Genomic DNA, 62,015 nt, shown 5'->3' on the forward strand with positions numbered 1-62,015 from the left:
TATAATAAAAAATTGAATTAAAAAATTACACAAAAAATGAGGAATTTTAAATAGTTAATTTGATACGAATAGCGATATATTTTTGTTATGCATAAAGTACTGTATATTGATGCATATTACTTAAAATTTAAGATTATAWGTAATTATGCATAAGTACAACTTATTAAAGCTCGATATTTGAATTCGTATAAATAACTGCGGATAAACATAATCAAATAGAGGATGAACATCTAATATCGATATATTTTTGTCAAATTTTTATGATATCGTCAAACATATATTTTATTCAAAAATAAAAACATCATCGCTTTCTCAAAATCACATAAAGCCATATTATAACATCGACTGAGATAAATAATAAAATGAAATATTAAAAACACGATATATCTCGCTGCATTGCGCGAGTACGCTTCTAGTTATATTATAAAACCAGACAATTTCTCTTGTTTACGTTCTCATTGTTTATTGTTCAATATATCTGACCAAACATTTCCTGAACATCATCCTTGTTAAAATATTCAAAGAAATCATAATAAATGACTCTAATTATTATATTTACTATTTTATTAAAAAAATGCAGTCATCTTATTAATGAAATATAAAAAATAAGTATTAAAATTGTACCGTTAATATGTTAAAACCCCCTCCCCCCACATATATATAGAGAGAGAGTTTGTTTCAAATACAACCCGTCGCATTTGTACAACCAATGCAACCCAATAAATTGAGATATTTATGGAAATGATGAAAGTTCATTTATTATGATTTGAATATTTATGAAAGATGAATATGGTTCGTTAATTATGATCAATACTTTATATTAGGAAATAATCGAAACTTATATAAAATCACATATTAATCAAATGAAATAGACGGTTGAGATTAGGTTGTATTGATTGTACAAATGCCAATGGTTGTATAATAACCAACATATATATATATATATATATATATAGAGAGAGAGAGAGAGAGAGAGATAATGTTTCAAACTTCTGTATCAGAAATAATGGTATCTCCAATTATTGCCCCCCTGGGATGTAAAATATATCTCTTCTCACCATCCCTATAGTGTATGAGACAAATGTATGCATTTCGATTCGGGTCGTATTCTATGGTTACAATTCTACCATATATATGTCTTTTTCATTCCGTCGAAAATCTATTTTACGGTATAGACGCTTATGACCTCCCCCTCTATGCCCTGCGGTAATGATTCCTCTGGCATGACGACCTTTACCACAATGATGTTGTCCATAGATCAAATTATTTCGTGGATTGGATTTCACTTGACTGTCTACGGTTCCATTGCGTGTGCTCGGGGTAGAAGTTTTGTATAAATGTATTGCTATGCTATTAAGTATTTTGATTTAAGTACTTTTATTTCTAAGAGGTGGAATAGAATAACCCGGTTGAAGCGAAATGATCATACGTCTGTAATGCATTGTCTATCCCATAATGGGTCCCATTCTTCTAGCCTTTCCCCGAAGTCGATGACTATTCATCGCGATTACATTGACACCAAGAGAAGAGTTCGATCTACCGTATTCATCCAATAAAATAATATGACTTGGTAAGCACTTATTCGAGTAAAGTGTTTGGTAAACGACTCATTTAAAGAGTTCATATTAGATTCCAATATTAACTTTCAAACATGTTGAGCTATTTTGTTTTGTGTGCGTCTAATTCTTCCGACTGAAAGTGAAAAACATGTTATTCAAGTTTTTAAAAATATATATATAATTTGAAAAGTAATCTGGACAAAAAATTTGATAACCGTCGGTAATCTTAATCGGTTTCATCGAAACCCGTTTTTAAAAACACCAACATTAAAAAAAACATCAAGACCAGAGGTCAAACCTAGAACATGACTAACACGGACGTGAGATCATATTAAAACCTATTTTATATTTGAACAAATTCGTTTAACTTTTTTTATCCACTAAACTACAATCTAAAGTCAAAGACCTTCCAGCCTAGTGGTAAAGGCTTGGGCATGGTATAGTCATGAACCCGAGTTCGAGCCTGGGATGGGAGTGTTGGCGACATTTAAGTGGGGTCATGTTTAGCCTCCAAATTTGTCGGGGATTAGTAGGGCTTTGGCCCGGACACCCTTACAAAAAAAAACTACAATCTAAAAGTAGATAATTTAAAATGGGATTCCTTAATTTTAAGAGTAAAATTCACTTTTGGTTCTTAATATTTGTTAATTTCAACAGTTTTCGTCCCTCAAATTTGTTTTTAACAAGTTTGTCCCTCATGTTTGCCGATTCCCAAATGGTGTATTTGATGTCCATACAAGACAGGAAAGTACATGATGAAACATGACAGAATAGAACAATTGTTCAACGTGTGGTAAAATAAATCTGGACAGAACAGAACAAGTAAAATAACCAATTTACTGCTGATGACTTGTTTATTTTAATTAATTTATGCAATTTATTAAATTATAATAGAATAATTAATTTTAATAACAAAATATATCATTTGAAGTTTTCGTCAAAACAATTAAAATTACACCAAAATATAAAGTTTATGTAGCTTTCAGTTTTTATTTTTATCTCTTTTCTACATTATTTTTTATTATTAATATATAATAAATTACATAAATTAATAAAAATATAGAAATCTTATAGAAATAATATTTTGATAATAGTAAAATGAAAGTTTAAGAAACATAAAATATAATAAATAAAATTTAAAGAATAAATAAAATGAAAAAAAAGACTTACTTGATGTTTTAGAAGAGAATTAAGTTTTATTTTGAGGTTATATTGGTAAAATATAAGTCTGTTTCCACCCTGTTCCATGGGGTAGGGATGGAACAAGTCTGTTCCACTATGTTCTACATAAAAGTCATGCCAAACATGAGATATGGATTCCTGTTCTGTCTAATGTACCAAACGCACCAAAACTATTGGGAATCAACAAGTGTAAGGGATAACTGTTAGAATAAAGTTGAGAGACGAAAACTGTTAAAATTGACAAACTTTAGGGACCATAAATGAACTTTACTCTATTTTCCCCGTCAGCGTTAGGGTTAAACGGCCAGTTTAAAACATTGTAGAAAGTTAAGAGGACATTTTGGTTCGAATTCGATACCTTTTGAACACAAAGCCGCATTTAAAAAAGCGAACTCTAGGCTACGGCCATCTCTGTGGAATCTAGATAATCTGCAGTTGCGTTGTTTGCAGTACTGAACATGGAGATGGAGAAGCCACAGAAGAAGCAAGTTCTTCTCTTTTACTGTATGGAAGCCCAAGATCTTGCTCGCAAAATCGCTGCTCAATCCGACCACATTCAGCTCCAATCCATCAACTGGAGGTCTTCTTTCACCCTCTCTCCTTTTTTCATTTGAATTCTGCTTCCATCGAAATTGGCCTTCCAAGTTCTTCGTTACCCTTTCCTTTTAGTTTGCTGAATTGTAATTGGAGGTTTAACATTGACATAAGTAGATTGATAGTTTTGTTCTTAATTGTTGTGGCAATTTTTGCAGTACTTTCATCCATTCCCCAGATGCCAATTTTGATTTCTAGACGCAGACATGATACATGCAAATCCAAATTCAGATAGATCTTATATTATTATTATTTTTCGTCTTCATCATAATTTTCAATTCTACTACTTTTTTTCCATTCAAATTGATGATTATCTACAAAGAAAATGAGTATATCTTCAAAATACAAGTGGGATAATGAACTCATTTGACACTTAAAGGTCCTATTATTGGAACCCCTTTGGGTCAAATTTAACATATAGAGAGGGGTTTGTTAAGCCTCACCCATTTAGCATACCCACTCGGGGGATGTTTGGTTGGCTTTCCATCAAGCCTTGTATGGATAAAGTTGTCCGTATGGATTAATATGTCTGAACAGATTGGGAAGGTTTTTGTTTGAGAGGTTTTTTTTTTCATAGATAGAAGGAATGCGGGAGGGGCATGTTTGGAGAAAAAAACTTGACTTGCTGCATAAAACTCCCCCTAGAAGTTCACCGAATAAGCCAATTTATATATTATGAAGTCACTACCAAACCAAACTGTCATGTATAGCTGACCGAATAAGCTGCGAGTCTCATTAAGCTCATTAAGCAGCTAACAAACATCCTCTTACAATTGGAGCTGAAGGCTATAGTAATATAATATATCCTCCATTGAAGTACCTATTTATGGTGACAGAGAGTACTTGCAATGAATGATATTTCCCAAATAGCCACTGACCAATTTACTGAATAAAGATTAGCTTCACTTGGAATGAAGAAGCAGCAACTATTTTTATTCATATGGAATATCTTTAGATGACCATCTCCTCAAAATCATTCTTGTTATTACTTTCTTTAACTTTCAAGACTCTAAAAAGAATTGATGTTTCAAGTCTCATTCTCTTGATTGACTTTTTATTCCGATTCAGTTAATCTATATTTAGAAGATGAAATTTCACCGCTACCATCAATTATTTTTTATTTTCTTTCTATTGCTTTTTCTTTTTTTTTGGTAACCACGAGTGTCCGTGCCAACTTGTGCACACCTTCGACTAATCCCATGAGTCCTAAAGATTACAACCAGGAAAATCTGCAGTGGCGCTGAGGATTCTTTGTAGTCGTTTCTATTGTTTTGTCTATATAAAGTGATGTATGTATTCATGTTCTTAAATAAAGATATTGACATGCCATGTCATGTTCCAGGAGTTTCGATGATGGATTTCCTAACCTATTCATAAACAATGCACAAGATATCAGAGGCCACCATGTTTCTTTTCTTGCATCTTTCAGCTCTCCAGCTGTAATATTTGAGCAACTCTCCGTTATATTTGCACTTCCGAGGCTCTTTGTTGCATCTTTCACATTGGTATTACCTTTCTTTCCAACCGGATCCTTTGAAAGGATGGAAGAAGAAGGAGATGTAGCTACTGCCTTCACCATGGCAAGGATATTATCAAACATTCCAATATCAAGAGGTGGTCCGACAAGCTTAGTCATATACGACATTCATGCTTTGCAGGTCAGTTTCTTAGAAGGAGATTCAAGAGAGAACCCCCCGAAAAAGAGAATAAGGAACCCTCTCAAGTGTTGGATCTAAAAAGTAGATGGCACAGGTTCAAATGTAACCGCCCCTTTAATGGTAGATTTGGTTTTGACAAAAATTAACCGCTCCTCTTATTCACAATCGTTGGATTAAAATAGATGGATGGCTCGGATGGGTTCCCTTGTTCTTTTTAGTGTTCTCTCTTGAACCCACCCCCAGATTCTTAATGGGTAACGCTTGAAGTTTCTGTATCACATAAACACTTCTATGTAAAGAAGTGGAAAATACATGGATCTTTCTTCTTTTGAACATTCTTATCTATCAATTAACGTATCTTTCTTTGCATTTCCAAACTTTGAAAGTTCGAGCAAAATTTCATTTTGTAGCTGGCATGTCAATTAACTAGTCTGGCACTTCATATCTATATTTGTTAGAGCATAAAAAGACATATATTGTCTCATAAACACCAATCTTTAAGCTTTACTCTGCATACGGTGGGGAAAATTACTAGTAATTTGCAACTTACTGTACAAGTTAAAGTATATAATCTTGTATGTGGTAAAACTCACACACTTTTCTCACTTTTGGTGAGGCTTAAACCCTTGACCTCCAAGAAGGTTGGATCCATGGGTAATGCGGATACCGCTGGGACCTTAAACCCCTTTGCGGTATGATATAGGTTAATGAAAGAACAGTCAATCGAGTTAGGGTAATATTGTCAAAGGATTTGCTCGTTTAATCTAACAAATATGTTCAAGTCTTTCAAGTAATCTCTTCCTATTTACTGCATAGTAATCGAGCTAATCCTAACATATTCTATGCTGCAAATTTCTTTCTTTGCAGGAAAGGTTCTACTTTGGGGACAATGTTTTGCCTTGTTTCGAGACTGGGATTCCTCTCTTGAAGCAACGTCTTCACCAGCTTGCCGATTCTGATAATGTTAGCACCTGAAAAACTAATGAACTGGTCTTATCTAGTCTATATTTTTTCCCACACACACATATATTCTTTCAGCCTTGTTAATAGACCATACACCTTTCAAGAAGATCATTTTCATGGTATCAGTGCCGCCATGTTCTTGATAGGTACACCAACCTTTGTAAGCCATGGCTTTCATCATCATCTAGTGTTGTCCAACCATCATTTGTTGTCTTTAACCCTAAAACCTAAACCCTAAATTTGGTGGTAATCTTATCTCATGGAAAAGGAAGAAGTAAGATTGGTCTCACTATCTATGCTCCAACTTGAGGAGTGTTAGGAGATAGGGTTGATCTTATCTGTTTTGTGGAATCGTTTCCTTTTATGTTGCCTATATGTGTTTCCGATTTTGTTATAATATAAAATACACCTTTCAGGAATTTTGTGTTCACATGTTAATGTCTTTTTTTGTATTGCACTATAGATTGTAATTGCCTTTCCAGATGATGGAGCTTGGAAGCGATTCCACAAGCAGTTGGATCACTTTCCCATGGTGAGCTAAGTTCTTGTATACGAAAGTGGCAAATTGAAACCGCTAGACCTTATTTGTGGCAATGGCAGGTGGTTTGTGCAAAAGTTCGCGAGGGTGATAAAAGAATAGTACGGCTGAAAGAAGGTAATCCTACTGGTTACCATGTAGTAATTGTCGATGATCTGGTGCAATCCGGAGGCACTTTAATTGAATGCCAGGTACTTCTCCAACATATTGTGTGTGCGTGTGTGTTTGACGTACCTGTATACATGTATGTATAAACCAAACGGTCCCCATATATCCCACCTGAAGGTGGGGTTTGGAGGGTAAGATGTATGCAGACCTGACCTCTACCCGAAAGAATAGAGCTGAAGAACCCACCCAACCTTTCAAAAGGTTGAGGGTTCAAACCTCATGAAATACATGGAGTGTGCATGAGTATTTGCCTTATGTGAATATTATATAGTTTGAAAAAAAGAGTAGAGCTGCTGCTTTTGGATGATGTATGCATGTAGTTTTGAGAAAAAATGTTGTTAAAAGGCGAACTTTGTTACATTTTGATGCATTTTGCCGTATTTCATTTGTTGCAGAAAGTTTTGGCAGCCCATGGTGCAACCAAGGTCAGTGCTTATGTCACTCACGCGGTGTTCCCTAAAAACTCTTGGGAGAGGTTTGTTCACAAAAATGGTGGTAAGGGTCATCTCTTCGTGTCATTCTTGAAGGGTATTTTAGTCATTTAATATATAGTCAAATACTCGTATCAGACTCGTGTAGATTTATGCAAACTAGGGAGTAAGGTTTGTGTACATCTTAGTATCCTACCACTCCAGAGTCCAGACCCTACCTTCGAGTGGGATATACCAAAGTATGTTTGGTTTGATCTGGTTTATAATGGATTCTCACGTCCACTAATACTGTGTGCAGATGACTCGAACAAGGCGTTTGCGTACTTTTGGATCACGGACTCGTGCTCCCCGACTGTGAAAAACATTGAAAACAAAGCTCCGTTCGAAGTCCTAAGTCTAGCAGGATCTATTGCTGATGCACTTCAAATATGATCGGTTGGTTATGATATTATGGATCATTTAACGATTAAAACAAATGTCGATTGGTGATTAACATCGCACCAGAACTTGAGATTTTTCGGGTTTAGTATGTGTGCCATTCGATGCAATGTAAATCATATGCATCTTTTCACAGGAGATTTGGAAACCTCAATAACAAAGGAAAACAATATGAAGGTTCTGTTCGATTTCCTTAGATTTGGAAACCTCGATAACAAAGGCCCCGTTTAATTTGCAGGAATGGAATCGATATGGGGGTTTAGATTTCAAATTCATTTTAATCTCATGTTTGGTTTGTTGGATTGTCTGGATTTAAAATCCTATGATTTAATTGAAATCCTATAAACATAGAATTTTGAAATCTTAATTGAAATTCTTACAAGGTGTTTGGGATTTCATGGGATTGTATGCAATAAGGTTCTAAAAAATGTTAAAAATGTTTGTTTTGTAATAATCAATTAATAAAAATGTAATTTACTTATTTTAATAATTGTTTATAATTTTTTTTATAAATTATTTATAAATAATGGAATTCAATTTCATTTCAAATCCTGCAAATCAACCAAACCATGATTTTAAATCCATTTTAATCCAAATTCCTCCAAATCCAAATTTCTCAATGAAATCCAAATTCTTCAAAAACAATCATACAAATCAAACGGACCCTAAGGAAAATTATATCCATCTCTAAGAGATTATCTATTTTGGAGATTGCAACATTGATTATATTATTAAAATATTATATACATGTAATAAGATATTATTTTACTCTCATAAACATTTAACCTCCATATTTCTTATTGATGAGAATATAATAAAAAATTATTTCTCTAAATTTGAAGAATTTCACATTTTCTCTCTTTCTTTTTCCATTTTGAAAAAAGTTTCAGGGAATTTAATGGAGCAAAAATTTATCAAAAATCTCCATTTTCTTTATTTTAAAGAATTTATTGAAGATGCTTAGAAGTATTGAAAATCTATATTCACGAGAAAGAAATAATATTATATTAAATATATTAAATATTTTGATAATATAATTAATATTATAATCTTTAAAATTGAATAAATATTGGAATTGAATATAACCCTCTTGGGTTTTTTTTTCCAATGTTTTGTTTTTATACTTTTTACTATAAAAAATTCATGTTTTTAAATCTTAACTACCAAAAAAAAACATGTTTTGAAGACTTTTTTTTATTAACCTGGATATCCAACAAGTTATGTGAGCCGACTAATTTTAGAACAACCATCTACTTTATGGGTAGTCTGGAGTCACCATATTTGGATCTCCGTGGCCACAAGAAGATTTATATTTCTCATTGGATTTGAACCTGAGACCTCAAAACTCTTTTGACATTTGGAATTCAAGCGCAAACCAATCAGACACCATCTTTGTGGTTTGAAGACCTTCTTATATATCATCTTAAGAGGAAATGATGTATTATCTGATAAGAGTTGTAAATTTGTTTTTCTCTGACTATATATACTAATTTATTTACAACCAACATTAAAATTAAAGACAAACACAAATGCGAAAACCCCGATATAAGAACCCTTGAAACCAGTATTTGCCTTCGTCTTCATCCATCATTTTTGTGGGTTGATTTCGATTTTGTATGGACTCATTCGCTATTTCTAATTGATTTTGAGTTACTGTTTTCTTATCATGTTAACATCGTAAATAATTTTTTGTTAAAGAGGAATAAAAAGGAAAAAAGAGTCATTCGAGTCAAAAGAGTTTGTCAATGGACAAGAACTATGATGCTTTAGTTACACCACTCAAAATGTTACGTACTGGTTACATATTTTTACACATGTCGAAATTTGATTGGAGAAATATAGAAGGAAACAAGAAAATTGTTCCCTTTTTCCTGTTTTATTTGATGTTCCTGCAATTAAATTTTTGACATATGTAAAAATATGGGGCCAATACGTAACTATAGGGAGTGGTTAATGGTCATGTAAGTTCTAGGAAGATACATATCTATACTATATTATAAAGCATTTGATAAAAACTCTAAAAAATCATCTTTTATACACGAAGTACTGTTTATTGATGCATATTACTTAAAATTCAAGATTACAATCAAATTGTACGTAAGTACAATTTATTAAGCTGCATGTTTGAATTCGTATAACTGACTGTAGATAAACATAATCAAATATAGGATAAAATTTTTATTTTATTATAATTAGGATAATTATTGAAGTCTAATAGGAAAACTTAGTTATTACCTTTATAAAAAAAATATTATTAAACCAAAAATAAATTACTTCATCATTAAATATAAATTAAATTATAATAAAAATTTGAATTAAATAAATTACACAAAAAATAGAACTTTCATACTTTTTTAATTTTTATGATATCTTTAAAATTACATTTTATTAAGAAAAACATTATTATTTGCTCAAAACCATATAAATCCATATTATAAGTTGTCAAAGAAATCAATGCTTTTATGCAGGGTCCTAGAATAATCTTTTAGCCCAATTATATTTGTTTTAGCATTCAATATCATCGATGGTCAAAAACCGGTTCCAGGCCGGTCCTTATCGGTCCTGGGCCTGAATAAATTCGGCCATAACCGACCCGGTTCCAACCTATCTCGGCCATTAAATTCTTTTTTTAATGATATATATTTTTAATACGGATTCCGTCAACATAATACAAAAAGAGAATTTGGTACATAAATACTGTATCTATATGATGATGTTCGTTTTTTTAGCATAACTTCACATCGTACAGTAATAGTTACCATCCAGGATCTGTTCTCTCTTCTATACACTTGAAAACGGCCCTTTGCAACTACACTTTCTAACTCGCAACAAATAAATTATCTACAAACAAGTCAACCATAATTTTTAACTTATACAAACACTGCATATTTTCACGGTTACTTCGAGCAAACCGAACCATGTTAACCGTTCAGCATAGCCGTTGTTTTACCCTTGTCTCAACTTTCTATGCAACAACTTGTCGATCTCGATACAGCAAACCAATTCCCCATTAGCGTTATGATCCACAAAATTATGCGATAAAATGCAACCCTGCTATAAATACAAGTGTACTTCCCAACGGTTAGTAGGTGGAGTCTTCCAATCAGAATCAGCTTGTTGAATTCCGGTTTCCTTCCAGACTACTGGGTGAACTGTCCAATGAATCCACCGAATACGATCCATCTGGTTGACGAATACATATGTTCATATTGTGGCAGGGAATGGGGTCCTAAATGATTCAAAATTCATAACAAATGAGGTTAGAAGATTGTGTGAATATGTGGAAGCCCATCAGATTATTTTACAAAAATAGCCCTTGAGAAGAGAATGGGAGGATCGAACATATATCGAGTAGAAATGGTCCAATTCTAGTTGATGCGGGACTCTTAAGATGCCCTCTCCAATAGAGGTTAGACAGGCACAGATTGTGCCAAAGTGTCAAGATGGGACTAGACGAGTACAGATTGCCCCATACTGTTCAAGTCCTACAGTGGTAGACCTAGACTTTTAATACTATGCGAGAATATGTGGAACCCAATCAGATTATTCTCCAAAAAAACCCTTCAGGAGAGAAGGATGGTTCCAACATATATTGACTAGAAATGGTTCAAATTTAGCCGACATGGGACTCTTAACATAAATAACATACTGAAGGGTTGTTAGACTTCCATGGCTTTAGCTTTAATGATGGGTGTACAGAATCTTGTAAGCTCGAAGAACAATTATAATCGATGTCAATAGAGATGATGATTGATGATCGATGAAAAAGACTAAAACAGGTGTATCTTTGATACCTGATCATCTTTCCCTTGGGGCTCTGACTGGAAGAGAATTGGTCTGCACCATTTGTCCTCATTCATTAGACTTGAATTCTGGAAATGAGTAATGAGAGCTACCTTCCCCTGGATCCGTGCATACGCCAAAGAAGCAACCTTTTCGCTATTAAATTTCTCCCACTTTTTCCCATTGAATGCCTGGACAAGAAGTAAAGGCCATAAACATCCAATATATTTCTCTAGCTACATGATGAAGGGAAGAAATCAAATGAACTAAAGATTATAATTCACATGTGAAGCGAAGGGCCTGCAATCTAAAGTATTGCTAGAGGAAGAACTAACAACATTGGAAAACAGCAAGGATAGAAGTTCAAAACCTCATAGAAGGAGATAATGTGTGAAGGAGACACCATGTTGATGAACGCATAGCCCACATTGCATTTGTTCTATGAACGTGAATGGTAAATCAAATCAGCACCGGTTTAAAAAGAACGATAAATCTGATCAGTTCAAATTTACCTTAAAATCAATGGGCAAATACACAAAGTCATAGGTACCCTTGTGACTTTCATCTATAGCTGCAAGCAACATCTTTGAAGTGTACCTTAGATGAAGAGAGAAGATGATGAGTGACCAATAATCTACTTCACATGATAAACAAACAAGATCATATCACTCTTACTTATTAGGGATATTCTTTATCATTAACGTTGTTCTAGCGTCTTCCCCGCTAATAATCTTATCCAAATCAAGTTGATACTGTTTGTTTCCTATCTGGTTCACAGGGTAATCAACTCGCCGAATTCGATTACGTTCGATTGACCCCTCATTTAATGCTCCCCTTCCATTGCCAAAGAATATAGGTCCTTTGCTAGGAAAAGATGTCATTCGGGAAATAGGAGAACCACTTCCAAGTACATCTCCAGGAGAAGCAGGACCAAAACCAGTACCATGTGCACTCAGGTTCGTCATGTGGCTTCCATTACCGACAATCGATCCCACACCATTAAAGACGAGAGGACCCATAAAGGGTCTCTCTAAAGATTCTGGATAGGATGTGAAATGGCGATCAAAAGGTGTGCCAGATGGAGCAGAGCCTACATGATGATGTGATCCTAGAAATGTACCATGCTGGCTGGGACTTGCATAAACTGGTCCCTGTTCGGTTGGTGTGAACAGGCCGACCGAAGATGCCCGCCAAGAAGAAGAACTTTGGAGGTCAGAGTAAGTAGTTGGACTTCCCCATAGGAACTCCGGACCAGATAGTGTACCTATGCTCTGCTGGTTAAATCTGGAATCGACAAAAGAGGATGCATTCCCTGGACTAGTGCTTGTTTTATTCTCGGGGAAGGAACGAGATTGCTGATAGTCCAAGCCCTGTGTTGACTTGATAAGGCTATCCCTTGTGCCTTGATCTTTACCGATCGGTGCAATCTTCACAGGGTTTGACAGATGTGTTGGAAGTATAGACGCCAAGCCACGCAAATTGTTGCTGTTAACAGGGCTAAGTGTTCCCATCCCTGATGACCAGCTAAACCCTTGTTGTGAACTGCGTTCCCCTGGACTGCTTAGATGAGTCCAGCTACCTGCCAGATTTACATATGGAGGTTCAGCTTGCAAAGAGAAAAAGTTTGGCAACCAAAAATCGAATAAAATTTGCAAGCCGGCGGCCTTCTATCCTTTGGGATAGAGGGAAGGTATGCATATAATCCTTTGCCCAGACTCTTATCTCTGTGTGAGATATGCGGGGTTCGTTTGGTTTGATTTGGTTAAATTGAAATCTTTTTCACACATGCTAACCAGGGGGAGAGTTGACCACTGGTGAACCAACATGGTGCCAGAAAGCTCGAGTTTCATCCTGTTCCAGCTCTAGACTTAATTGCTGTATTAAGCTACATAAACAAAAGGTAAATTTTAAGAGAAAGGTCTCTTTGCATTTGTAAGGTAAACTAGATTGTGTAAGGGGATTTAAGTGTTAAATGCTAGTAATATATACCTTCTACGAGTACCACCAGGCCTACTGTGTTCAAGTTTTATTCGTTTGCCAGCAATTTCACTCCCATTTAGAGCTTTGAGAGCCATCTCGGCAGCTCGAATGTCATAAAATTCAATAAACTTATGGTGTCTCTTGTTTGGTGTTTCCCTGATCTGCTTTTCATAAAAAAAGGTCAAAATACATCTATAGTAGCCATTATTTGGAGAGAGGGCACTCTTAAAAGCTCTCCACCAATATGAAGTTTTTTGGAAGAGAAGACATCACCTCTTTGACTTCCCCATAAGCCGCAAATATTTGACGAAGATCATCACTAGATATTGAAGCATCCAAGTTGAAGACAACAAGAGTTCCTTGATTGATATCTTTTTCTGAAGGGTTATCCTGGATGTATCATGGACAAATCAATTAGCACGGTTACTCGTGTGAACAATCCTACAACATGTATGACACAGGGGCCCTGTACAGACCTTAGGGATTGAAAAATGAATGTCTAGTTTTCTTCGTCTCAAAGGCTTGCTTTGAAGTTCTCTCATGGCAGCTCGAGCATGTCGGATGTCATAATAAGATATCATCACAAAACCCCTGTGCTTACATGCCGCATATATATTTCTGATTTCTCCATATTCCTACAGAAATTACATATAGAGCATGAGTATAGAAAATAAAAGAAGGCCCCAGATCATCTTTCTGTATTCATGAAACCCTGAACATTGTCATTTAATGTTGTATAATATAATCAAGAACATAAATGAATCTTGAATTGGATGAAATACCTCAAAGAGGGATCTCAATTCAGAGTCTTCAACATTGCTATTAATATTCCTAACGAATAATGTCCTTGAAGGGTGTTCTCCATATGGGTGTTCTCCAACAACTGATCCCCCACCATTAGGAAGCTCATGACGACCGATACCAATTAAAGGGACACCATCAGACATGCTTAAGGTCGAGAGACCAAATCGAAGTGCTTCTTGAGAATCAAAATCCATTTCCATTCCCCCTCCACTTTCAAACAGGTCATCTTCCAAGTCCTCCAACTGAGTAGGCAAGTCACCAAGGTCAAAATCATCCATTACGCCGGCTAATAGCTCATCTTCGTCCCCAGGAAGCATGCTTCCAGTTAAACTAGTTGTCATATCACCAAGTGTATCTTCACTCTCATCTTCTTGAGGAAATCCACCTTCGAGAGATTGTTTATTATATTCCAAGTCAACGAAGTTCACTGCACGGAAGCAGGTGCCAGATGTTAAACCAAATTGTGTGTAAAATGAAGTTATAAATAGTTAAAACTGATTAGTGTAGGAGAGCCCTCGCACTTTTCTCATGCGGAATGACAGGCAATGAGCTTGAAAACAAGCTAGTGTCACTTGACGCTTGATATGCCTCTTTTCTACGTCGGATCCCCCATGCATTTTCCACCTCTTGAAATACAGTTGGTGCTGGAGAAGCTTGCAGAGCTTTTAACACAAACAAGTTCAATACGTCAGCCCCCCTCCCAAAAAAAATGCTATGACTACAGATTGCATACAAAGAGAGTATGATGATAATAATATGTTATCATTTGTTACTTCAATATATGAAAAGAAAGATGAAACCGCTCACCTGAAATAGAATTTTCTAAATGCTGCTCCATTGAATTACTTCCTACCACCAGCCCAAACAAACCTATCACCAAAGATGATATTACAACAATTACTCCATTTTCTCACATTCAAAAAGATCCTGCAACATAGTTATCAAGGCTAAACCAGAAGTACCCCCAAGTCGCTAAAGGATGGAGGGCACCACAGCATGCAAGGGGAAACCTATGTACCAAAGGGTGTAATTGTCCTCAAGGGAGCAACCACAACCATACGCGTAACAGCACTCAAGGGGACCCATAAAATGTCTTTGGGAAACTTGGGCATCAAACCTATATTTGAATATTTGGTCGTAGAGCAAAGTCCGAGGACTGTAACCAGTTCTACTTTTTAAGTACTCGATAAGCTATACTTCTCGGTAACTTGCATTAATCTCACTTGGTTCATTTAGTTAGCCTCATGTAAGAGGTGGATCCAAAAGTAAAATCCCCTTTGCTCATGACAATATTTTGCAGGTTACCCATAGCTGGACTGGGGGCAAGATTGGCATCAACACCATCAGCCCCAGCAAAGTTCCCATTATCAAAGTTTAGAAAGGATTTTAGGTAAATCTTGGAGAAGACACTTTAAATAAATACAAATCAACAAAATGATTTTTGCTCTGATATCTAACAAGAATCCCCGTCCATTTTGAAATTCCTCATATCATTTTCAAGTTCATAATGGACACAGAGATGTTAGTTTTAACACTCCAATATGTTTTTTTTCTAATGATGTTGGTAGTTTAATGTAGCTAAGAATGTTTTGCTTGAAACAATTTTTCATCTATCTATCTTAACATGGCAACGACGTCAATAATTTATATTTTCTAATTATGGCACCTGCCAAATGGGTCATCTAACTTCAAATTTGCGAAAACCAAATAAACCCGGTATATCCACCAGAAGGTAGGGTCTAGGAGGGTTAGATGTACTCGGACCAGACCTCCATCCGAACGGGTGGAGTGCAAATTTTGCCAAAAATGGAGGCGAAATAGAAATGGTTGCAATTTCCATCAAGAGTCGAATATGGACTACTTTTGGGGGCATCAGGATGAAATCCCCATTATAGTAAGCTTACTATATTATAACTTTAACTACCACATCAACATTAAAAGACATATTGAAGGTCATGTGATCTTCAACCCTTGACTTGGGGCAAAATATTCACAGTAACCACGATGATAACCATTAGTAGCAAAACTCCACCTAATAAACACACAAAAAGCTCATTAAATAGTTGCATAAATAGCCTGTTTGATGGATTTAGTCATAGACTATGCACTTGTATGAAAGGAATTCGCAACAAACACTCTGGTCAACACCATTCGATGATCGAATATACCACATATACTCCATTAAACAAGTGGAAAACCCATGAAACTTACAGAATCACTTTTTCTCTTCTGCCAACAACTACAAATAATTGAAATTAAAATCGGAAAACAGACTCGATTGCGATCATTCATGGTTGAACAGTACAGGAAGAAAAAGACAAAAAGGAACTCACCTCAGGTCGTAAAAGAATTTAGTTGTACCAAGAACATACGAAGATCGCAGAGAGAGAATAAATGGAGATGATGAAAGGCCGATTGGATTAAAAGAATAGTTCCGTAGAAGCAGAGAAAATGTGTTCCGTATACTCATCTACTTCCTTCCCTCCCGCCGGGTGAAACGAGCTCCAACATTTGACCAAGTGGTCTCGACTCCACCATGATTGGATGGTAAGTAGAGTATAACAACAGCAAATTATTGACGCCACTGCTCTCTCTCTCTCTCTCTCTCTCTCTCTTTATATATATATATATATATAGATATATACACATACATATATAATATATAACCTTGGTGTATTTGAATTCTGTTTGGAGTCCGTTGACGGTGTGGATATAATTTCCAACTTCTCATTTATGATCGAATTTATAGATTTTGATTTTAATCACGAAATTAAAATTTGAATCCAACTTAATCATTATTTTTGGTAATAAATCTTTTTTAAAGGATTTAATTTTTAAATTGAATCATTTGAGATTGTTTAAAACAAAATTTTATTGTTATTTGATTAGACATTAGTAGAGGTGTTTATGAGTTGGGTTGATCGGGTTAAAAATATTTTGAACAAACATATCCAATTCTTGTGGTTTGAAAAATTAACTCAACACAACCCAAATGTACGGGTTGATCGGATTGATAACATTGAATATGTTATTTTTCTACTTATAATTTTTTTTTCATCATCAACTTATCCATACTTTTTACGTATATCACATTGAATATGTAAATTTTCTCAATTTACATATATATGTTCACAGTTACTGAACATATATACGAATGAGTTATATAGAGATGAATAATAGATTGAAAATATGTATATATGAAGAGCGTACGTGATAATGTAATTGTGTAATCTATATATTAATATAAACTCAACAATCATATTACATCTTAGAAATAAAAGGATATCAAGCTCATCAGGTTGGGTTGGATTCAAATAATAGTAACTTAATATCAACCCAATACTTATGGTTTGAAAATTTCACAACTCGATTAGACATTAGGTTGCTTCATATTGAGTTATTTCGCATTGGATTGAGTTAGGTTGATCAGATTTTTTAGCACCCCTAGACATTAGAATGAGATCTATTTCATTGAGGATTCGGGTGTCCTGACGAGACCAAAAATTTCCTAGGAACGGGAATCCCAAAAGTTAAAAGCTTGGGATGGGGACCAGGCAGGATAACGTGGCCCTACCTGTATTTAAATACATTATTTATAAAAAATTATATTTAAAATGTATTAAATTTAGAAATAAAATTTAATATTTTTTCTTATATACATTTTTCCTGACACGTCTTATTTCTTCTAGATAAAAAGACAAAGAGTCAACAACTTTTGATCAAATAATTTTATAATTACGTTGATTTTATGATTTTATTCGTATATGAATATTTAATGTTTTATAAAAACAAAATATGTAAAATTTAAACATGAACAATTTTAATTAAAAAAATATCGTTTTTAACAAATACGATTTAAAATATCTACGAAAAAGATCTCCACCACCATCTTGGCATACGGATTATTGACGACAACAAAAATATTAAAATATGATTTCCTTTTAAATTTTATAATTTAAAAAAAATATGTAATGCTATAAATTTTGTGGCTAAAGATAGCAATCATGTCTTAACTACCAGAAATATGACGTCAAAAATAGTCATATTTTTTAATAAAATTATTGATATAAAGTTTGTTTAAAGCATGGATTTTCTAAAATCAAAAATTAAAATTTATAAATTGATTATTTTTATGATAGAGTAAATTACATATTTGGTACTCGTGGTATGGTTTTTTATGAATTTGGTCCTTAGACTTCATTTATTATGAATTTGGTTCATGTGGTGTGCATTTTTTGTTGGATTCGGTCCTTCGGACAAACGTCCATCCAACAGCTCCGTAGAAATTGAGAGCAAAATTGGCATTTTGATTTTCTTGTATTTTTAACGTTTTCTAAATTAACAGTTTTTAAATCATGGAACGTAATGTATGAATCAAAACTTGGAGGGTCAAAATAGAATATATTTATCTTCAAAATAAATAATAAAGGTTTAATACTAGAGTTGTACATGGTTGGTGGGACCAGTATTTAAAGATTGTCAAACTTGGCTTTGTTTGGTTCGGCTCGGCTCGGCTCGGCTCGGGACCAATGAAGTATTGGAAACGGCAACGACTAGGACGGGTTACGACCTGATAGTCTTGGTCCAGTTATGATTTGAAATTTTGAGGCCAACCTAGCCTTGGACTGGTTACTAGACCACTTTCGGTTTTTCAAAGGACCGATTTCTCAAGATTTTTCAAATTGTAATACATTTTGTAATATTTTTTTCAAGTAAATGTAATATTTAAGTGTACTATAATATTTAGTTTTAAAAATCATAATTATAAAACTCGTGAAATATTATTGTGTACAAAATATTTTCTTAAATAACTTTTTTTTAAAACTCGGACTAGGGATTAGTCCTATAATTTTGGGTCAAGAACAAGAATGGCTAGCCTGGAGACAAACCAGCTTCCAAGAACCGAGACCGTTTGGAACCAGCCCAAGTCGGGACCGGTTTTTGGCAATTTCTATCGGTATTGATTATGAAGTGATAAATTTTGAAGCTTTATTCTTAAGGCTTGTAACCAAACTTAGGCTTGAAATTTATATCTAATAAGTGTTATACAAGTCACCGATGCTATTACAGTATGTTTATATATATATATATATATATATATATATATATCTACGTTTATATTCATGATTTTTTTTGTACGTTTCTTATCGAATAACTTTTAAAATGTTAGCAAGCGTCAACCAAGTTCTTGAGGATCATGCCTACGTAATCAAGATTCAAGATCGAACATGTGTTGAACTGTTCTTAACCGTCTGAAAATTGTAACTAATTTTAATAAGCTTGTAACCATCCAAACCTAAGCACGGTATGCACCCTAGATATTTGTGCAATATCAAGCACACCCCTATCCTACACGCAGATTCCATACTGATTATTCATTGAATATATCTGTGTATAAATTATAATATGTTATATATTTGGATACATTAAAATGACATGGCAAGAAATCATTGTTTTAGGGTCTATAGCAAAGCTTTCGTTTATTTAAGGGGTTTGGTTTACCTATTCAACAAGTAACCGTTTGCATTAAAATGATATGACAAAAACAAAAAATTAAATAATATCCACGTTATTAATTGATTTCCATCTCATCAAACTAATTAATACAAAATTTACATAATCAGTTGGTATAGATGAACGTTGAATAACAGATCAGAACAAAAGTTAGTTGTAGATGAACATGAATTAAAAATCGAACGTAAATTTCTCTATATAAATCATATTCATCAAATACAAGAACCTAAATCATAATCTAAATACAAACAAATTTATACAATCCCGCTTTGAATATGGGTTTTTGCAAATCAAATCAAAACCCTAGACTTCTTTTTCATTTGATTTAAATCGATCCGTTGATGGGTTGTTTCGAAATCCATCGCCTTCAAAATCAAAACCCTCCGTTGATGGCTTCTTTGAGTTCGTTGAGTTGATTTGTTGAAGGTTAATTCGTCACTGAACCAAAACTCCTTGTCCTTTGAGCTCTTATTATTTATTTGATTAGTAAAAACGCTGATTCATGCATATTTGTGGATGTATTAGATGTGATAAATGATCTAAAATCAACACTATAATTTATTTTGATGCGTAAGATTTTAGTATATCAAAACATATCGAATGCAACAATTTACCGGATAATCGTTTATCTGGGTAAGAGTTGTCATATTCACTTACCAGGTAGGACTCTCCATCATTTTTATTGCTCTTACCCGGTAAGATTCTTGACATTTGTCATGTTCATCGGATGAAGAAATTTATCCGATAAACACTTACCAAGTAAGCGTTTAGTAAACGACCCCTTAAGTTTTTTTTTTGTTTTTTTTTTTGTCACATCATCTTACGGCAACCGTTTACATATTGAATAGGTAAACAAGACCCTGAAATAGATTAAATGTTTTATCCAAGCCCTAAAATTAATGTTTTAAAAGTTTGTTCTCCAAAATAGGAATCAACTCAAAGTTGGTTTCATGTTAATTTATTTTTTTCTTTCTAAAATTTTATTTGCACAATAATTTAGTGGAAATGATTTCGAAAACAACTTTACATTATAAACCAAAGTGTGATGCAATAGATCATTAACGAATATCAATGTTCATACGTTGATATTCCCGTTGCACGTGTTGTTGATCGAGTAACGAGATTTAAATTTATAAACCTAACTTATATCAGTAAAGATTGTAAAAATCGAGTACTGTTCTCTTCAGGGAGTGAGCGGTCAAGCCAAATTGTTTGTGTTAAAACCGAAAGCATGCGTGTCATAAGATCGACTGCTCAATTTGTCAGTTAAGCTCAGGAATAACCTGCTAAAAACCGGTATCTAATTATTACAAATGACACTATTTCAAAAATCGGGAGTTTTGAAAAGTTGAACTAAATTACTAAAAGGACACTGCTGCATCTCTAATCATTACTAACCCAAGTGTTCCTCAAACCCAATTGACTTCATTGAATTACTGACTTAGCATGTGGTGTTTAAACTGATATAAATACGAAATCAATCCAACATTCGGCATAATCCATGTCTATTCTACGTGACTGCCCTCACACATAAATTAACCCATACATATAATCATTCAACGCACATATGAATTTTTTAATATTAAATCAATAAAAACCGAACAATATCTCTCACATATTATTTCTAACAAAAAAAATCCATACTTTTGGAATGTAAAACCAAAACAAAACTATAAAATCAGATAAAACCGAATTACACCTGTGGTTTCACTTTTGGACGACCTCAATGTGCACCTAGCCTTACATCTCCATTAGAATCATCGAGTTTGAATCTTCAATGGTCATCTCCATCAAAAACCGTGAGCATTCTTCATCGATTATCATCTTCATGCAGGAAATTAAACAAAACTAATGACAAAATTAAGCTTTTCTTTAAAACAATGGCAGCAGCAGCTTCGGCCTCACGACCTCCACCCCTTGAACTGATTTTTCTCCTCCTATGTAAGTTTCTTGTCTAAGGATGCTGTTAGCGCGAGTTGGACATCTAATTGTCGAGACGGTTATACCATTTTAGTGCATTTAATAGGGATGATTGATGAGAAAATAAAGTAATATCAACAACCGATCAATTCCTCTTGTCACGATTTCTCGTATTCCATCTCGTTCTGAGCATAATACTTCCAACTATAATATATAAGATAATTGTTAATTAAATATGTCGGATGTCCAGATGATCGTATAATACGAATTTTCATTTATGTACATGTAAACATAATACGAATTTTCGTGAAATACCAATTACCCGATGGAATTACTAAATCCAATGTTTGTGCAATTTCATTATAATCCCATAATTTCATTACGAACTTTCTTTTAAACCAAAAGTTGAATTAAAATATAATCCAATTCCAAAACGTATCAAATCATGCAAGCCGAACAAGCCGTTTGGTTTGACATAATGTTTTTGAAAGATTTGAATTTCGTTAAATTTTTTGGAAATGAAAGGATTTGAAATATTTGGTTTGTAAGATTTAGAATGAAATTGAATTTTGTTATTTATAGATATTTTATATAAAAAACAATTTACAGATAATTATAAAAATTATTACATTATCTTTTATTAATTAATTATCACAAAACAAATATTTAAACATATTTTAAAAATATTTTTATATAAATAGATCTTATGAAATCCAATGAAATACCAATTGACTCCATGAATTTCTAGGATTTATTTGTAATAATGTTTTAAAATAATTAAATAGCATTTGTTTATGAATAATCAATGAATAAAATGTATTTTAATTATTTTTATAAATTATTTATAAAGAATGAAACTTAATTCAATTCCAAATCCTGCAAAACCAATCCACCAAATATGATAAGCCCTTCAAACTCCAAATCTTTTCACGAAATCCAAATTACTCAAAAAAAAAATTATCAAACCAAACCGAATATTAAGATATTTGTAATTAAACATTACAATTTATCAAATTTTAATAATAAATTAAATATCGGTCAAAATGTTAAAAAGAAAACAAACTTTATTTTCATTCCTATTTTAAATAATTTAAATTAAAAGCCTTTATTAATGATTAAAGAGTTTTTATTTTGGAAAATTATGATTTAAAATTTCGAAATTTGACCAGTCAAAATAATTTTTTTTGTTTGAAGAATATGAATTCATTATCAAGATTCTTAAGTGAAACTTTTCGGAATTATTATTTTCTAAAATGAGATTTTGATCTATGGGAGCATCTCTAATAAATTTTAAATATTTTTTTAATATAAAAAGTTAAAAATTGAAATATCCAAAAAAAATATTACATTTATCTTCAACTAATCTCCATTTTAGAAACTATAACATCAATTAAATTTTTTTTTTAAATATATAATATTTCAAAGATTTTTTTACCAATGAATTAATAAAATATTATTTCACTCATAAATAATCAGGGGGTGTTTGGGATTGCTTATCAAAACGACTTATTGACTTATTTCAGTCTGGCACCGGAGATAAGCCATTTTGGAGTGTTTGGGTAAAAAAAAAAACTGCTTATACCGGTACCAAACCGGTAATAAGTCGTTTTTGATAAGTTAATCCATAGTGACTTATAAAAATTGACTTATTACCGATTTACCATTTTAACCCTGTCTAAACACCCCCTAATCGATCACGTCTTCTCCAAAATCGATCAGATCTCCAGGTACGTCTTCTCCAAAATCGAGTTCTTCTCCAGAATCGAGTTCTTCTCCAGGTACGATTTCTACAACCATGGAACTCGATTTACAACCATGGAACTCGATTTCTTCAACCATGGAACTCGATTTCTTCAACCATGGAACTCGATTTACAACCATGGAACTTGATTTATTCAACCATGGAACTCGATTTCTTCAACCATGGAACTCGATTTGGAAGAACAATTTAGGGTTTGAGGTTACTGATTCACGATGGAACTCGATTTAGGGTTTTTGTTGGTTACTGTTGTGTGTGTTTTGACACTTTGGAAATGAAACAAGATAACGTCCTTTTTGGTCATTTTACATGTATAAGCAAAATTTACCAAACACTAAAAAACAACTTATCAACTTATTGCTTTTTGGTACCGCTATAAGCTAATCCAAACACTTTTTACAAAACTCCAGTTTGATACCACATAAGTTAATAAGCACTTTTACAAAAAAGCATAAGTTGTTTTAATAAGCAATCCCAAACACCCCCTCAATTCTCTGTACTTATAGAAATTTTCATTCTCTCTTTCCTATTTTCTAAGAAATTTTATTTCATTTAGGATGGTTTACTAAATGCTTATACGGATAAGTATTTAACAAGTCATATTACATTATCGAATGACTATGACAAGGATCAAGAATCTTACCGGGTAAGAACAAAAGCAAGGACCGAGAGTCTTACCTGGTAAGTGAAAGTGACGACTCTTACTCGGTTAGTGCTTACCAGATAGATTTTTACTTACAATGTCGTTTGATGAACTAAAGTCTTACTAGATAATGTAAGTGATAATGTTAAATTTTACTGGTAAACGCTTACCAAATAATTGTTTAACAAATTCTCTTAGATGCATTTTGTTCTTAGAGCAACTCCAATCGAACGGCAAAACCCTAGTTTTGCCGTTCTTTTGGATCCAATCGCACGCCAAAAACACCAACCTTTTGTTGGAAGAAGTTTGTGAACGGCGTATTAGTCCTGAGACGCATTCACACCAAAAGGGTGGTCCCCACCACCATTTCTTAAATAAATAATTTTTTAATAAATTATAAATAAATAATTACAAATATTAATTTTTAGGTTTTTATATTTATTATGTAAATTTATATACATATATATATATATATATATAATAAATTATTAATAACACAAATATGATACCGGATAAACGTAAACATAGTTTATTAATGGATTAATTGATCATTTGAACTTCGTAATGCATTAATTGATCATTTGTGGGACGAATATACTAACTCGGATAATTAGTATTATTTATGTGTTTTTTTAATTTGTACTATTTAAACTAATGTAATCTTTTTAAATATAAAATTTATTAATTAAAATTTTATCGTTTTTATTTTAACGTGTCCTCATTAAATAAATTAAAACTAATTATTTATTATTATAATATTTATTACAAATTATAAATATTATTATTAAAAATAGTAAATAAAATATGTTATTTTAATGTAGGGTCTATAAATTATGTGTTTTTTTAGAGTGATTGAAGTTGAGTTTTTTTTAGTGTTTATGGGCCCACCATATTTGGTAATTTTGGTGTTTTTTTTTATATGTAAAGGTTAGAGTTGCTCTTAGTCAAATATATGAGGTACTAAATGTGAAATTATGGACATGACTCATTCCCTCTCGTTCGTGGTCTTTTTTCCCTTTCAAAATTCCAAAAAGATTTAGAGCCAACGTTCGTTCACCGACTGAAGCGAAACCACAAGCTAGGGTTCTTCATCTGCAGGAATTCAGTATACTTCAATTGTTATTCATGTCATGCTCATTGTTCAACTGCGAATTTCTAGAATATCTTTGCAAGGGGATGGGCTCTTTCTTCGGCTGTTTCCATGTCAGAGATGATCTTCGCCCTCAGATTAATCTCGTTTCTCATCCGATCACTGCAATCGCCAAGGTTAGATTTCTAAATTGAGGTGATAGATAAGAATTTCAACTAAACGTTATTGTTTTTTGAGTTTTGTTTTTTTTGTTTTCGGCGTTCAGGAACCTGTCGATTCTTTGTCTAGCAATGGCTTGTGGTCTGTATTAGTTCCGGCAGGTGATTGATCAACCTTATCTTTCGTATTATCGGCAATTTTTTGAAGGAGGTTTCATCGATTTTTTATTTCTAATTATTTTGAACGTTCATCTAATTGTTCATATCACAGCGAAGTACAGATTTTATGCTTTTGATTTATATTCCTATGTTTGTAACTTCTCTGTAAGAAATGTACATTTCCTTGCATTCGTGTTGATGAAGTGTGTATATGCTATTCAGCGGAAGATAGCCATCACTCACAATGCAGGGAACGGAAACATGGTGTTGTAGGGTCTCCACTTCCAGATAACGAGCTTAGGGACGAGGTAATTATCTCTCTAATGTACAATACAAGAATATCCAAGCTGCAGACACTGATTGTACATATTGCAAGAGCACCACTAATGCAGGCGCCACGATCTTAGTTTGTATATATACACTATAAAGTTACATGAAATGTCCAAATTCCGTCCAATTGCTATGGTAAAGTGCGTCTCAACACTCTAGATGTCACTACTGCTAAATTGCACAACTGTGTCCTTGTCACTATTCCACCAGTTTCAAATTCAATGGGCATTACGCATTTTGATAATCCTATTGTTATGTGGCATATATAGACGTCTTTAACTTTTCAGATGCCTGTTTTGCAGAAGTCCAGGAATGGACTTCCCCAAGATCTTATAAAATTAACTCATTAGCTTGAATTTCAATAAGACAAAAAATCATGTGTGCTTGTGAGAGAGAGAAAACTTGCTTCGTTTTGGAGTTGAAGTCTTGAGTCTTCAGATTTGACCTTTCCATATTCTGTTTTGACTTCAACCATGAGGCCCTAAGTTTTTGTCTCTCACTTTTGACCTCCGCCTTTGAACACAGAGGTATTCGTCATTCACCTTTTACACCAACATTCAACTGTGAAAAAACAATAATAGAGTAAAGCAGAAGACCTATATCTGCAAGGCCAAAAGTAACAGAAAATCCTATAATCTGAAAATTGAATATTTTATTCAGAAGACAACTAATGTTTGAGTAATATTTCCTAAAGGCTTAAGATTAATGTTGAACAACATCTACGTAATTACTCCAAGTAAGGCAGACAAAGGTTGATTTGAGTTACTCATATGATTTTGTTATGTCCTTGTATGGCTTAATATCCGGACGTGAAAACAACTAAATTATAACTTTGCAGGCGAAATTTCTCAAAGCTTGTGGAACTTTACCCCAGACTCCAGCTGAAATCCGGAACACTGAGAAATTAAAAGATTCTCGACCCTGTAATGGAGATGCAGAATTTACATTCCGTTCATGGCTTCCCAACACAAACTACACATCTTTTGAAAAGTTATTAGAGAAGCAACCTGATCAGTTGCATTCTCCAACCAAACTTTTTGAAGAATGGGAGAATGGATCAGATTCTTCATCACATTCACCAAACAGGTAATTCATACTCTGACAAATGTCCAAAAATCGGTGTCATTTTCTGATTTTGATTTTCTCATTAATTAATTGTTAACAGTAGCTCAAGATCTGGTGTCTGTAACTCAGTTTCAAAATGGTTTTCAAGATGTGACTTCTCTTCACATAGTCTACGCTCTACATAAATAGTATGATACACTGCATTTTTACTTTACACATGAGAAGTATGCTACTAAAAAGTTGTTTGGTGTGGGTACTTGGCCTTCTCTAGCCATATAACAGGGAAATATACAGATAGTCTCTGTACTAGCTCTTCTGAAGTCTGTGGGGTTGGACATGCTGTTAAAGACACTCAGGCACTGAATTCCTCAACCTCATGCACACCGATGGTTCCAAGCATGCAGTGGAAAAACAAATMTGTTYGCTTTGAAGGCCAAAATGATGCATRTTCAATTTCATCAAGAAGCTCTTCACCTAAAATTACTAACCAGAACTTGAAGCCATCAGGATCACCATTTGATCACAGTGTTTCGAAGCCTTCGCCTTACCCAACCCCTCTCAAATTAACCGATAATATGCAAACACCTGGCACTGTCTTCCCTTCATATGTATATAACAAAGAAACTGGGAAGAACCCGAGGATCAAATTACAGTATGTGTACTCAGGGGTAAACCCTGAGAATTTCTCTCAGTTTAAGGCACCAATAGAATCATTGTTTAGTTCCACTGAATGCTCTGCTCTAGTGGAAGAATCTGTTGAGCAGTCTGACGAAGAAACCCCCCAATCACAAGTGAAGTTAGAAGCAAATGCAAGTGAAAAGGAGGTAAATGGGGATGCTACTTTGTCGTCATGGTTACCACCAAAGTCAAGCTACGAAGGCTGCAAGGATCAGAGTTTGGTTCCCATTTCTCAGGATCTCCCTGACTTTGGTAGAACTCCTGGGGAGAGGCCTATACTGGGGATGGCTGCAGCTCACTGGAATGCTGAGGGCACTCCTGTCTTACCCAAGTGGTGGGATGGTAATGGCATCCCTAATACAACTACCAAGTACAAAGAGGTAAATTTTATTTATTCTCTTGATCTAATATTTACCAAGTCCATTCATGGTTTGTATGTTGTAACTACATTTCCTTTTGAGTGGATAGGATCAGAAGGTTAGTTGGCATGCCACACCATTCGAGGAAAGATTAGAAAAGGCGTTATCTGAGGATAAGTTCGTGAATGAGAGGTAAGTCATACTTTGTTCGGCCTCTTTTGACTTGTTTACTCAGATTTCTTCTGTGCTTAATTTGTCATTTACTTCTACTATGCTACTTGGTTCAATATAAGTTTAGAAATTATGGTCACTTTCTGCAATCTCCTCTCATTGATAGACAGACACCTTTATGAAATTTTCGGGTAGAATTATGTTGGTTTAGATGAAAGGTTATATGCGTAAAAAGTTACAAAGTTGCCAAGTGTTTTGAACACATTGAGGAACTGACTTTTGAGTTCAGTTCAGTTGGGTTCCACCATATTTTAAATCATGTTTGATTATATATTTTGATCATTCCATCGGAATGATTGTCGTATTTTCTTCTGAATCACAAAACGACCAATTCCATCAAAATGAATTTCAATGAGTTTAAGATCACGTAATTGGCCTCCTAGGACTTTAGCATCCGCCACCATTTTGATTAGCAAACAATTGTTGAATTAAACATTTCAAAAAATGACAACCTTTCTAAATTTGTGATCGTCAATTGGTTTTTCTGAACTTCAAAGGAACTTTCAAAGGGGCCATTTACCGAACGTCTACCGGGTAAGCGCTTACCTAGCAAGAATCCCCATCCTTGCTTACCTTATCGGTAACATTCTCGGCTATTAAAACATAACCAAACCAAACCAAATAGACCCAATCTGTGCCACTCGGAGAGTAAGCTTAAGCATAAACGGTGAACTTTAGGAGATATTTTTTAAAAAGATTTTGAATTTTGTTTCTCTTTTTAGGATAATTTTTTTTAAAAAATCTGTTGGAGATGCGCTCAACTCCTTAACACTTCATCCACTTATATGCCGGTACTTAATTTTTACGGTTGAAGTTGTTGGTTGGCAGGAAGCAAGTTGTGGAGACATTGCCTATTGAATTTTGATGAGAAAGGACAAGAGAAAGAATGCTGGATTTGAGATCCATTCTTGGAGGTATTTCTAGTCTTACGAACATCATCATGCTTCTCAAAAAGAATAAACGTGTCTCAGAACTTTTAAGGAATTTTACATCAGTTCCGTTACGTCAAACAGTCAAAAGCCACAAATGCATACATATATAACAAACACTACTATCAATGTCTCTTATAACTGGTCTTTAAGGTATAATCATATATTGGTTTGAAAGTCAGACGTGAAAACGAAATTTAGGTCGTTTCGGCCATTTCTTTTTTCATTTTTCATATATTGTTTTCATGATATTTTACTTTGTTTTTTTTTCCCCGGGTGACAAGTGTTACCTAAAAAGAATTGCATACTTAGGGGTCGTTTACTCAATACTTGTTCCTAGTAAGAACCAACACTTTAACTTAATTCACCGGATAAAATTTTAGTTCATTAAAACGGTATCGTATGCAACAATTTGTTCGGTGAACGCTTACTGGGTAAGATTTGCTATCCTCACTTGTTGGATAAGATTCTCAATGTTAGTCATGTTCGTCTGATAAGGTAAAGTGACCCGGTAAACACTTACTAGGTAAGTGTTTAGTAAATGGTTCATAATATATACTTCAAAATCAAAACTTAGGAGTTGATATCTTTTGAAGCTTGAGTTATGTCGTTAAACAAATATAAAGTGAGTAAATAGCAAGGTTCTAAATAGCGTGACATGGTGGTAAGGTTAAACTTTAAACCTTACATGTCATGGCAAAGACGCAACATTTTTCAAGGAGTGATATAAGACGACAAATTTATATTTCATATATAATTATACACACACACAAATGTCTTATATTTATTAATCAATAATATAATGATATTAGAAAAATTGCATTCATATTACAAGAAGAAACATCATGCATATACTAATTAGTATTATATAAAAAGTTTTATGATCAAATATGCAAAACAGAATTTGCAAGAGTTTTATAATTTCATTTTAACTGTAAGTTTATGACGTATGTGAATCCATGATACTGAGTGATGTGATCAAGTAAATTTATAAAAGTGTAAGAATACAAAGTTAAAAAAAATTAAAAAATTAAAAAATTCGAAAAAAGTAACATCTTGTAAAAACATATATATCATGATGTGAGTCACGCCTTATACAAATACTAAAAGAACATGAAAGAAAAAAAGAAAATATAGCATACATATTTGGAGATGCTCTAAGAGGATGAAGAAATCTTCAATATGTATATTATATTTTCTAAATTTAAAGATTTCTATGGTGTCTCGTTTTTTTTTTTTTTTTCCCTTCTATTTCAAAAAATAATTTAACATAACTATTAGAGCAAATATATTATAGTTTTTAAAATACTATAGCGATTGAAGATACTCAAATTTTTTAAAAAAAAATGTGTATAAATAAATACTCAAATTTGAAAAAGAGTAAAACATTACTAGTGAATAACTGAATATTTTATAAGGAAAAATAAATATATTTAGATATTTTTAATATCTAAATGGATGAATCATGAATCCATCAAAATATTACTCTATATAAAATTAATGCATCTATTGGATCATAGAATCAAGTTTTTAAATATACAGATTATTGGATTATTAAATCATTTTTTATATATATTAGATCAGATAAAAATTCAGATAAAATCATAGTTAAATTATGATTCAACTTATGGATCAAATAAGCTAATATATAGAATTGGTTTTCACCATATTTGTATGGATATAGTACATATTTCATAGGATAAGATAAAGCGAATAAAACAAGTTGGATAACAAATCAAAATAAATTCAAGTCAAAAGGGTCACTAATGAAATACCGCATTTAGAAGCTCATTTACTCCGAAATTTAGACAAAAATGGAATTGTAATGCTGGGATCTTAGGAGGAAACATGTGATATTTTAGTAGGTAAATTAACACCCCAAATGGTGAAAGAATCATCGTATTCCCCGGAAAATTAAAAATGAATGGATAGCTAGGAACACTAAGGAACACAAAGGATTCATAATAGAGATTATGTAAGTCTATTTTTCTGTGTATAAAAAGAATTCTAATTGGGGTTTTCATGCCCCTTATACCCTGGGCGACAATCGTGCTATAAGGTTTTCATGAGGCTGATCTTGAGTCGTTATCCAAGCACGAATACCTTTGTTTAACATGTAAAGTTTGTTACAGGTTTAAATGGTTGGAAAATTAGGTTGGCCTGCAGCCGCCTCCTTTTGTCTATCATTTTTAATTTCATTAATTACTGATTAAACATAATTACAATAATCATTATAATTTTGTAATGAAAATGGTTAAGAAAATTGTAAACATTCAAGTTTACAAGTTGAATGTTTTTTAAACTTTCTATAAATAGCTGACAATTGATAAACCAGTTCTGAAACCATGAAAACATTCCATTAACTGTTTACAAATTTGTAAATATAAACACAGTTAAAAACATTGCAATATAAAACCTTGGTTTATATATATATATATATATATTTTTTTTTTTTTCGTTTCCTATTTCAATTTTATAACTTTAAGATGATAACAGAACTAGAAAAGATCAAGGTTTTTGAGAGAAAAAAAAAACATATAACCATGAAAATACTGATGAAAAAATATATTAAAATGAAGGTCAAATTTAGTTGATTTTGTGACATTTTTATTTTTTCTTAAAAGTTGGTTATAACTTATAACCACTTTTTAATCATATCCATTGTATCATCTCAATATAATGGTTTTGATGGATGCTTCAATTTTTTTTTCCTAGCGTTCTCCCATGATCTTGTGTCATGGTGTTTTTTAATAAAAATTAGATCATGACAAATCTATATACACTTTCCACTTTTTTAATCATATCCATTGTATCATTTCAATATATTTTAGATTTAGAAATAACATTTGACATTTCTTCTTATATACACTTTCTTTAACTTATTTTAGATAAAAACATGGACTATCCAAAAGCATTTAATTAAACATTACATATGATTTGTGACTTTGATAACATATGAACATCTGATATCCCATAAAAAAAATTGAGAATTATATGAGTGCGGTGTTTAACACATTTGACTTGAAACATCTCACATAAACAAGAAAAAAAATCCCCGATTTCCAGTTGGGGATCTCCGTTCCCCGTCAAAGACGAGAACGGAGATCAAGGACCAGATCCCAATTCCCATGCCTATTCATAAGTACGCCTCTGATCTCGATGATAATTTTAAGTTGATTTAGAACTTATTAAGGGGCCGTTTACCAAACACTTACCTGGTAAACGCTTACTGGTAAATTAACACTATCATTTACTTACCAGATAAGATTTTAATCCACCAAAACGATATCGTATGCAACAATTTACCCGGTAAACGCTTACCGTGGTAAGAGTCGTTGCCCTCACTTACCAGGTAAGACTCTTGGTCCTTGTCTCACTCTTACCGGGTATAATTTTTTTATCCTTACTATATTCATCCGATATGTAAAATAACTTAATATTCATTTACCCGAGTAAGCGTTTGATAAACAACCCACCGCTATTCCCCAAAAAATGAGAAAAGCATAAATTTTGAATCCCTCCACTTTCAGCTTCTAGATAAGCGATTCGTCGAGGTTTTAGCCATTTTCATTAAATTGTAAGTTAGTGTCATTTTTTATACATATAATACGACCAATTAAAATTAACTATTTTTAAACCAGACGTAATCAAAATGAAGCAGTTGGGAGGTAGAATATATTGGCCACAACAGGTAACCAATCTTTTCTCTAATTTCTTTAATTATATAATATATTAACAGACAATATTTGAATCGTTAAAAGATGAATTTTGTTTGACAAATTTTTCTTTTTACTTTTTAATGGGTCTAAAACTCTCTGAATCACTTTGTATCATGGGTCTCCTTTAACCATTCAGCACCCTAATTTCATTGTAAACAATTATATTTCTTTTTACGATATATCATGAGAGCCACTTAATCATTCTATACCAAACCGTTCAACAACTGTCAAACAACCCCTAAATATATGAAATAACATTAAAAAAAACATCATATACTTGTAAACCTCGTATTATTTTATCATGTTTATTTTTAATGATTTTAAAAAATTTATTATACCTTAATCCACACAAAAAAAATGTGTGTGTGTGTATATATATATATATAGTATATATTAGATGGTGGTTAGATGGCTTTTGTTGTTGAGACTTGGGTACTTTAGGTTAACCTCCAAACCAACTCTTTCCCAACAAAATAAAACCCCCAAATTCTGGATTACCCTAAATTCACCTAAATTGGTCAAATATCATCCCACTTGTACACTCACCACCCTCCATTTCTGCTCACCAAATCCATTTCTCATGCACGCCAAGCAACACCCTCATATAACACATGACTCCCCTCCCTGCAACACCATCACCACCACCATGTTCAATTCTTCCATTTCCCTCTCTCCCGCCACCGCCACCGCCACCACCACTGGCCACCTCTTCTTGCCGCACCTTCAGATGCTCGAGCTTCTCGTTGCTCTTCTCGTTTTTCTAGTCATACATTCTCTAAGGCAACGACAACGGCAAGGCCTTCCCGTGTGGCCTTTTCTTGGAATGTTGCCTTCCTTGGTGCTTGGCCTTCGTGTCGATATGTACGAATGGATTTCCCAAGTTCTTTGTCGGCAAAACGGGACTTTTGTGTTCAAAGGCCCATGGTTTACCAACCTGAACTGCGTAGTCACTGCGGATCCTCGAAACCTCGAGCATCTTCTCAAAACCAGGTTTCAAGCGTACCCGAAAGGTCCGTATTTCAGGCATGCCCTCCGGGATCTTCTTGGGAATGGAATCTTCAATGCTGATGACGAGATCTGGCAGCGGCAGAGGAAGACAGCGAGCATCGAGTTTCACTCGTCAAAGTTTAGAAACATGACGACCGAGTCACTACTGGAGCTCGTCCACCAAAGGCTATTGCCCGTCTTGGAGGATTCTGTTGAACGATCTACTGCAATTGATCTACAGGATATCCTCCTGAGACTAACGTTCGATAACGTTTGTATGATCGCTTTCGGGGTTGATCCAGGGTGTTTAGATCCTGGACTTCCGGAAATTCCGTTCGCTCAAGCCTTTGAAGCGGCCACGGAAGCAACTATACTACGCTTTGTCACTCCAACTCTTATATGGAAGATCATGAGGCATCTGAACTTGGGATCAGAAAAGAAATTGAAGCAGTCGATAAAAGGAGTAGACAATTTTGCAGATGAAGTTATTCGAACTCGGAAGAAAGAAGTGTTTTTGCAGTCTGAGGAGAAGAAACTGAAGTCTGATCTCTTAACAATCTTTATGGGACTAAAAGATGAAGAAGGACACCCTTTTTCAGACAAGTTCCTACGTGATATCTGTGTAAACTTTATACTCGCTGGAAGGGACACTTCTTCGGTGGCATTGAGTTGGTTTTTCTGGCTTCTTGATCGTAATCCAACGGTGGAGGAAAGAATTCTGGGCGAGATATGTCAGATTGTGAAGGATAGGGAAGATGAGAGCGAAAGTGAGGATCTAATATTTAGACCACAAGAGGTGAAGAAGATGGAGTATCTGCATGCTGCTCTATCCGAGTCCTTGAGATTATACCCTTCAGTACCAGTAGATCATAAGGAGGTAACATTTGCTACTATCTAACAACTATACTATCATTTTATGGTATCTTTTTTTTGTAACCGTGGTATCTGACACCTTTGACCTAACTAGTCTACTGATCCATACAAAGGGTCTTTTCCACGTGGCCCGCAAAACCTTAGGCCTTTCGGCTAGTGGGCATGGCAGCAACCAAACGTAACTAGCTCAGTATATCCCACTTCAAAGGTGAGGTCTGGGAGGGTGAGATGTACGCAAACTTGTCCTAATGTTTCATGAGGCACTAGGTCCTTAAGTGATCGACTACTAGTTCTACAAGCTCATACTATTGTTTCTCACGAAAAATACGAAATACAGGTTGTTGAAGATGATGTCTTTCCAGATGGGACGATCTTGAAGAAAGGAACAAAAGTGGTTTATGCAATCTATGCAATGGGAAGAATGGAAGCGATATGGGGAAAGGACTGCAGAGAGTTTAGGCCAGAGAGATGGCTAAGGGACGGGCGTTTTATGAGTGAATCAGCCTACAAGTTCACAGCATTTAATGGTGGACCGAGGTTGTGCTTGGGGAAAGACTTTGCCTACTACCAGATGAAATTCGCTGCCGCCTCCATCTTATACCGTTATAAAGTGACGGTGGTGGAAAATCATCCGGTAGCACCAAAGCTTGCACTCACTATGTACATAAAGAATGGGCTGAAGGTGAAGCTTTCAAAGCGTAGCAAGTCTGAACTCCAAATGTATCACAATATCAAATATTGAGCTCCTGATGAAGATGTGTGGTGTTTATGTGTTCTTTTTCTTTTGTAACTTATTCTTTCTATATGATTTTTGTTTCAAACCATTATACATTTATAAGTCAGGATTGTATTGCAGAAAATGCAGAAAGATGATAGACAGACTGTCAAGAATAGATGGAGATGCATTTTATTGTAACTTCCATATAAATAAAGGATTTTCGTGGTGCTATTCATGTTCAAGTTGCTACTTGGCAAATAAGAAGTATACTAGCCTAGTAGCCTTCCCCCTCCATCCTGTTGCACCAGGGTTTCTCGGTTTCGTGAAGAATGGATGGAAGTCTATATGGGCCTGATTGTTTGTTTAATTAGCCTATTATATTTCATATGCCTTGAATAACGTTTAAAAGTGAGTAGTTTGGAATATAAATAACGATTAACATGGAAGATGTTATGCAAGAAAAACAAAAAATTTAGCATACATACATGGACAAAGATGGTGTTTCTACCTTGTTTCAAACTTTCCCTGTCCATTCTTCATAAAATTCATGTAGGAACTCCTCCATGAACTTGTGCCTTTTCTCGGCCCTTCTCTTCCCTGCCTGAAATCCAAACAAATCCTTGTAAATCTTTAAGAAAGCTACTCCTCCATTACAGAAAAAAGAGTCTATGCTTGAGTTTGGGTGTTCAGTAAGCCAATTGTTACCTTCAAATTTGGTAACAATCGTTTTGGATGTGGAGAAGCTTTAGTAAGTAGAGAACTATAAGGTACTCCAAAATAAAATAATTATGGAGCTAAAAAACTAAAAACATCTACATAAGGTGTGAACTTCTAAGATCAAATATGAACTCTGTTTAAGACAAATGTAGGAATGAGAAATTTGTATCCTCTAGAGCCACAAAATACCTTTAGGAATTTGATGCATTTAAAGACGTGTGTAATATGACAATACAGAAGAACGTAGCACATCTGGCAAAAATATAACCACCTTTGTTTTCATTAAATCCTTGAGCTTAAGGAGCTTCTCATGAAAATGATTCACAGTAGTTTGGTCATCTTTCTTCATGTATTGGGCCTTGGACAAATCCAATCGAGGCTGAATGTTAGGATCGTGAAGCACTCTATTTCTACTTCCACCAAATGTAAAACAACGAGCAATTCCTGGAACCAAAGTCATTCAGATGTATCTTCAGGATAAGGGATCAAAAGTAAGACTCCTTTCAAGCTCAAAAGTATAATACACAAAAAGCACCCAAAGAATTCTCTCTCTTTTTCCCAAGAAATGAGTCCACTTTAAAATCTAAATGATTCAATACAAATTACACATTCTTCGTTAAAACGATGGGTAATTTAGGATTCTTTTTCTTAAAGTAACATTACAAAACGAACTTTTTGGGGACAGAAGGAGATATTTACTTGGACAGAAATTTAAAGATCCTTTGATGATGAGATAAGTTGAGAGTAATATATAGCATAATCCTGTCCAGATTCACTGAGACATGATGCTTTATGTTTAAATATCTTAGCATATAGCTAGCTCAAGATGTATATAGTTACTACATCCCATTGTGTTCGCTGAATTTGTAGCATATAAAGAATACAATTGACTAGCTTTGAGCATTAATGGGAAGATGCAAATTTACCAATAGCACCAATAGCATCAAGACGGTCTGCATCTTGCACAACGCCAAACTCCGGTGTATAAGAACCATTCAAGACCCCCTTTAGTTCCTCTTTAAAACCTTAATGTTTAAGACTGAAGTATCAGATAAAGCAACAATTCACGTTGACAGAAATTCCCAATGCACAAATTCAACAAGCTGCATTATTGTTCAATCAATATACTTTGTAAATATGCCTTTTCACCCCTTTAAATGACTCCTGTGTGTGTAAATATTTGCAAGCCATCCACCTCACATCGGTTAGGCTTGCGCTTGTGCCTAGGCCACATGCAATTAAAGGCGGAATCAGGCCTCGAGGTGTTTTCTCTCAACGAGGCAAGGCGTAAGCACGAGGCAGAAATATATATACATCAAAATATGTATATATACTACACATATATACATTTTATAATACTAGTGGGAGATAGGCTGAGTGAGTGTAAAAAAATTGGTTGCTCGGAGGAAGGGGTAGGGTCCAACCACACTTTTTTGATTGAAGGGAGAAATTACTAGCTTTTTGGGTTTTAAAATATTAAAAGCACACATTAGGGCCATTGTGCTTTGACTTTAGTTTTTTAAAATAAAGAAGGCTCTTATACAATAAAAAGAATTACTACTATTGCCACAAAGCTTATAGAAAAGTCAAAGAAACCGTTAAAGCGGATCATCTGAGGCGTACGCCTCAACATTGCCTCACGCCTCACCAAACCACCTCACTGAATTGAGGCATAAGCCTTATCCAGGGTCCAAGAGCGCCGCCTCAGGTGCGGTTTTGGGCCACCGTGCCTCGAGGCGGGCCTCGAGGTGTAAGCCTCAAACAATTTTTAAAACCATGCATGCAACATTTTTGCCCCATAAATTTTATTTTGCTACAGATTTTGTTTGGTTTAGTGTATTTTCTTATTTTTACTTGAAAATAAATACCATCCTTGATCAATTTTGAAGATAAAAGGTAACCATATTATACTATATTATAAAGCATTTGACAAAAAATCTTAAAAACCATTTTTTATGCATGAAGTATTGTTTATTGATGCATATTATTTAAAATTCAAGATTACAAGTAATTTTGCGTTAGACAACTTATTAAAGCTCCATTTTTAAATTTGTGTAACTAACTACATATAAACATAATCAAATACTGGAGAAACATCCATTTTAAATATAGAAAATCTAAAATATAATTAGGATAATCATTGAGTTCTAACAGAATTTTAATTATTATCTTTATAAAAAATTATATTATTAAACCAAAAATAAGTTACTTTGTTATAAATCTAAATTAAATTGTAATAAAAATTTGAATTAAAAAAGTTACACCAAAAAAACGAAAACTATTAAATAATTTAATTTGATACTAATATCAATTTACTTTTTTCAAATTTTTATGCTATCCTCAAATTTATATTTCATTCAAAAATAACAACATTATCGCTTTCTCAAAACTACATAAAATCGTAGTATATCCATAATAAAAACTAAACATTAAAATGGAGATTTATCTCGCTGCATTGCATGAGTATCCTTCTAGTTTTATAATGACAATATAGAGATGGTTTGAGGAATTCCTTTTCGCTTGCTTGTTGTCTAAGCTCCAGTTAGCCTAAGCTAAAACAGAGGGGCTTTGGAGTACATTCCGTATTCCTTATGCTAGGAATTCAGTCCCCCTTATACCCTGGGTGATAAGTGTGCTTCAATGGCCGGGACAAAGGGTCGCGGGACCAAAGGTGGAAGGTTGAAGTCTCATGGGAGACATTTCTAGGGTGTGTAAACCAAATCAAACCAAACGAACAAAGTAAATCCCATACATAGTAGGATCGGAGGAGGTAAGATGTAAGCAGACCTTTCCTCTACCCCAAGGAGTAGAAGACCCCGGATTGCAAAATAAGCTTTCTGTGAAGACATTTTAAGGGTGTGTATTTGTTAATAATATCTAAAAGCTAAATGAATCTTTGTAAATATAACTTACCCAGTCCCTTTATAATATCTAAAATCTTGCTACTTTTGTCCATATCCATGCCCTCTTTTGCAAGAAATTCCTCTACAATTTTCTCCTCTGATGGATTCCTGCATCACGAAAAAATATAGCAGAAACCATTGGAATTGGATGGTACAAAGCGAAGGAGAAATATGAAACAGTTAAATATATGAAACATAACATAATTTCATATAATTCTCAGAGAAAAACTGGAATCCATAATAACTGGGAAGTTGAAACGTAAACTTTTGATTTGAAAAGGTTGTGATGCAGACGCATTGATAGGTGCAGAGACTCGATGGAAGCTGTTCTAACGAATGGAGCCTTTCCTCGTTTGAACCTCGCTCTTAATTACTAGCACAAAAATTGTAGTCGGTTGTCAGTCACGATGTAACTGCATTTGAGAAATCACAGAACTCCATGACTACATATTAACATTTCACTGACCTTTCAAAAGAAAATATTGCCTTAGTTATATTAGAACCCTCAAACCATTTGAAAAAATAAGCTATTACACGGAAAATTTTACGGGAAAAACACATTCACAACATCATTTACCAAAAATTGATGACTGTATAAAGAATGAGGGGTACAATTGTAGTTTACTTTAAGTTCAAAAGAACCACTAAGATGGATATAAATATTGCTCATAAAAAATGTTTGAAAAAAACAAGGGACCGATTTTAATTTCAGACAAAACCGACAAAAGGCTCATTCAATTTTACAGAGTAATTCTAGGATGCTCTAGGAATCATTATTTGCTACTAACTGCATTTTTATCACTGTTACAAGCTATGATCAAGGTCATTCCTTTTACCCATATACACACATTTCTCATGTAACAAGCAAAGAACTCAGAAATACAAAATGCAATAATTGTCGCTATATTGTCAACGTAGTACTACTTTGCACCAGCCATTTTCATGAGCATAGAAGAGGCAACATTGACCAAGACATTTGGAAGCAGAAACAGATTAGGATCAAATTAAAATCAAATAGAAGGCCTACCTCAAGTATTTGTAGTCTCCTGCATATGAAATAAATATAATCAATAGCAACAAAGGCAAGTGCATATAAGAACAATAATGATGTTATTCTTTCCTTATACGGTAAGGTAAGTTAGAAGCATACTAGGTTCTTGCTATAGATGTTTCTAAACAGGCAATAAGGATAATAAATTTAACTGATAGATATTAACATGACTAGCCTTCAACAAATGAGGCTGAAACAAACTGTGAGCCAGATAAAACATGGATAGACAAGAACCGAGTAAATGTGAGAAACGTTAGCTTTGGGATGACAACACAATAACACAATCCCCCAACCCAGCCCCGCACACCTTTCCATTTGCACAACCCCAGTGAATAATTAATTCAGTTTGCACTGAAACTCTGAAAGAAACAGTTTCTCTTTTAGATAATTCAAGCTTTAAGGAGACATGGTTCTTAAATCCTAAATCAGCAATGGTAGATAACATTGCCTCAGGAGGACGACTGGAAGAGAAGCAACTACCTATATCGTGAAGGAGTGCAGCAAGCTCAACCTGCAACAGCAGTAAGATAAATATCAAAATTCAAAACAGTTGGCTTCTGAATGATGGCATTATAAAATATTATATGAGAGGGTAACCTCGAACAGCAATATAAGAAACAATGATAAATATGATCTGCTTCTACAAGAAAAAGAGTCCACACTTGACTTTTGAGTGTAAATTCAACTTCAAAATTCATAACACAGTTTTGTTAGCTTTTTCGTATGTTCTCATTTTGGTTTTACTTTGTTTAAACACGATTGCTTAGTTATAGTTTTTACCACTTTCATGTGAGGCTATAACTCCGAATTTCAGATTTCTACGAAAATATTCCATGGGGACGGAAGAATGGGCATCATTCACAAACATCAATCACTAATTGAAGGTCAAAACTCAAATATGAATATAGCATTTAGTTTTGAAACACATCGAGGAAGGAAAGCGAGCAAGGTCAAAGGAAGTATGTAATGAACATACAATTTCCAGGGAGATTGGTGAAGAAGAGAGGACTTCCTCGTGAGCAAGAGAGAGAGCAAGGTCTCGAACCCGGAAGGCGTGAGCAGGATCGTGAGATGCATCGTTACCTTTCATCATCACTTCCACCAATCGCTCTGCGTTTGCTACTGTTTCACTCTTCGCCATCACTTTCTCCCTTCCAGGTAGGGGGTTAGGGGTTTAGCAGAGGATAATATACGGAAGGATTTGTGTAATCTTTCTTTATTCATGAATCAATATCCGATTATTTTAATGAGAAGTTTAAGGGCGGTTAATAACCCGGAAGGCTGTTTGCAACATCTATAAGTTAAAATCGGATGAATTGATATATTAAAAACCAGAAAGTATTTACGAAAATACATCATTATTTTAATATTTTATATTATTTTGTATCTTAGTCGATGTTATAATATGGTTTTATGTGATTTTAAAAAAGCGATGATGTTTTATTTTTAAATAAAATATAAATTTGAAGATATCATACAAATTTGACAAAAATATATCGATATTGATATTAATTTAAAATTTCTATTGTTTATGTAATTTTTAATTCAATTTTTTATTATAATTTAATTTAAGTTCAATTACGAAGTAATTTATATTTTGTTTAATAATATAATTTTCTTATAAAGATAATAATTAATTTTTTTGTTATAACTCGATAATTATCTTAATTATATTTTAGATTTTTTATATTTTAAAATGAAATATTTATCATCTATTTGATTATGTTTATCCGCAATTAGTTACACAAATTCAAACATGGAACTTTAATATGTTGTACTTATGCATAACTTACTTGTAATCTTGTATTTTAAGTAATATGCATCAATATACAGTACTTCATGCATAAAAAATAATTTTTAAGAGTTTTTTGTTAAATGTTTTATAATATAGTATAGATATAAAAAATAATTATTGATATTAATATGTGCAGAGAATACAATTTAATACAATTAGTTCATTTCTTAATAACACTTTTACATTGCTAATGACACCTCTATGTATTCATTTATTTATTTATTTTATATTTAAATATATTTGCACTGATTGTAATTGATTATAAGGGTACTCGCACAATGCAACGAGATACATCTTGATTTTAATATTTCGTTTTATTTTCTTTTTTGTCTCATTCAATGTCATGATACAGTTTTTATGTGATTTTAAGAAAGTTTGATGTTTTTATTTTCGAATAAAATATAAATATGGAGATATCATAAAAATTTGAGAAAAAAATTATTGATATTAATTTCAAACTAATTATTTAAACTTTCTCCATTTTTTATATTTTTTTAATTATTTTTTAATTTTTGCTTTAATAATATAATTTTTTATAAAGATAATAATTAAGTATTTTATTAGAAGTCAATGACTATCATAGTTATATTTTAGATTTTTTATATTTAAAATAAGATGTTTATCTTTTATTTAATTATGTTTATGTACAGTTAGTTACATGAAGTTTTAATAACGTGTACTTACGCATAATTAATTCTTTTTTTAGTTTTTTCTTTTTTCTTTTATTTATTTATATTATATTTTAATTAATATGAATTGTTAATAAATATATATATTTTTATATTATTTATACTATATGAAATATTAGTAAACATTTGGTTAAGGTCTTTTTTTCTTCTTAACTTTCATTTAAAAATATTAAATACTTATTAATATAAATATTATTTTTTTAATTATTATAAAATAAAATAGATTTGATACATAAAATAATTTATATTATATTTCACTTACTCTAAAATAACTTTATCTCTAATTTAAATGAAACCACACAATAGTGACTTGAATACTATTGTCGTTATTATATTCCGATAATATTAATTGCTGACATTTGATTTTGTGTGTGTATTCATATATGGAAAAAGATGATTACTGGTCTTACCTTTTTTTTTTTTTTCCTTTTTTACTCTATAACATTATTCTTTGCTCTTATTTTCTCTTTTCTCTATTAATGTACAACGAATGAGACTTAAAATTTGTGAGCCTCAAATGGCAAGACTCATATGTAAAGACATACTAAGAAGAGATTGAATGTTCATATAATAGAAGAGGTGATATGGAGAAGATGTGATACTTTCAATACAATCAACACTTCCCTGTTAAGTGGAAGTAGAGCTGAGAATCTTGGAGTTTGGAGGTCAACTCATATCTGTGTAAACTGTAATAAACAAATGGGAGTAATTCAATCAAGAAACAATTATGAATTATAAATTAATTAATAAAGAAAATGTTTGATTTAGGATGAAATTACAAACCTAAACAAGGGTTTTGAGCAGGGGTGCTCAAAAACCAGACTAACTCGATCAACCCAACTCAACCCAACGTAAAATAACTCAAGCGAAGCAACCGATGTATTGGGATACCATTATTTGAAAGCAACTCAACCCGATGAACCCAATATCTTTTTATTTCATGGATTTAATATGATTGTTGAATTTATATTAATATATAGATTAGACAATTACACATCACGTACGCTCTTTATATACACATATTTTCAACATTTTCACATCTTTATATAACTTAGTCCTATATATGTTATGAATATATATATATATATATATATGTGTGTGTGTGTGTGTGTAATTCTAGAAAATTAATTGAATGTGGTATACATAATAAGTATGGATAAGTTGTATCAAATGCTTTTAAAACAACTAGAAGGGTACTCGCGTAATACAACGAGATATATTTAGATTTTAATGTTTCGTTCCGTCTCTATAGATGTTATAATAAAGTTTTTATGTGGTTTGGAGAAAAGAATAATGTTTTTTTATTTTTGAATAAAAAATAAATTTGAAGATATCATTAAAATGAGATGTTTATCTGTATTTGATTATGTTTATCTACAGTTAGTTACACGAATTCAGATATAAAGCTTTAATAAGTTGTACTTACGCACAAATTACTTATAATTTTGAGTTTTAAGTAATATACATTAATAAATAGTACTTTATGCATAAAAATTATGATTTAAGAGTTTTTGTCAAATGTTTTATAATATAATATATATATATATATATATATATATTTATATGTAGCAATATATGTATTTTTAAAACAATATGTATCTTTATATTTCATGTTATATAAAATATATATATTTTATGCAAATATGGGATCAAACCTTATAAAATACAACCCACAACTACTTTTGTAGGTTTCTGGATCAATTGATATGTATCAATTTAGTATGTATACTCGGTGACACAAACTCTAAAAAGGTACAGATGGCAACTTCTGATTGGATAAAAAATGGTCAACAAGTTGTAGAGCTTCTTTGGGTTTGAAAGTCGGTACTTGATGTCCGGCTCCTCTCACCGTTACAAACATTAACCCTTCGTATGCAATCGTCCATCCACCAACCTTCGTTAAAAACAATAATTTTATCAAAAAAACGTTATTATTTATTTAAAAAACGGACGGATTTTTTTAGCGATAGAATTATCGGTCGATATTTTGTTTTATAATGAATTACGAAAATTAATTACCTGATGATTACTATACCACGGAGACCATTCTTCGACTATCTTCAGCCCAAGTTTGGTCAACGAGAGTCTTGTAGCGGTCACGGGAATTCTTCCATCGGTATCTCCACTGAAAACCCAAACACGAATGCCTCCGGCAACTAGTTTTTTGATGGTGGGAAGCATGGAAGGAGGCGCGTCGTTCCAAAATGTGATAGAATCACTGTATAAATACGTATGCTTTACGATAACCAACATAAAACAAGAGGAAGTGGTTCAGTGGAGAGAAAGGGTTGAGTTTGAATGAAAAATACCTACAATGCGTCCATCGGTAGGGAATTCTCGTGGTGTTAGCATGGAGTGCTTCTTGAACATCCGGCTTGTTCAGATACAATTCGGTATATTTTGGTTGGCATGGATCGTACCCTGTTGGTTTCCTATGCCATCCTTTCTGTAGCAAAATCATGCAGTATTAGATCAGTTTGTTTGATGAAGAAATCATAACTGTTAGAAGCAGAACTGAGTGATCAAGACTCACAGGGTTCTTGATTTAGGAAATAGAAACGGGAATCTTGGGAGTGGGAATGGGAATGAGTTTAATCCCTCGTAAACCATGATAAACGTTTCATTCCCTTGTATATACTGATCAATTTCATTATATCAAAACCAAACACCAATACTGATTCCCGTTTTCATTTCTCACCATTTCTTATCCCCGTCCCAACATTTTAAAGAAACGTATAGATGAATAAGTGAGCAAAGCATGTAACGTTTCATGGGTACTCACGTTCTTGGAGAAAATACGAGGGGAAACATGGCCACGCATGTGAGGACGGGTGGAATTAGAGTCAGCGTCAACACATGAGGGTGTATACAAGCTATACATGTCAATTATTCTGTAAACTTGAAAATATCCACTCAAAGCTTCATCACAAGAATTAGACGGTTTGGCGACGCTAAAATTGCATTTGGCCTTGATATCGCTGAGCACACGATCCGATATCACAGCATGATCCCAGGCATAATCGATCATTCCTGTCTGATCGGTTTCATCATCCAACAACGCATTCCCAATCTGCATTTTTTGCATGTCACAAATGGTTTACAACGAGAAAACTGAATCATTTTTGAAAATTAACGAACGCTCACCATAAATCCCTTGAAATTTATGCCATTGCCTTCTGAAATGATCTTGTTGTTATCAAATATAAGTTCAGCTAGTTGTGGAACGTAGTGCCCTGAAAACATATATTTTATACATTAAAAAAAAACTCTCTTAGAAATCTATAACTGTTATATTTTTTCACATATTTGAATGAGAAATTACTTTTAATGAATTTCTTATCTCATAACCCTAGAATTATAACAATTCATATGGCATAATTAAAAGTAAAAATGGTAATTAAGTGAATTATAACTATCTATTTACTAAAGGGCAAATTGCATGAAAAAGTAACGTACTTTAACTTGATTCCTATTTTGAGTAACGTACTTTCAAAACTTCCGTTAAGGTTTTAAACATTTAGGTACTCGGTTAACTGGTTGAAGCATTAACCGGTTACCGTGTTGATGTGATAAGTGATGTGGTATCCAACTCAATATTATTTGCTGAAACATTAACCGGATACCACATCACTCGCCACATCAGCATGATAATCGGTTAATGTTTAAAGCTTTACATGCTACCCAGGTACTTAAATGTTTAAAGCTTTACATCTTAGGTACCATAATGGAACTTTTGAAAGTATGTTACCCAAACTAGAAATCAAGTTAAAGTACGTTACTTTTTCATGCAATTTGCCCCTTACTAAATGATAATACTTATTTTAAGACAACTGAAATAGAAGAATATTTTAGCACGAAAGGAATAAATTTTATTATATATATATATATATATATATAGGGTTGGGTTCACGTAAGACCAAGGGTTTTTCGTGAGACCCGTAAGACCAATTTATGTTCATTGATCAAAGTTATGAATTAATGATCTAATGGTTGCAAAGTTGCAAGGTGGCAATTTCGTAATTAGTGAGAAGTCTCATGGCGTTTATAAATGTTCAGATCTAACGATTGTAAATCTAATCCAAGGGTTGAGAATTGGTCTTACGGGTCTCACGAAAAACCATTGGTCTCACATGATCCCAAGTCTCTATATATATATATATATATATATATATATATATAAAGATAGATAAATAGATAGAGAAAGAGAGCGAGACCTGCATAACTTTCACCAGCAATGTAGAATTCATGAGACTTGTACTGTGGAAATCTTTTAAACCACTTGATCAAAAATATGTACGAATCTTCGGCTGTTAATAAGCGATCATAATTGTTGTTACCAAGTGAAATGGTTTAAAGTATTTTAAAGCGGGGACCAAAAAATGGAGTGCGTTTCATATTTATTAAAAAAACACATTACGTTACATTATATATCCGTACCCGTAATTTTGTCTCCGAGTTGCTTGATGTCACTGCTAGTGTTGGTATATGAGAATCCAACGCCAACCGGAGACTCGAGAAATAGCAAATTAGCAGCTGATACACAAAACAAGAATTTTATCAAGATTTATTATCATATAATCTTGTTAATACAGAGTAAATTGAAGTTTAAACCATCAAACATGAAACAATTAATAAAACCTTCTTAGTTTTACTCTATAATTAAATTTAAAATTATAAAAATAAAATAATACACTTTTTATTAAAAATAAATAAATATATAATAACATTTTTACATATTTTACCTTTATTCCAAGAGTAACGGTTTAAAAAGAGCTCCGACTTGCCCTTGTGAGTTTTAAACGGTCCTAACTCCTCTAAATTCCCGAATCCGATTGATGAACATCCTGGACCTGCATTAAACATCGTCAAATAAATCTAAGCTCTCCCAACATCCTTAAACTGCACGTATTAAACCTAGAAAGCATCAACCAACCATCGAAACCACACAACAGACTCCCACCAAGCTACGAACCAGCCCAGCACAACAACCTATTTAAAACGTACTATGTTTAAAATAAATGAATTTTCATTCGATTATCATTCTAGAGACATATTTTCAAAAAACGTATTATCATATAATCTTTGACCAATAAAATCTACCATGTTGAGTTTTTCGTTTATATATATTTGAATCAAACAAAACCCTTTAATTAAATAAAAATTAATATGACCTAGGGGTCGTCTATCAAACGTTCATCCGGGTAAGCCCTTACCAAGTGATATTACCTCACCGAATGAAAATGATAAGGACCAAGAATCATGCGCGGTAAGATGACAAGGACCATGAGTCTTATCCGCGCGATGACTCTTACCACGGTAAACGCTTACTGGGTAAATTGTTGCATGCGATGTCGTTTTGATGAACTAAAATTTTACCCAATAAGTAAATAATAATGTTGAATTTTACCAATAAACACTTGGTGCGTAAGTATATGATAAACGAACCATTATAATAATTATAAACAAAAAAAAATGGGATTGGGGGATGTGGATAGAAAAGAAATATGAACAAAAAGAGGCCTGAATAATTTTGGGCCCAAAAGCTGACCGTCTTTTTGTTGGGTCAAAAGGCCGATTTGGATGAAACGTCCCTTTCAACTTTCAAATACAACCAGTTTGAGAGGATTATCGGAAAGTGAGAACGACGTCGCATGCTTCTCATGCTTATGATTTGACACTTAGGGATTGTTTACCAAATGCTTATTCTGATAAACGTTTACTAAGTCATATTACCTCACTGGATGAATATGACAAAGACCAAGAATCTTACCCGGTAAGAATGAATGCAAGGACTGAGAGTTTTTCATAAAGTTCTTCTTAGAAGTTTAATGTGTAAGAGGCTATTTGGAAGTCGCTGAATGGTTTGATGCAGAATTATTAAGTGATCAAAATGATTAAAAAAACTTTTATAATATAGTGCAAAATGAAATATAATTGTTTGGTAGTTATTCATAATCAAATTAAGGTGTTGAATGGTTAAGAGAAGCCCAAGATACATAATCATTCAAAGAGTTTTAGAACCATTAAGAGATGGTTTTTATTTTTGTCAAACAAGATTCACTTGTTAGCGATTCAGATGTTGCCTCTTAATGTTGTAGTGTCTCATCCGAACTCGATTACCACGCGAACCCTGATTGTAATTTTTCATTCTATTTTATATGCCATGTGTCACATTACTATTGGTCAAGTTATATTTTTATTTTATAAAACTTATCTGATAAAAAAACGACTTTAACAAGAAAATTAAAAAATAATAAATATACCAAAATTCATTGTTTCAATTCTCTACAAATAGATCTCAACATTGACATGTTTTCATCACACCAGTCTTTCTTTTCATTTCAATCCTCTCTTTATTTTGCAAATTTCAAATAAACTTCCAGTTTCTTTCAATTTTCTGCTCAATCAACTGAATTATCTATTGAACATATTTCAAACCTATTTCGTTATATGGCTAACAGAGAACAACTTCACAATAAGGAAGCTCATAACACTCGAAAAAATGATTTGATCGAGGATATATGGGAAAAATTCGGTCATGATAATTAACTACGATTATTTATGTATTTCAGATTTGTAATTTCGTACTTATTTTTGTTACTTGTTTTATTTAATTTCAATTTTATGCTAAGTTTTTTAAAATTTTAATTACGTTTTAAAATACGTAATGGTCCGTTTATTATATTCTTATACTTAAAATTAAAAATTATATATATATATATATATATAATTAAATATACGATTTTTATAAAATAATATTTTTGATTAGATTGGATTAAAGCGGATTATGGTTAAATGATAAAAGAAGTATGATTGAATTGAAGTTGAAGATTGTATAGATGAATGAAATAGAGAGTAATATTTCAATTAAGATTGAGTTATAAATGATCGTGAGTAAAGATGGTCTTATGATAAAATTTCATCCAATTTCTTTGTGGTATCAACTTTTATTAGTTTTTAAAACTAATATTTATTACAACAAAATAGAATAAAAATAAAAATTATAAAAATAACACAAACCAAAATTGAGCTTGTTTGTACATACATTTTAAGATGTTCACTTGCATCTTAATAGAAAATAAGTGAGCTTATTGGCACAAGTAGGGGTGTTTATGGGTTGGGTTGACCGGGTTGAACACATTTGAACAATCCAACCCAATGTTTGCGGTTTGGAAAAATCTTAACCCAAACCAAAGTGCAACCCAACCCAACCCAAACGGGTTAATCGGGTTGGTCGGGCTGATATTTTGGTATATTAAAATATTTTTCTAACCTTGAATATGTTATTTCTCTATTCATAATTTCTTTTTCATCATCAACCATTTGATACAACTTATTCATATTTCTTACGTATATCACATTCAGTTAATTTTTTTCAATTTACATATATATGTTCACAATTACTTGACATATATATGAATGAGTTATATAGAGATATGAATAGATTGAAAATATGTGTATATGAAAAGCATATATGATAGTGTAATTGTCTAATGTATATATTAATAGAAATTCAACAATCATATTAAATCCAAGAAATAAAAGAATATCGGGTTCATCGGGTTGGGTTAGGTTCAAATAATAGCAACCCAATATCAACCCAATACCTACGGTTTGACAATTTTACAACTCGATTAAACATCGGGTTGGGTTTTCTACGCGTTGGGTTGGGTTGTGTTGATCGGGTTAGTCGGGTTTTTGAGCACCCCCAGGCACAACCCAAGTAGCTGACTTGTTAAGATTCAGCCCAAAGAATTTACCTCTCGCTTACCCCTCATATGAAAAAGCACTCTTCGAATTTTATATATGTCTTGTAACAGTAGATTGCATTGTTAATCTCGTTTTCGATGTTACATTTTGAAATTATATTTGATGAATTCGTGTGATTTTTTTTAACGATATCGTGAATTTATGATATTATGTTTTGATGTTCAAATAGTTGGTTGAAAAATAAACAAAAAATCATTAAACAACCTTAATTCAAATTAAGGGGTAGATCAATCATTTATGTCATTCAGATTTTTGATTTAGGAAAAAACTAAATAATACATTTTTATCCAGACAAATAAATGTATCTATAAAAGATTTCATAGAATATCTGGTGAAAAACCCGTAAATTGTATACAAGCATTCTATCATGTCAATATGGATTTTTCGTTATTAATCAAAAATTTTAATATAAGCATCTATGTATTTGTTGTACGTGTATACATACATCGTCTACGTTTGATAAACTAATTGATGAACTAAATGATAGTTGAAAAAATAGCTGATGAACTAATTACATTTAACAAAAATAGCTGATAATCTAGTTGAAAATGTAAATTGATCAGGAATGACATGTTAAAAATTAGTCAATTTTAATATTATATAATATAATTAAAACGAATCGAATCTAATAATATAATATGTGAATTTTGTACAAACTGGATAATAAAAAAAATAAATGATACTTAGTAATAATTTTAAATAATTTACAATTAAATTTATTAATAAATTGAAATTAATATTAATTAGCAATTAATAAATAACAACTAATATTAATCGGGGTTATAATTAAAACAGGGTTGCAGAAAGTTCACGAACTTTATTTCAATAAGGTAGCTTATAAGCTATTCTTTTCTCATCCAAATAAGGTTTGCAATAAACTCAAAAAATAAGTCAGCTTATGTTTACAAAAACATGATCAACGTATTGATAGAAACACACGTCAAAAAACAAAGTAAAAAAATGACTCCCACTAGATCATAGGAAACTAGTAACTAATCAGTTATAACTTTACAGACATCAGTTACTGATTTAAAGACATGATATATATATATATATATATATATATTATTTATTATTTTCATCTCAAATTTTTGGGGAAAAACCACCCACATGTAATATAACAAAAGCTATTAATGGATGAATAAAGCAAAGTGGTCACAATAGGATAAAAAGGGGGACCAAATGCTTTTGTACATTTTTGTCAAAGGATGGATGAATGCTCAATGTGCAATTTTCACAATCACAAAATGGATTTTTTTTAATTTTATTATGAATCACACATAAAAAAACGAGTTTATTAGAATATTTAAACAGTCTTGAAAAAATAATTATCAGTGTTTTCAATCGACCTAACAAGTATTTATAATTTTTGTTGTTATTGATGAAGCTGAACAATTTAACAGGATTTGGGTAACGTTTTTATGGAATATTGCTTGAAAAGTATTTAATGACAATTAACAAGTTCACATGGAATAACATCAGTGGTTGATCTCTAGATGACGAGGCCACGATTAGATGGTTGACAAGAAACGTAATTAATTGTTAATCAATAAACAGGTTCAACTACCGATGGATTGATATCGAAAAAGACCTTTTTGTATTTGTAATTGATTTCGAAATTTGAATGAATCGAAGAAAAAAAGACCATTATTATAAATTTTATCTGTTTTTTGGTTCTCATTATGTTTATGTTCATCCTTAATATTTTTATCAATTTTATTAATTAAATATTTTCTATCCGTATTTTGTTCCCCACACACACACACACACACACACACATATAACGTACTTTAACTTGATTCATATTTTGTGTAACGTACTTTCAAAACTTCCATTTTTGTACCTAAGATGTAAGGTTTTAAACATTTAAGGAGTCATGTAACCGATTGAAGCATTAATCGGTTACCATGCTGATGTGGCAAGTGAGGTGGTATCCAACTCAGTATTATTTGCTATTCAACCCAATTTCATCTCATCACTCGTCACATCAGCATGGTAACTGGTTAATTCTTCAACCAGTTACCAGAGTACTTAAATGTTTAAAACTTACATCTTAGATACCAAAATAGAAGTTTTAAAAGTACGTTATCTAAAATATGAATCAAGTTAAAGTACATTTTTTTAAAATTATTCTCTTTATTTGGTCATAATATCTTTCGAATTTTGTTTTTTTAATCAAGTAACTGTTTTTTTTCTTCTTCATAGTAATACCATTTGTTTAAATCTTTATTCTAAAACATATGCGATTGATTGATTGATTGATTACATTTCTTCATTTGCACATGCCTAATCTAGACCACGTAATTTGAGATAAATTATACTGATAATCACCTCTTATCATTTTTCACTAACTGATAAATCATAATCAACTCATATATCAAAGTCTCTATATCACATATACTAACAGATACAACAATAATTAAAACCAATGAAAATCATCAAGTCAGTGAAAATGACTTTCAAAACATTTTCATCTGGTCCCAGTATTTATTTGGACCATGAAACCACTGACATCGACATTATGTACTTATGTGTGATTAAATGAACATGTTCTCTTGTAACGTTTCTATTTTTATTATATATTATATTCATTTAATTTAAGTTAATTATTTATATATCCAAATGTACCTTAAACAACATTAAATCATTTTAATTGTATGCCAAAAGGAATATTACCTACTTTGACATATGATATAAATGAATATATCATACATTTGGTTATACAACAATTAATATTGTCTTATTATTTATATTATAATCATAATTATTGATGTTATATTATTATGTATAATTAAGACAACAAAGATGGAATCTTTCCATAACTTAACCTTTTATATCTAAAATATCCTTTTTTTAATATAAAAAGTTTGTTATATATGTACTTTAACTCTCTTAACCATATGTTGGCTTCATGTATGCTTATGGGAATTAAGCCAAATTCATAATTGGTTAGCCCACACTCAACCTATATAGAGAGAGACTTGGGATCACGTGAGATCAATCTGTTTTCATGATATCCGTAAGACCACTTTTCTTTACATTTGTGAATGTTTGGATTATTTTACCTTCACAATGTTTTGCTGTGAAGTTTCAAGTGTAAAAAAATGGTATCACGTGAACTCAACTCCATATTATATATATATATATATATATATATATATATAGATGTAGACAGATAGATAAAGAAGGATGAGAACATTATCAAAATAAGAGAACACGATTTTTGATTAAATCACATGTGATTTGCAATGAAAAAACATGTGATTACGGAATGCAAGCGTAATCACATGTGATCTTAAACGTGAGTTTAGTGTAAAATCAAATTTAAGATCACATAAAATCAAATGTCATTTAACTGTTCTCGTATCTGATTTGCCCCATATACACAAAACAATTTATTATTTAGATATCTTAAATATATAATGCATTGATTATATGCTTTATGTATACATAGAATTATATTAACTATATTATTTTCTTCCATTTTTAAGTATATTACCTAAATAAATCATCAATAACATTTATGGTAACAAAATGTTAGTCACCTATCTTTTATTCCAGAATTAAATATTCTTATCAATTATGGGTAATTCATCAAATTTTTGGGTCAATAATTATGGGGTAAGAAAAATACCATAAATGTATCAGTCACCAAAATAAATTGTTATTTTTTTATAGGTTAATATTTTTGATCTGTAAGCCCGAAGTGAGAGTAATGACTCTTTTATCCGACATAAGATTCTCGGTTCTTGTCATGCATGTCTTTTACCGGATTAGATCTCAGTCATTTTCATGTTCATTCGATTAGATAAATGACTGACAAACACTTGATAAACATCTCTAAATGACCCTATAATTGCTTATCCAATCAGTGTTTGGTAAACGCACCCTTAAATTTATTAAAAGTTGTACTAAGACTGATATGATTAATGTGATTATATATATAGTTAATAAATTATTATGTTATGAGTGTTTGTATATACATATATATATATATATATATATATATATATATATATATATTATATATATATATTATATATATCCAAGGTATTTGTGGGCATGGAACTGGTATTGGGATCAACAATAACAAGTTGCAATCAAATAAACAATAGTTTATGTGATTCAGATATGCCTATGTAATCATGGTCAAGGAAACCACGATGTAATTAACAGAATTATATATATATATATATAAAATATATATATACATATATATATATAACTTTAAAGAAGATATATAAAAATACAGTGACATCTTAATGTTATGGTAATTAAAAGAATGATGTGTACCTCCATTAAGCCATAGAAGGAGAGGCTTCTCATGGGGAGTTTCTGCAGCTTCAAAAAACCAATAAAACAGTGCTCTACCATGGCTTTCATTCACTGTAACATAACCAGCATACTGATTGAAGCTCACCGGCGGCTGTCCGGGGAGATCAGTCACCCGATCGCCGTCTTGTTCCAACAATGTGTGGCGGCTCAGCTGTTGCCGCCCCGAAACCACCGCACCCGCCCACCACAAACTGATGAGGAGAATTCTCCAGGTACTTGAGGTGTAATTCATCCTCTCTGTCTGTGTTAAAAAATGATTGAAGGACAGATAATATGTGTATATATATACATATATGATATATGTATATATAGATAGATATATGTATATATATATATACACACACTCTCTTCACACACAAAAGTCTATTTGACCATACATGTATAGGTAGCAAGTTTCTTTTTCATGGGCATTCATCTTTGGAAATTTCTATTTGGACCCTACTCAACAACTTGGTTTTATTTTTATGACAAATTGCATTAAATTTACTTTCAAAACTTCTTATTTACGAGACTTGCTCATTAAATTCAGATTTTAAGATGCATAATCTATACTATACTAGAAGGGTACTTGTGCAAACCAGCGAGATCATCTTGATTTTAATATTTTATTTTATTTTTTATCACAATCGATGTTATAGTATGATCTTATGTGATTTTGAAAAAGCGATAATATTTTTATTTTTGAATAAAATACAAATTTGAAGATATCATAAAAATTTGACAAAAATATATCGATATTAGTATCAAATTAACTATTTAAAATTCTTATTTTTTGTGTAATTTTTTAATTAAATTTTTTTATTATAATTTAATTTAGGTTAAATAACGAAATAATTTATATTTGGTTTATAAATATAATTTTCTTATAAAGATAATAATTAATTATTTTGTTAGAACTCGATAATTATCTTAATTATATTTTTAGATTTTAAAATGAGATATTTATCCTATATTTGATTATGTTTATCCGCAGTTAATTACACGAATTCAAACATGAATCTTTAATAAGTTGTACTTATGCATAATTTACATGTAATCTTGAATTTTAAGTAATATACATCAATAAACAGTACTTCATGCATAAATATGGTTTTTAAGAGTTATTGTCAAATGCTTTATAATATAGTATAGATTATAAAGTATTTGGCAAAAACTCTTAAAAACTATTTTTTATGCATGAAATACTGTTTATTAATGCATATTATTTAAAATTTAGGATTACAAGTAAATTGTGCGTAAGTACAACTTATTAAAGCTCTATTTTTGAATTCGTATAACTAACTGCAGATAAACATAATCAAATACAAAATAAATATTTCATTTTAAATATAAAAAATCTAAAATATAATTAGAATAATAATTGAGTTCCAACATAATCATTATCTTTATAAAAATTATATTTTTAAGCCAAAAAATAAATTATTTCGTTATTAGATTTAAATTAAATTATAATAAAAATTTGAATTAAAGAAATTGTATAAAAAACGAGAACTTTTAGATAGTTTATTTGATTTTAATATCGATTTATTTTTTCAAACTTTTATAATATCTTCAAATTTATTTTTATTCAAAATTAAAAAACATCATCTTTCTCAAAACCACATAGACCGTATTATATCAACGGTGATAAAAAAAACGGAACATTAAAATGAAGAAATATCTCGCTGCATTGCACGCGTATCATTCTAGTGTTAAACAATATTTTTAATTAAATTAATTAGAATATCTATAACAAATTCATAAAATGGAGAAAATATATATCTTGAACAAGTTTATTGTTCCAAAAAAATTCTCCAAAATGGAAAAAGTATGAAAGAGATTGTGACTGCATTTCTAACGGTCATGCTATCATTCTTTTAAAATATACCATGAAAAATCAAAATCTGTAAAAAAAATATTAAATTCTAACGGTCACTTTATTTTAACAATTTTAACATCAATTATATTAATAAATATTCAATAAATAAAATATTATTTTTTCTAGCACATTTAAAATTTTAATATCTTTTATTTATAGAAAAAAAATTTAAAACGTTTTAAATTATACAATTGAAGCTAAAAAACTTCTAAGATATTAAACAGTAATCAATGAGAATTGATTGATGATTAAAAAAAACTGTATGGTTTTATATTATACAATTGGTTCATTCCTCCAGCAGTCCAAATTTTTATTTCAGATTAAATTGACAACAATGAAAACTAATTCCCATTTTCATTTTATATTTCTTTTAATTTTTATTTTCATTTTCATTTTCATTTCCCAACCTGAACCAAACAACCCTTAAACCTTCAACAATAATTATTTTAGCACAAATGTTGAAGATGCTCTGAAATTCACCAAATTTGGAGAACTCTACAAATGATTACTATGAAAGAGAAATATTTTTGTTATTATATTTCACCAATAAGAAAGGGACATAATATTCTCATGATCCCTTCATTTAACAATGTTAGTTAACAACCATTATGATGGATCCATTTGTCTTTGAACAAACTACAGGGACCAAAAATGCAATCTACTCTAAAATATAATGTAATTCATGTTTTCTTTTATTTTTTATTAAAAAATATTTTATATATACAATTACAAATCAAATGTCTTAAATAAAAATCTTTATATTTATTTAAAACTATAAAATCTAAAGAAATCGAGATAAATTCACATATCTTTTGAGTTAGGAATTGAAATATGCGAAAAAAAATATTAAAAGTTAAGTTGAAATACGAGATTATTAATATATAGTCAAAATAGTGAATTTATTTGAACTTATTTTTCAGTATTTTAGTCGCATATTTCAATTCCCAACTCAAAATATATGTGAATTTATCTTCATTTCTTTTAGTTTTCTATATTTGAGATTTTTTAAAGATAATTTTTTTGTGAATTTTATAGTTTTTAAATAAATATAAGATTTTTATTTAATATGTATTTTATTTAAGATGTTTAATTTGCGATTGGATATATAAAATATTTTAAAAAATAAAATAAAATTACATTATATTTTAATGCAGATTACATTTTTGGTCAATATATTTTGTTCAAAGACCAATAAATCTACCATAATGGTTGCTAACTAACATTGTTAAGTGGAGGGACCATGGGTGTTAATACGTTATAAAAATAAAAGATTAAGAACCACCAGTATAGATAGTTTGTTTTAAGGATTAAATCCAAAATTTGAACAAATCACATGGACCACCAGTATAATTGACTCTTCGTAATATATCAGGTTTTAATAGTGGCTAAATACAATAGAGACATTGGATGGTCATGGTCCCTTATATTTAATTAAGAATACTTTCTACAAATTTAATTTAAAATCTTTAAAAAAAATATTAACTCAGACTTTTTCTTTATTTTGAAAGTACAATATGAATTATATTATTAAAGTATTTAATATTTTTTCATAAAATATTATTTTTCTCTCTTATACATTTAATTTAAAAGATTCTTTTTTTTTCTTTGTAAGGGTGTCCGGGCCAAAGCCCGACTAATCCCCGACAAATTTGGAGGCTAAACATGGCATCACTTAAATGTCGCCAACACTCCCCTCCCAGGGCTCGAACTCGGGTTCATGACTATGTCATGCCCAAGCCTTTACCACTAGGCTGGAAGGTCTTTGACAATTTAAAGGATTCTTGATGATAGAAAGAATAAAAAAATAATTTATTTTTTCATGCATAATCATTTTTGGAAACTTCTCTAAATTTGGAGAATTTTACCTCCTCTTTTTCACTTTCTCCATTGTAGAGAAGAATTTGTTAGAACAAAAATCTCCCAAGTTTTAATGTTCTAACAATCTTTTAAACTGATATAAATAGGGTATATTTCAAATGCAACCATGTCCATTTGTACAACCAATACAACCCAATTAATTGAGATATTTATGGAAATGATGAGAGTTCATTTATTATGATTTGAATATTTATGTAAAATGAATATGGTTCATTGATTATGATCAATATTTTATATTAGAAAACAATCAAAACTTCTATAAGATCACATATTCATAAAATTAAATGGACCGTTGAGATTGAGTTGTATTGGTTGTACAAATGTAAAAGGTTGTATAATAATCAACCTCTCTCTCTCTCTCTCTCTCTCTCTCTCTATATATATATATATATATATATATAATTTTGATTAAGTTTATATAAATAACTTTTCATTCTAATGTATTAATATAACACCACATTTCACATTTACATATAACCACATATTTCATATATTATGAAATACAAATTTACATATTTGGTCCTAATATATACAAAATGCTACATTACAAAAGTAACTACCAATTTTTTTATATAAATACATAGTACAAGACTTGTAAATATAGCAAGTTTTCAAGTACAATTAACATAACATCTTCCAAAGTCCACGTATGTAAAGCAATCATGATCCCTTTATAATTTCTTATTTCCCTTATCCTCCGGTTATGCTTAACTTGTAATGCAAATTTTAAAACACAAAATGAGGGTTAGACCATAAGATCTAATGAGAAATCACTTTTGATTGCTATTATAGGGTGAAAATCACCAAAACACTTTTATAAATCTCATATTTGTATAATTTACAAATAAATAGTGTTTTATCAAAACAAACATCTTTTTTGTCGCATCAAATAGATGAGACAATTTCTTTTCATCACATCAAACCCATGAAGTACCAAAGTCATCACATTAAATATAAAATATATCAACTTGTCGCATCTCATTGATACGATCATATTTTCATCGCGTCATCTCAAACATGTCGCATCATACAGATGCGATATCTCACTTCCTCGCATCACAAGGATGTGATTAACCCATCTTGTCGCATCATACTTACGCAATAATCTCACTTTGTCGCATCACACTGATGCAATAACCTCGTTCCTCGCATCACAAGGATGCGATAATTTCCATTAATTGCATCACAATGATGCAATAACACTATCTCATCGCATCATATAGATGCGATGAATCAAACTTATCGCATCATAAAGATGTGATAACAGTTCCACATGATCAAAAATCCCATTTTACACACAGAAGATTTTGTCATCTGTATCAAAATATACGTTTCTCCTGATTATATCATTCTTATCCCAAAATACGTCTCTCTTTATTATGTCACCCTTATCTAAATATACGTCTCTCTTTATTATGTCACCCTTATCCCAAAATACACCTCTCCGGATTATGTCACCCTTATTCCAACCAATTGATAATAATATATCAAAACACAAAAGTATGTTAAAAATAGCATATAAACGTTTCAAAACACCCCACATAGAGAACCATACGGTTCAGTCTAAACATAGTTCAAATGATGATTTTAAGATAAAACTCACCTTATAGTCACAAATAGATGAAGATGATAAGCAGCAAATTCAGATTAAGAATCACAAAAATCAATTCTTCCTCCTTTCCTTCGACTTTCTGCTTGCTCGAACTCAAAAACACACATAGGTGCTTCTTCTCTTTCTTTTCACAACCCAAGGAGATAATAAAAATATCTCACACATATAATCCCTTAAATAAATAAATAAATAAATATATATATATATATATAAAAGTTAGTGGTTGTTTAAAAATATTTTAAGCACATATTCAAAACAACCTCTCAACTTTCCGCCAATACTCAAAAACAACCCCAAATTTTATAACCGATAACCTCATTATCACAATTAATGTTTAGATGTAAAAAAGTACATTTGATACACTGAATAAAACAAAACATATATTATCGTTTCACATTTGACATGATTTTTATGTGGAATATACAAAAACAATATGAAACAGGCATGTTTCACCCGCCCACCATGGAACAAGATTGAACAATCATATAGTTTACCAATATACCCTCGAAATAAATATAATTCTCTTGTAAATCATCATTCATCAAACACTTCTTTTTCTTTTCATCTTATATATTTTTAAATTTATTTATTGTATTTTATCTTCTTTAGAATTTCACTTTACTCTCCTCAAAATATTATTTTTATACATAAACTATTAAATATCAATAATAAAAAATAATATAAACAACTTATTATGGATAAATTGATTTTTTTACCAGTCTTATCTTGTCATATTTTATTTTACCAAACGTTAAATATCTGTTATATCATATTCTATTCTATATTATATTATATTATATCATACTCTTCCATGAGTACTAAATGCACCAATTAAGACACTCCTTATTCATTACAGATGGACATATATAGCTTTAGAAGCAATAATATTGATCCGGTATTAAAAAATAATAATAAACAGTAATATTAAAATAATATTAGATATTAACTGCTTTTCCGTGAGTAAAGGCTAAGGCTCATGTTGGACTTTTTGATATTTAAAATAATTAAAAATCAACTAAAACCCAAAAAATATTAATAATTTTTTAATAATCGTCTGTTCGTTTCTAATAATACGTCCACCAGCTTTATACAAAACGCTTACTCAATAATTTTTTTTCACATGATATCACAAAATTTAATTTGTGACGTTGATAACATATATACGAGTCAGAGACTTATGAAGTCAAGATGTTTAAGTTGGGAAAACAAAAAAAGATATAGTCAATTGGTTTGCACTTGAAGGTTTGACCATCTTTTTAACATCTTCGCAGTATCCAAATCTTTTATATATGTACATGTATGTATATATGAATGTATGTATGTATGTATGTATGTATGTATGCTGTTGGGTTTTGATGAGAAGAAGAGTTTAGGTGAGAAGAATAAGGGACCGTTTACCAGACACTTACTTGATAAGTGCTTATCGGTAAAATTTAACACTATTATTTACTTGACGAGTAAGATTTTACTCCACCGAAACGACATCGTATGCAACAATTTACCCGGTAAGCGCTTACCGTGGTAAGAGTCGTCGTCGTCACTTACCGGGTAAGACTTTTGGACTTTGTCTCGTTCTTACCGGATAAGATTCTCGGTCATTACCATATTCATCTGGTGAGATAATGTTACTTGGTAAGTGCTTACCCGGGTAAGCGTTTGGTAAACGACTCCTAAATTATTATTATTTTTTTGTCACTATTGTTTTTTTTTTTCATTCATACATATTTTTCATTTTTCAGTTTATACATTTTATTATATTAATTAATTAATGAAAATTTTAACTAAAAAAACATTAAAAATCCATATTTTATTTTGTAAATTAACATCTTTAAAAAAGTTGTCATACCTTTAAAATGAGTTAATATTGAATATTTTACAATTTTATGCAATTATCCGAGATATATATATATATATACGGGTGGGTTCAAATAAAAACCACTCAATTTGTAAAAACCGTGAAAACTTCATTCAACCAATCATAATTTTTTATTTTGTTCATTTTCTTGTAATTATGAGAGGTTGATTAACCATTTTTATTGTGGAGGGTGTTAATCATGGATATTATCATCTTCATTAATTTAATTTTAGAGAAATACATGAAACAGTTTCATTAAAATTTCATTAAGTAGTATATGAAATGATTTCATAACCACATATGAAACAACTTCATCAAAAAA

The 62,015-nt window shown here is 31.8% G+C and overlaps 6 protein-coding genes across 7 annotated transcripts; 3 read left to right on the forward strand and 3 right to left on the reverse strand.

Annotated features, from left to right (window-relative positions):
* The first annotated feature begins 3,083 nt into the window (after positions 1-3,083).
* LOC112525086 (ribose-phosphate pyrophosphokinase 4) lies at positions 3,084-7,766 on the forward strand. Its single transcript, XM_025135036.1, has 7 exons — positions 3,084-3,321; positions 4,678-4,993; positions 5,861-5,956; positions 6,420-6,488; positions 6,557-6,685; positions 7,058-7,157; positions 7,392-7,766. The coding sequence occupies exons 1-7, from the start codon at positions 3,200-3,202 to the stop codon at positions 7,523-7,525; spliced, it is 966 nt and encodes a 321-aa protein (XP_024990804.1). The 5' UTR covers positions 3,084-3,199; the 3' UTR covers positions 7,526-7,766.
* Positions 7,767-10,202: 2,436 nt separating this feature from the next.
* LOC112525659 (protein MEI2-like 2) lies at positions 10,203-16,677 on the reverse strand. Its single transcript, XM_025135877.1, has 13 exons — positions 16,432-16,677; positions 14,906-14,968; positions 14,620-14,760; positions 14,077-14,525; positions 13,771-13,929; positions 13,568-13,684; positions 13,304-13,455; positions 13,108-13,199; positions 11,990-12,893; positions 11,827-11,911; positions 11,685-11,753; positions 11,326-11,505; positions 10,203-10,760 (listed from the first exon to the last, which is right to left on the reverse strand). Exons 2-13 carry the CDS (start codon positions 14,934-14,936, stop codon positions 10,641-10,643), a joined length of 2,499 nt encoding a protein of 832 aa, XP_024991645.1. The 5' UTR covers positions 14,937-14,968; positions 16,432-16,677; the 3' UTR covers positions 10,203-10,640.
* An 8,417-nt stretch (positions 16,678-25,094) lies between these two features.
* LOC112524365 (protein JASON-like) lies at positions 25,095-28,974 on the forward strand. Its single transcript, XM_025134151.1, has 7 exons — positions 25,095-25,200; positions 25,290-25,344; positions 25,564-25,649; positions 26,510-26,757; positions 27,008-27,794; positions 27,883-27,965; positions 28,833-28,974. The coding sequence occupies exons 1-7, from the start codon at positions 25,111-25,113 to the stop codon at positions 28,867-28,869; spliced, it is 1,386 nt and encodes a 461-aa protein (XP_024989919.1). The 5' UTR covers positions 25,095-25,110; the 3' UTR covers positions 28,870-28,974.
* Positions 28,975-33,345: 4,371 nt separating this feature from the next.
* On the forward strand, positions 33,346-35,473 carry LOC112525544 (cytochrome P450 86B1-like). Its single transcript, XM_025135711.1, has 2 exons — positions 33,346-34,516; positions 34,850-35,473. Exons 1-2 carry the CDS (start codon positions 33,380-33,382, stop codon positions 35,252-35,254), a joined length of 1,542 nt encoding a protein of 513 aa, XP_024991479.1. The 5' UTR covers positions 33,346-33,379; the 3' UTR covers positions 35,255-35,473.
* A 153-nt stretch (positions 35,474-35,626) lies between these two features.
* On the reverse strand, positions 35,627-41,079 carry LOC112525545 (uncharacterized protein YpgQ). 2 transcript variants are annotated; one of them, XM_025135713.1, is made up of 7 exons: positions 40,878-41,079; positions 40,382-40,412; positions 39,878-39,896; positions 38,861-38,958; positions 36,874-36,963; positions 36,219-36,391; positions 35,627-35,831 (listed from the first exon to the last, which is right to left on the reverse strand). In XM_025135713.1, the coding sequence occupies exons 1-7, from the start codon at positions 41,040-41,042 to the stop codon at positions 35,745-35,747; spliced, it is 663 nt and encodes a 220-aa protein (XP_024991481.1). In that variant the 5' UTR covers positions 41,043-41,079; the 3' UTR covers positions 35,627-35,744. The 2 variants fall into 2 exon arrangements, with proteins under 2 accessions (XP_024991481.1, XP_024991480.1); XM_025135712.1 differs by having other exon boundaries at positions 36,874-36,972.
* A 2,959-nt stretch (positions 41,080-44,038) lies between these two features.
* LOC112524367 (serine carboxypeptidase-like 34) lies at positions 44,039-54,722 on the reverse strand. The gene is made up of 9 exons (XM_025134152.1): positions 54,449-54,722; positions 47,128-47,235; positions 46,823-46,918; positions 46,600-46,692; positions 45,530-45,618; positions 45,168-45,455; positions 44,695-44,831; positions 44,405-44,603; positions 44,039-44,279 (listed from the first exon to the last, which is right to left on the reverse strand). Exons 1-9 carry the CDS (start codon positions 54,720-54,722, stop codon positions 44,130-44,132), a joined length of 1,434 nt encoding a protein of 477 aa, XP_024989920.1. The 3' UTR covers positions 44,039-44,129.
* Between the last annotated feature and the right edge of the window lie 7,293 nt (positions 54,723-62,015).

Source organism: Cynara cardunculus, assembly GCF_001531365.2.
Source record: "Cynara cardunculus var. scolymus isolate 2C chromosome LG 13, CcrdV1, whole genome shotgun sequence".
NCBI lineage: Eukaryota > Viridiplantae > Streptophyta > Magnoliopsida > Asterales > Asteraceae > Cynara > Cynara cardunculus.

Bases quoted from the DNA above. Each gene is read 5' to 3' on its own strand.
- LOC112525086 (XM_025135036.1), top strand. From the start codon at position 3,200: ATGGAGATGGAGAAGCCACAGAAGAAGCAAGTTCTTCTCTTTTACTGT. The intron at 4,994-5,860 runs GTCAGTTTCTTA...CTTTCTTTGCAG, and splicing joins ACGACATTCATGCTTTGCAG to GAAAGGTTCTACTTTGGGGA. The intron at 7,158-7,391 runs GTAAGGGTCATC...TACTGTGTGCAG, and splicing joins GTTTGTTCACAAAAATGGTG to ATGACTCGAACAAGGCGTTT.
- LOC112525659 (XM_025135877.1), bottom strand. From the start codon at position 14,936: ATGGAGCAGCATTTAGAAAATTCTATTTCAG. The intron at 12,894-13,107 runs GTTAGCATGTGT...TAAATCTGGCAG, and splicing joins AGTGGTCAACTCTCCCCCTG to GTAGCTGGACTCATCTAAGC. The intron at 11,754-11,826 runs GTAAATTTGAAC...TCACGTTCATAG, and splicing joins ATTTGCCCATTGATTTTAAG to AACAAATGCAATGTGGGCTA.
- LOC112525544 (XM_025135711.1), top strand. From the start codon at position 33,380: ATGCTCGAGCTTCTCGTTGCTCTTCTCGTTTTTCTAGTCATACATTCT. The intron at 34,517-34,849 runs GTAACATTTGCT...TACGAAATACAG, and splicing joins TACCAGTAGATCATAAGGAG to GTTGTTGAAGATGATGTCTT.
- LOC112525545 (XM_025135712.1), bottom strand. From the start codon at position 41,042: ATGGCGAAGAGTGAAACAGTAGCAAACGCAGAGCGATTGGTGGAAGTG. The intron at 40,413-40,877 runs GTATGTTCATTA...CTGCTGTTGCAG, and splicing joins CACCAATCTCCCTGGAAATT to GTTGAGCTTGCTGCACTCCT. The intron at 36,973-38,860 runs GTAAGTTATATT...TTAAACATTAAG, and splicing joins AGATATTATAAAGGGACTGG to GTTTTAAAGAGGAACTAAAG.
- LOC112524367 (XM_025134152.1), bottom strand. From the start codon at position 54,722: ATGAATTACACCTCAAGTACCTGGAGAATTCTCCTCATCAGTTTGTGG. The intron at 45,619-46,599 runs GTCTCGCTCTCT...ATATGTTTTCAG, and splicing joins TGCTGGTGAAAGTTATGCAG to GGCACTACGTTCCACAACTA. The intron at 44,832-45,167 runs GTGAGTACCCAT...ATTTTGCTACAG, and splicing joins CTCGTATTTTCTCCAAGAAC to AAAGGATGGCATAGGAAACC.